Raw genomic sequence first — 60,948 nt, forward strand, 5'->3', positions numbered from 1 at the left:
GTCGCACCAAATCCAGAATCAGATCCGGATCCAAATAATCATCATATGACATCATCATAAAGAAGCTGTATACCAAGTTTGAAGTGAATCGGAATTGTAGTTTCGGAGAAGAAGACGATTAACATTTCTGCAATGGACGACAGACGACGACAGACGATGACAGACGACGACGACGATTACGGACACCGCATGACGACAATAGCTTATGGCCTGTTGGCCGGTAAGCTAAAAAAGGCAAAAATTGAGAGTATACCCACTTCTCCAGGGACTACTACACCACTGGTAATAGGTACCAAAATGTACCCAGTTTCATAGAAGCACCCATTTAGGTATTGAGGTACACAACAAAAACCTCCTAATATGCTAAACATTTTCAAATATGCTGATAATAATGAAGATAAACAGTGGTAATGCCGAGTATTTCAGGTTATACTTCATTTGCTGCCAACTGAAGAAGATGCGGAAAGTAGTTGGAATGATAAAGAGAATAAAAAATGCCCTCAGGGTCCTCAGACATCTTCTTCTTTGACCCATAAACTGAGAACTTAAAGAAGGTGTCGAGTTGGTTTCCATTTGACATCCTTACCCCTGTAACACACTCGCTTTCCTCTTCTACCGACCTCTCTCACACACACACACACACACACACACACACACACACACACACACACACACACACACACATACACATACACATACACAGATAGTAGTGATGCTAATGTGTGCTCTGCTGTCATTACACAGAGAAATGTAGACACGTGGGTTAAGGTTCATCATGCAGTATAATAGCTTTTCATAGACTGCTAATAATGTCACTAGAAAATTAATGTCATGAGAGAACGAATGTACACAGCAGCACTGTACAGGTACAATGAAGTGAGACAAAGGTGTAATTATCTAAATGTTACCGGTACATGTACGAACAGAACTGTAAATATATCATCTTTTGTTTGTGTCTTTCTGTTTTCACATCCAGAGGCAGTGAAACACTCATAGTGAAATAAAAAGTCAATAAATGTTCAGTATTTTCATTAAAAACTTTTCTGGAGTTATGTTATACTGTTTATTTCTTTCATCATTTTATATCAGTGACATTTATTTGGTTTTGTTATTGAATTTCCCATAATTTCTACATTATATTTTGTAGATGACTTTGTATGTGTTGCTTTAAAGCTCCAGGAGGCAAAATTTCTCTTTCAGAGTCTCTGAGCACAAATTCCATACTAATTAGAATTCAGGTTGCTTAAGAGGAATCAGAATTCTGGACCTGCTCTGGAAAATCTTGCTCACGCTATATGATTTTGGCCAATCACAACTTTGTACAGAGGAAGGAATAAAAAAAATATGCAATGTGTGACTGCTGTTAGGACCAACCACTGTCAGGACTCTATGGTTTGTCAGATTCTCATTACCAGATATCGATGTTTGGGCACAGCATCCGAAATTGAGGGTACTCTTACAGCATGGGTGTGGGGGATTTTTTGACTCAAGAGTAAGTGTCATTTTGTTGACAGGGTGGGGCAATCTGAAAAATGTTTAGTTGAGTTAGGCATAAAAAAAAACCTGGTTAGTGGGAGAAAATGAATGGAAAAGGGATTGGGGTTAGGGAAAAAGGGTCAGAGAACAACTAAAGACAGAGAGAAAATGGACAAATCAAAACTGCATGAAACAGGACATAAACCCTTATCTTATTTGTACATATTCTAACATAACCATCACATTTATTGTTGATTATTTAACGCATTGATAACACTTTACATTAAGTACACACTATGAAGCATTAGTTAAGCATTAACAAATACTGAATTCATAATTTATAAAGCATATTTCTGACATGAATACTCAGTAATATATGGTTTAGAAGAACAGTTATAAATGTTTTACTCATCACTAATAAGCACATTAGTTATGGATTAACAAATACTGAATTCATCATTTATAAAGCATATTTCTGACATGAATACTCATTAATATATGGTTTATAAGCACAGTTGTAAAGGTTTTACTCATCATTAATAAGCTCATCTACAATGTGCTTAATGAGTGTATTTTCCATACTTTATAAATTATGGATTCAGAATCAGATTCAGAAAATTTCATTTGTAAATGCTTTATATGCCATAGATAGTGCACACTTTGGATGAGCTCACACCATAAACTTAATTAATGAGTAGTAAGTTGCTTTATAATGACCTGAACTAATGAATTCCTGTATTAATAATTGTTTATAGGACATCTATTGGAAAATATATGTGAGTTAGTATAAAATACCTACTAACATATTCACTAACCATTAGTACATGTCTGAATAGTGTATGTGCTAGCATAAATGCACATCACAACTGGTTTTTAAGTGATGCAATACTAAATTTTTAAACACTGAATCCATAATATATAAAGTATGAAAATACAATCATTAAGCACATTGTAGTTGAGCTTATTAATGATGAGTCAAACCATTACAACTGTGCTTATAAACCATATATTAATGAGTATTCATGTCAGAAATATGCTTTATAAATGATGAATTCAGTATTTGTTAATGCTTAACTAATGCTTCATTGTGTGTACTTATTATAAAGTGTTACCAAAGCATTTATTGTAGTTGCCTTCATATGATCTTGTATTTGTATACTGACTTATGTTTGTCATGTTGTACTTTGAATGTTGACTGATGTCTGTGGTAAGCTGTAAATTAATTGTCCGTATGGGATAAATAAAGTTTTCTGAATCTGAATCTGACATCCCCTCCTAGGACGTCTTCCTATTTAATAACATCACTCAGTCCATGTCATTAACTTTTGACGTAGAGTGATTTGCACATTAAAAACAAATGTTCAGAGAATGCAAACCTCCACCAAGCACCCTGAACGGTGTGCATGTGTGGATCGACTATTTCTTTTTAAACTATGGATGTGCAACACAAATTTCATAATGATATTTCACGAATTGCATTTTTTTTAAATTATTTTTTGAGAATGGTGCATAACAAATAACAAAAGTCAACAGAGCGTAACGGAAGAGAAATGGAGCGGAACGATATTTCATACAAAGTTGAAGCTTGGTACCAGTCATGTGTATGTCAAATGATATTAAATTCCAATCAATATTTGTTGAGTTATCATGAAAAATGTGTGGTAAATGGGATTTTCAATATTAAATTGAAATACCCACAGAGTCCACATTCCACAGTGGATGTGGACAATTTTGTGCCAGATACAAGATATTGTTCTAAGCTACAGGTGTATCAAACTGGAGGCTAATCGGAGTCGTTTTGAATTTTTTATGAATTTTTGAAAATTGCTCAATAATGAGAGATAGGAAAATTTGAGATTTTGTGACCTTGCTGTGACCTTGAACTTTGGCCTACTTGGCCCAAAATTTAATAGGTTTGTCCCAGGGCCTAGGCCTATCTGTGGGTACAATTTGGTAAAGATGGTTGGAATAGTTTTCCCACAAAGTTGCTAACAAACAAACAAACAAACAAACACACAAAGCAAAGTGATCACGACACCTCCTGGTGGAGGTAATGAATGACACAGGGTTTCCCAGTTGTTGAAAACAGACACTGAGGGCTCATGTTCAAGTGTCAATAGTGATAACTTGGACGTAAGAATGCGTTCAACCAACATGGCTGCTCTCCTAACCATGATATTTTGACTTTTTTTTATTTTTTCACTTTTCCACAGTGTAGCATCATCCATCTTTATATAAAGTCTCTGTTTAGGACAGAGAGCACAGGGTGTATGTCCTCTAATTATTATTATTATTTATTAGGGGTATTGTTTTTGGCTCAATTTATTTGTTTATTTCTTTGTTTGATTGTTAACACTCTAGCAAAAAAACTATTGGTTGAATTCATACCAGACTGGGTTTATAGATTGCCAGTGACCCAGAATAGATGTAGTTACATTTTGGGAAAAGTAGGTCAAAGTTTTTTTAAATTAATTTTTTTAAATCTTTTTTTTCCCTCCCATTTACTTATAATGGGCGAAATTTCAAATGTCTATAAAAACATCAGTTTTGTTTTAATTCACTTCAAACTTGGCACATATATAGAGGCAGTTCATATGCTGACATCAGCACATGCATAGACATGATGACATCAGCTGGATCGATGCCAAAATAAGCTACAATACATGTAAGGGGCGGGGTTTGTTGTGCCTTCTTTTCTAATTTGTACCCACTGAATAAATTTGAATTTGACTGAGTTGAGACTGCTAAATGCAACTACTCATGGTAAAAAAATATATATATATATTACTGTGCAAAATTAGATTTGTTGGTTTGGTAAAATTACAATCAGACGTATGTATTTCTCAGTCTCTGTATTAAAAAAAAAAAGGCTTCAAGGAAAAAAACAGCTTCTTCAAACCAAAGTGTTAGTATTTAGTGTGACTGTTCTTTGCACTTAACATGTCTTTAACCCCTTTGTTCAGACAGTATTAGATTTATTGCATTAAATATCTGAAGTTTAATACCAGGTTTAATTCTAATTTTTTGTGCTGCTTCTTATCATGGGGACAAAGGTAGAAAAGAGTAAGAAAAGAGAATAAGAAATTAGGCAGCCTAAGACTTTTGCAGGGTCCTGTACATTGGCTTTATGTTCCATCTTTTATCATGTTGTTATAGAATAATGCTATTTTACTGAAATAAAATTGGACCAGTGGAAATGTTGAGTGAAATATTGATCACTGTGTGTTTTTCTGCAGATGAAAACTTCAAAAACCAATGGTAGACATCTGGTAGAGTTTCATACTGTCTTCCACTGACAGTTATTGTAGACAAAGGCTACAGGAAGTAGCTGAAACTAGTAAAGCAGGTAAACAAACAACTACCCCTGTCTTGATAAATGAATTATTTACAACAATGGTAGTCATGTTATTGTCACAGATGATTCTTCGGGGGAAGATGAGGCCAGAGGCAAGAAAAACACAAGTTGTAAGATTATCATTTGTAGCAAACTCATTTAACCTTACTGTCCAGGGTGCATCTTGGGAAATGGTTAACCGATAAGGATAAACAAAGGCTTGAGGCTACGTAATAGTTGGAAGAAAAACAACAGTCTGACGAATGGGAAATACTAATGGATTACAATCATTGGTGTCATCTTATAGCAGTGATCAAAAACTCCAGTTTAACATTCCTGGTTTAACTCTCATCTGCTGCATTAGTTTACGCCTTTTTCCTCCCCTCATTTCCTCCCATCGTTAAAAACTTATGTAAGAAAAAATAATACTGTAGAAATGATAGAACTCCAGAATCATGCACACATATCTGGTCAAAAACAGCCAGTGGAAACAGGTAATGTAGAGTCTTCCGATTTCTATTTTAATGTTTTATGTTATACAACAGTTTTGCAACACTTTCTGGTGCTTGTTGTTTAATCTACTTAAGAATTTTATCACCCTTTTTGCAGTTGCAGACATACAAGAAGCCTAAAATTAGTCCCTTTTTAAAGTCAGGTTTTCCAGAATTATTGAGGGTCTTGTTGTAATTCCCTCATGGCCCACTTTCACGTTTGGTTTCAGACTTTTTCATCGTCATACTGAGTATTTGCTGTTAGATATCTGTAAAAAAAGAATTTAAAAAAATTCAACAATAAAGGAAACACACACACGTTTCACTGCAAAAATTCCATAATAGAAAAAAGGTCCAGAGACAAATTCATTACTGTTGAGAGATAATGCATAATCAAGTTTTTTTCTCCCAAAGTTGAATTCATATATATATATATATATATAGTCATTTGTTATTGTCGGCCTGAATTCATGAGCAATAAAAGGCAGGTGTTCTCATTGGGTGATATTTTGTGCTGTATCTGGTCATTTCATATGAAGGACAATGAACATTATTGCCCCTCCTGACCCCAGAGTTTCCTGCCCTTCCTCCTTTTTCCCAGATGCAGAAACCATTTTCTTTCTTACGCCTTCTTTCATTACACACCAGATTACTCTCTCACACATTCCTCGCCTCCTCTGTTTCCTTTCCATCCTTGCCTCTTTTCTCATTTTGGTCTTTTTAGTTCCTCTATCTATTTACCCATGTAGGCTTATGAAACCATGATTCTACTACTAAATGAAGGAGAAAGACACATATAGGAAATGACATAGAACTGCATAGAATTGTACGCATTACATTTTTGTTGATTAGCAAAAAGGTTGTCAGCATCAAGCGTTCCACGGTGAATTATACCTTATATGACACGATGCCATGTCAGGCACTGGGAACACGCAAACCACCAATTTACTGATAATGACATAGAAGCAAACACATGCCTGCTTGAACACACAAATGTACTGCTGTGAGCAGACAGGTGCATGCACGCATATCTGTACACCTACTCAGGAAAACATATCTGGCCAAATGTATTTTACAGACACACAATGACAAAGTAACGGAAATACACATAAATGCACTGTGTTCATTTATCTAAGGAAGGACTGTTATGTAGTTTGGAATTTGCTGCCCCCTGCTGAAATTAAAAGAATAATTCCAGCTTCATGTCAGGTCTTAAAGAAACAAAAGCTAATGAAAATTAAAGTGGTATTTGTTTTTTTTTGTTTTTTTGTTTGTTTGTTTGTTTGGGTTTTTTTAAACTATTTTTGGTCATTTCCACACACATTACAAGACAGTTACAGCAACAGTTAAAGTGAGGACAGTGAGGGAACAATCTCAGGTCCAATGTGGTGTACAGGGTCTGTAAGGTCCACCTCTGCATGAACAGTGAGTGTACCTGCTTTGTTAGGTACCATGAAGTAATGGTACTAATGTAAGGAATGATGTTCAAAGGGAGCATGTGCATGTGGACAGGTGTGTGGATCAGCACTTATGCTGTAATGCTATAAAAGTGATGTTCTAATGTTCTAAAGAACATGTTCCTTTCATCTTACATGTGTTTTTCTTGTAGTTTTTTATATTTACTTTTTTCTGGCACTTAGGTAAGGAACCAAATATGGTAACTTCTTTGATAGATTTTCTACATAACAATAAAAAAATTGTAAAAAATTTCACAAAAATAATAAAGTCTTATGTCCTGCAATAACACCCTAAGGCACAAAGGTTGAACATTTGAATTTCAGAGAACTGCTATGAGTGCCCTATAAAGGGTTAAAGCACAGAACAAATATCAGACATGTTTGAAACTCGATTACTGTACATAATAGTAGCTTTGTAGTAGTAATTTATTCGTCCATTTAACAAAGCATGATATATACATGGATACAGTTTGGATTTCTATATTAAACATGGGCGAAAAGGCGTAGGCAGAAGCAACAGCTTATTTCTGCCTACCCTATTTACAAGAAGGACAGCTGCAGAAACAAAACAAGATGGCACAGTTTTAAACAACAATATTAACAAATCGTATAATCTAAGCAAAATCTTAGATTCATACTGATTATTGGCTTACTTTATCCTAATATTTTATACTTATTGAATACTTTAGTTTTAAACATCCTTTTAAATGTGGTGACTGATGTACATGTTTTTAATTCTTTATCAAGGTTGTTCCATAATTTTACTCCAACTACAGATATACGTTTTCCTTTTGTGTTGGTCCTTGCCTTTGTTTTCTTCAACATACTGGTCCCTCTAAGGCTGTACTGGGACTCCTCCTGTATGAAGGGTGGATGTAGGTTGTTGTGTGCCTTATAGATGAATACAGCAGTGTTGAGGTTAACCAGATCTTCTAATTTCGGAATATTTGTACTGATGAAAAGTGGACAGGTTAGTACAAAATAATCCTTCTGATTTAGAATCCTAATAGTGTGTTTTTGCAGGGTGAATACTGGTTTGATGATTGTTTTGTATGTGTTTCCCCATACCTCCACACAATATGTTATGTATAGAAGTATAAGGGAGCAGTACAGTATATAGAGTGAGTTTTTGTTCAGTGTGTACTTCATTTTATGTAGTATTGCAATTGTTTTTGAGACTCTTGTTTTTATATTATCTATATGTGGTTTCCAGTTGAGTTCACTGACAATAATTAGTGATATGACATTCACGAACGAATCGAATCTTTTGAATGGCTCTTTGAAATGAACACTGGGAACCGAGTCTTTGTAAAGAGCCGTTCATTTTTATTTTTTAATTTTTTTTAAGGAGGGAGTGTCCGATTGCCTGTCAATTTAGCGTCACTGGGGAGGCATTGGGCAGGAGGAGAATGTTCGAGCAGAAAAGAAAGAGTGCTTGTGCACTGTGCATGTCTCATGGCAAGAAGTTAGCAAAAAAACAACAGTTTTGAAGCATGAGGTGAGCATAGAAAAGTTTGAGAGTGAGTGAGTGACCACCTGTGAGTAATGAGCCAAAGAAAAAGGAGGTATTTAAATAATTGCAGTGATTAATCACTGTTGTGTTTTGTGCATTTTTTTCCCGTATGTTTACACACATTTATCGTTCTTGTTTTGAGGAGAGTAAAATATTATTTCATAAGAAAATGTTTTATTTTCTTCTTCATTTTTAGGCTACAGACTAGTCCACATAATGTACCATGATGTTTTTTTGTCAAATTCCATCATTTGCCTAATGTCACCTTTCATGTCATGGATTTAGCCCACACATTTGAACTAACTCTTCTTTTTTACGGTAAGATAATATTTTCTGCCGCACCAATTAAACACCTTTAAAATGTAATGTCAATCATCACATGTAGCCTATTTAGTCATTAAAACATTGGTGTCTCAAAATAATGCAAAAAACATAAAAGAGCCAATCTTTGAACGGCTCCTGATTGAACGGCTCCCTTCAAAGAGCCAAAAGTCCCATCACTAGTTGAGTTTACTGTCAATAATGATTCACAAGAATTTGTGTTTATTAAAGCTATACCGTATGATGTGGCATTTTTACACTTTTCTTTTGTCATCTTAAAATGCTCCTAATAAGTGTGTGTCAAACTAAAATGTAAAAGAAATCCACCAGGTATTGAAACTCAAAAATGTTTAATTCTCATATATTTCTGATAAAAGTCTGACCAATCATTTTAGTTGGTCCGAATAAAATAATTGGCCGAACCTGACTGAGCCTCCTGTCAATCATCCATTACGGCCGTCCAGCATCCAATCCATTATCGCCATCTCACATCCGATATGTGTCCCTCTGAATCTGACGCTTCACTGGCACTGCTTCTCCTGTCACTGACCACAGTCTACTGTCTAGGATGTGTTTGGATAGAACTGACATGCACATGTGGAAGAGATTAAACGGATTTATGAACAGAAACGACAACTGAGGGGCACAAACGGGAGTCTGATGAATGAAGGATGGAGATAAAAGTCCGGAAGTCAGCTGTACTGGACTGAACAGGTCTGCATAAAGCTCAGCTTTTATGACGGTGGGACTCATACAGGTACATGTACATGGTGTCACACAATGTAAGATGATGTAGGATGATAATTGTATGATCTACAAAACTTCAAATGTCCACGGAAAATTCGCGGAGGCCGCCCGTTCACAGTGCGCGCGCCCATCCCCTGGGCACTGCAGTGAAGACCCTGACCCAGTACTGCACAGACCAGGTCTACTGATGGAACAGGAGCTGCGGGCCCGCGGCAGGTGGATGATGCATCTGATTACTGAGGGAGGGGTCCGCGGACACGCCAAAACGGACCGGACCTCCACCTCTGCTTCCTCCTCCGTTTCCATCGCGCATCAGATGAGAGGAGGAGGAGCCTCAGAGCTCAGGCAGAGGGAAGGGGGCGGGGCTTTGGAGGGAGGCAGGTCGTTCATGTCCAAACTTTTACTAAGTGCTGTGAGAAATGCCACATCAGTAGGTATAGCTTTGAATAGCAATACCAATTATCATGTGTTTAATTGTAGTACTTATTTTTCTGTTGCCAATTATATTTTGACATATAAGCAAACTTCACAGGTAGTTAACTTTGTGTAGTGCAAGCTTAAGATGTGTTATTCTTTCACATGAACAAAACTTGTCAATAAATTAATCACAACAGGCTCGCCATTGCTCTGCCTATGGCTCTCACTCAGGGTACAACTTTACAGATTACAAAAATACAAAAAAACCCAAAAAAAGGCCAATAAACATTGCCATACACATATTAAGTCATAACTAATACTAACACAACAACCCTGCTGAATTCTTGCACACAAAAATAACACATTTACAGCAAAATGCCCACTACCCACAATGCACTGCGGCAAACATGCCACAATACTGTATTTTGTTTGACATGAAATCAGTGATAATTTAATATCAAACCACTTCTTGAGGGTCTCTAATTCCTTTTCCACTGCACACAAAAGCTGCGCAAGATCTCTTCCGGTGCTATGTAGACTACCGTCATCAGCAATAGTGAATTCTTACATAATAAGATCCGTATTTCAATTCCCCTCCTGCAAAGCTGTATCATAAATAGAGCTCTGTGTCATTAACTGGTTTGTTATTTAAATAGCCTGAGTAAAGTCCACTCTTTGGTGCGAAATGTCAGAGCTGTATTTATCTGTAATCTCAGGCCGGCTACGACTCTATTAACCGATTTGTGATACATAAAACAAACCCCCATCAAACCTCCTTTCCACTCTTCTGTAGCTGTTAGAACCCACTGACCTCTCTTTACTTCGTTCTCTGCTTTATAGTAGAAGTTTGTTCCACAGTTTTCCTCCTTTCATTTCTTCTTAACTTTGGTCTCAGTCACCCTCTCAGAAGCATTTAGCTGCTGTTGACTGTTGCCTCCAGATGTTTATTAGTAGTACAAGATATAATTAGCATCAGACAACCAACCAACTACAAATACAAATCCTACCAATGATACCATGCCAATGGAGACTCCAAGTCCTTATTGTAGAAATGAATGAAGACAGTGTTTCGGTGTAAATTAGAAATGACAAGCAGTAATGTCTGCAGCAAATAAAACTAGTAACAGATTTGAGTATTAAAAAAAAAATCGAATTATTTAAGTCTAAGCAAATCCTCCAAAAATGATGCATTAAACATGAAATTAAAAAGATAGAGAAGTGTAGAATGTCTGTAATGAATGTGTTATCTTTGCATGTAAAGTTATTTTACTCACTATCATAAAATCAGGATTAAAATCTAGGTTGCTATGATCTTTAGGCAAGGCTGTCTGTTGGCCATGGTGCTTTGTGTTTCCTATCTTAGCCATGTCCTAAAGCTGTGCCCCAGAACACAGTGCGTGAGTCAACTAATCTGTTATGCCTTCTCCATACCCGCAGGGGAAAATACTGCTCCTCTCTTTTCTCTTTACTTGCCTGCTCCTTTATCTGCTGTCTCGTATTTTCTCATCTGTCTTATGGCATCAGTATCCGCCTGTCGCTTTATCACTTCTGTAAATCAGAATCTGTGCTCCGTGGCCTGTTTGTGCTCCACACTATATAATTATTACCGTCGATCTGACAGCACACATTTTTGTTTGCTTGTCTCTCACCTCGGTTTGCAGAGCCGAGCTGACTTGTTTCACCTGCAGTTCTCAGATTGTTGCACATGGCTGCGTTGTGGACAGTTTCTTGTTCTATCCTTACATGTTTAGAGCATTTAATTCAAAGTATTCTACAGGATGATGATGAATTCTGTTGAAAATAATCACTCTGCTTTTAGGTTTTTGTATACTTTCTCTGCTGCCCTCATTTTCACTGAAAACAAAGCTGAAAACATAGTGCATAATTATCATACTGCATATTTACTTACCCACAAAGTCAGGAAATGAACAAGTGGTGCCAGGAACAACAAACCCCGCCCCCTGCACATATTGTAGCTTATTTTGGCATCAATCCAGCTGATGTCACCATGTCTATGCGTGTGCTGATGTCAGCATATCAATTGCCACTATATGTGTCCAAAGTTTGAAGTAAATTGAAACAAAATTGATGTTTTTATAGACATTTGAAATTTTGCTCATTATGAGTAAATGGGAAAAGAAAAAAGATTTTGAAAATTCATAAAAAATGTGAACTTTGACCTACTTTTCCCAAAATGGAACCACATCTATTCTGGGTCACTGGCAGCCTGTAAGTCCAATTTGGTATGAATTCAACTAATAGTTTTACTGCAATGAACATGTGAAATTTCATCCATTATAAGTAAACAGGGAAAAAAAAGATTTTAAAAATTAATAAAAAATTAGAACTTTGGCCTACTGTTCCAAAAATGTAACCACATCTATTCTGGGTCACTGGTAATTTATGTGTGCCGGTGTGGTATGGATTCACCCAATAGTTTTGCTGCTACAGTGTTAAGAAAGAAAGAAAGAAAGGAAGAAAGAAAGAAAGAAAGAAAGAAAGAAAGAAAGAAAGAAAGAAAACCAAACCAAACCAAACTAAACTAAACTAAACTAAACTAAACTAAACTAAACTAAACTAAACCAAACCAAACCAAACCAAACCAAACCAAAAACAACACCCCTTGCCTCCCCTTCGGGGAGCGGGGTAATAAAGACAGCTGTATAATCAGCAAGAGCTGCATTCTGAGTTGGTGGAAACTACAACAGACTTAAAAGTAGAAGGTTGATGCACTGAAACAACTAGACAACTGTCTGCTAACAAACCAGCTTTAACTATGGGAATACAAGATAGAAAATTCATTTATTGCTGTATTTTAATGCGTGTCGGCAGGTTTATTCCAAATGACATGTTTGTGTTTTTTTGGTTTTTTTTTTATTAGTGATAGTTAACAAGACAATGTGGACAGAAAAACAACAACAACACATAAACAAAGGGAAACTCAAACAAATAAACAAACAAACCAAAAACAACAACAATGACAGAGTATTGACAAAAAATAACAACAACGTCATATTACAAAGAAAAAGATCCTAAATGTAAATAGCAACTAAACCATATAGCTATGTTAGGGGCGATAGGGAAAAGGGGAAGAGGGGGGTGTAAATGAAAGTGAGAAAGAGAGAGGGGGGAGTGAGGGGGAAAATAATAATTGTTGTAATAATACAAAAATATTTAATAATACCAGAAGTCTAATTTGCTAGAATTATTGTGGCAGCGGTAGCGGCGGAGGCAGTCACAATACTACTAGTTAAATAATTTAATATTTGTAACAATGTATTTGTATCAGTTACGATCTGTTTTGAGTTTATATGAATCAATTTAAATTAATATGGCTATGAGGGGGTGGGGGGGTGGAGCCCAGCACGCAGAGCCCAAAGAGGGGAGGACACCATCAACCCCCCACACACAACCCCCAGCACCCACAGCAGCACAACCACAGCCCAAGGACGAGACCAGCTATGGCCAGTCAAAGGGTATCCCCCCCCCCCTTTTTTTTTTTTTTTCCTTTTTTTTTTTCTTTTTCTCTTCTCCTTTTTTTTTTTGTTGGTTTTTTTTTGTTTTTGTTTTATTTTGTTGTTGAATGTAGACCTAGTCCACTCTGCAGCTGGACCACTCTCAGACCATTTCAGATCATTCATTCATTTATTGCTGTATTTTAATGCGTGTCGGCAGTTTTATTCCAAATTACATGTTTGTGTTTGGACACAGGTGTCTTTAATGGTTGATGTTGCCTAGGTGTTCTGTAAGAACTGTAAAAAAAGTATTTAGTGCAACAAATTATTAGTCTATTTATTTTTTCATATATATTTTTCATTCTTATAAAGCTGTGAACAGTTGCTGTCTTCCATTGTCTTCTAGTGGTTCCTGGATAGACGTAAAGTCACGTTAACACAGTTAACTGCTCTGAACAGCTAGTATTCATAGAACATACAGTAGAATTGGACTCACTCAGCCTGTTTTCCAGTCCTCTACTCCCTCATGGTCAGTCCAAACGGGCCCTTATCACACCACTTACATGTTCTTGTCCTCTTCCAGCTAATGATACACTCTTTGAAGGTCTTGGTATCATCTCAGACTTGAATGCACTTCCTTGTCCTGGTTTTAGACAAAGAAGATTCAGGGTTTTATTAGCTTACCGGCCAACAGGCTGTAAGCTGTTGTCGTCATGCGGTGTCTGGCGTTGTTGTCGTCTGTTACAAAACTTTCAATCATCTTTTTCTCTGAAACTACAATTCCGATTGACTTCAAACTTGTTATACAGCTTCTTTATGACAATGTCAACAAAAGTTAGTGAAATTATTTGGATCCGGATCTGATTCTGGATTTGGTGCGACTTTGAAAATTTTCCCCATTATAAGAGATAGGAAGTGGATTGATCCAATAAATCAGTATCAATGATATCAAGTTGGAATTAGAATTTTTTACAGATCTAATTGGAATATGACCAAAAATGGGCTATTTATTTAATAGAATAAATACACAGAACTGGGTGATAATAAATGGCATCTGGATACATTTCCCAAAGCTTTTAATTTGGCCGGTAAGCTACAGGGCCACTGGTCCTATTTTTTTTAAGTCCAGTCAAGACCACAGCTGTAACTATATCACAACATTTCTTCTGCATTTTCTGATTAACATTGTTACTTTGGTCCAGGAAGAAATCCTTGAAACCCTTCTTTCATAGGTATATTTTGTCAATTCTTGATTCTGCTTTCCACAAGCCTAGTCTTTTAGTATCTCTGTGCTAACAAGAATCATATCACCCCTTATACATTTATTAATCTATAATCTTTGGAAAACTTCGTTAGCTGTGATGCCCCTGCTGGGTGTCTTATCTGGTCTAGACCTTGACTTGGCCCCACCCTGCCTTGGTCTTCATTCTGGCTTGGACTTGCTTTCTAAAAGTCTTGGTCTCAGTACACTCTGGTCTTGGTTATGACTTTATGTGACTCTAAACCTGACAGAAAAGTATTGGAGACAAAACGTGAACATACTGATGCCACTGATATATGTATATGGATAACATTTTAACAATAGCTTTTGTTTTTGAGGATACACTTTATATGTAAAGATGTGTGTTTCAGGCATAAAACAAAACAAAACAAAAACTGCTAATATTATGTGTGTGTTTGTTTTTTTCAGCCTTTGTTTCTTTGGGTTCACAGTTAGCTTTGAGCAACTGTAAGATTTTAGGTTTTTGTAATTATATTTGTATAAAAAGACCGCGAGCCTTTCTCATTTTCTTCCTTGGTTTGAGAAAAAAAAAAAAAAAAATTCCTTTGACATTCACCAAGGATCAACTGCCTGTCCTCTTCCCTGTCAATCATCGGATGAACTGGAATAAATATTTCTGCCTAGGGAATTTTATTCTTAATGTATACAGCATGTGCCTGTTTTCATCTGTGTCAGCCATCAGTTTTATATGATGGTTTGAGATAAAATGTATAAAAGGAAAAATGAAGAAAAGCAATTTTACAGCATTTGAGAGTGTGCTGTTCCCACTGACAGCCGTTTAACCTTCACATTACTCTCTGAATGGGTTTTCTTAGCTTTAACGTCTAGAAAGTTTTTCAGCTCATAAAATGGATTCAGAAGTTTTCATGCAGGAGCGATGTGACACAACAACAAAAGGAGATTTACCCCACATCATCTACCGGATCAAGTCAAGATGTCACCTCCAAATCATAGAAACTAAAGCTGGTTCTGGAGTGTGACAGTTGGATGTGTGCACGTAGCTGCACACACAAAGGCACACAAATGGAAGAGGACACATTAACACACAGCCTGAGGGGCACTTATGCTGGGTTTTTATCAAATCTGTTCTACACTGACACAAAATGTTAGACAATTTTTCTAATAAAATGATAATATAATAATACCTTCTCAGTAGTGGCCCCAGATACTAGAGGCTGCGATCACTATTTCGGTGGGCCCCCTAGTGGTTAGGGTGAGAAGGGTGGAAGACTTAAAGTTTTTTTTTTAGGTTTTTTTTTTTTATAATTACTAATACATGACAACCTGGCAGTCACTGAAACAACATAATGTTGCTTTGAAACCTTCAAGAAAGGCCTCAAAACTACCCAACAAGATCAGTTTGGTCAGTTTGTGCACATGATATTAAACAGGGTGTCCCATAAGTCTCCATACATAGGAAAAATAAATGTTTCTTGATATAAACCATTTTTATTTACATAATATGCTCTATATGACTGCTGTTTTGTCGGGAACACATTTCAATGCGTGTCCTCCACTGCTGAAGAACTATAAAGAAGAAATATAAAGAAATACATGTTAGAACCATATGTATTATGTCTCCTATGTATGGAGACTTATGGGACACCCTGTACACTCCTTCACTTAAAACAAAATCCTCGAAAGTAAGTCTTAGACCAGGGGTGTCAAACATATGGCCTGTGGGCCAAAACCGGCCTACTAAAGGGTTCATTCTGGCCCATTGGAGGAATTTCTGAAAATTTCTTAATGTTTCTCAAGTTTTTTTGTACATTTGTAGCTTACCGGCCGATAGGCTGTAAGCTATTGTCGTCATAAGGTGTCCGGCGGTGGCGTCTGATGTCCGTTGCAAAACTTTCAATCGTCTTCTTCTCCAAAACTACAATTCCCATTGACTTCAAACTTGGTATACAGCTTCTTTATGATGATGTCAACAAAAGTTAGTGAAATTATTTGGATCCGGATCTGATTCTGGATTTGGTGCGACTTTGAAAAATTTCCCCATTATAAGAGATAGGAAGTGGATGGATGCAATAACTCAGTAAATATAAATGATATCAAGTTTAAATTTCTACAGTCCAGCCCTGATGGGGAGATGACCAGAACATAATGGCCACATGCTGATCAGGATCTTCTTCTGGATCCGGGAACTTATGGAAAATTTAACATGGGCTCTTACGGGGAAAAACTTTCAATCATCTTCTTCACCGAAACTCCAGTTCTGATTGACTTCAAACTTGGTATACAGCTTCTGTATGAGGATGTCAACACAAGGTATTGAAATTATTTCGATCCGGATCTGATTCTGGATTCGGTGCAACTCTGAAAAATGTTCCCATTATAAGAGATAGGAAGTGGATTGATCCAATAAATTAGTATCAATGATATCAAGTTGGAATTTGAATTTTTTACAGATCTGATTGGAATATGACCAAAACATGGGCTATTTCTGTAATAGAATAAATACACAGAACTGGGTGATAATAAATGGCATCTGGATACATTTCCCAAAGCTTTTCATTTGACTGGTAAGCTACAGGGCCACTGGTCCTTTTTGTTTTTGTTTAATTTGATCATATTTGCTGGCTTTTGTCTTTTTTTTGTTTTTTGTTTATTTTACTTCCTTTTGTTTCGTTGTTTTTCTTGCTATTTTTTCTGTTAACTGTGATCATGTTTCTCTAATTTCTCAACATTACTAAATTACTCTGTATTTGTAGACCCACTGTGATTTGTAACTTGTAATGTGTAAATGATAAACCGAGGCCTAATATTGTTAAAATTATACCTATTTTTTCATAAGAATCATCAGGCTGGTCATGGTTGTTCCTGTTATTCACATTTTTTTAAAGCATAGTCTATAGATGTAAACCTTTTCATAATGAAATTTTATTTCTTTTACTCTGAAACAGAGAAATAAGTTTGGAGTTGACATTATTTATATGCTATTATTCTATTTTTATACTATTTTCTTTTACTGATCCGGCCCACTTGAGATTACATTGGGCTCTGGGCTTTGTGGACTCTGACACCCCTGTCTTAGACAGTACACTGTCAGTGAAGTGTACCATTAGCCCACACCCATTTCAACACTATGTAAAGGCCACAAAAAATATTCCTGTCTGCACAACAATAGAGGCCAACAGAAGAGGAAAGAGGTAAAGTGGGAACTGGACAATGAAGGGATATTTGAGGATAAAGAGGAGGGGGAGATTAGTCTATGTGATTTCAGATGAGGTCGCCCACATTGGTTGACCATGGTTCATCATAGGTTGGATATCAGCAGATCAAGACCAACCTGAATAACTTCAGGTTAGCTTTAGAGAGAAGACAAAAGGTAGAGTTCAGCTGTCTCCGGTCTACAGTACAGTACATAGACCATATTCAACAATCAGAAGGCTCAGTTTAACCTGATATGGTAGAACATTGAACTCATTATATGACAAAAAAAACATACCATTCTGGTTCTTTAATTATATTTTACTCCCAAATGTTGGGAAAATGTTGGTAAAAGCTTTGTATATGCATTTTTTAAACAACTTTATTCATCATTTTTCCATAACATTGACATCATTGAGGCTTTATATGCATTTTTAGTGTTTCAACAGACTGTCTAGTTGATATTTGGCATTCAGAAGAACGTAAAACTAGAAAATGTCACACAAATACACGTTACATTGTGTGTAGCACTGTCCTGGTGGTCAACGTTGGATTCTTATAAATAATGTGGCTCATGGAAGTCTCTAACATTAGGGAGTATTTGTATTGAGTTAAATGTTTTCATAACACAGCCATTAGTGTCAAAATGTATGCATGAACAATTATAAGAAAAACAAAACAAAAAAGACTCCATTAGTATGTTTGTTTGCTTTTTTTTTTTTTTACTTGAATCTGCGTCAGAGTAATATAAAATAACAAATCATTTTGTTACCTAAAAGAGTATCTTAAATCTTAGTTTTCTTGACTTATATACATTCTCTGAGCAGCCTACATAAACATTTATAGATTATTGCAGACTAGTAGTCAGTATAAAGGCAAATTTCAGTGTAAAATACATTTTATCCATTCATTTGTTAACATTTTAGTGCCTTTATTTTGTTGTGCAGAACATACCTATATTAAAAAAAAGCTTCTATTTAAGTAAAATCCATCTAATGCCAGTGCAGGTACTTTTATATTTATACATATCTATGCATTCTCTTGTACAGTGTTTACTGCATCCCCCTTTGTCCATATGGGATTTGGTAAAATGCCATTTCTTATCTGAACCATCATTTTATCTGCAAAGGCTTACTTCAAAAGAACATTGGTAAAGGCCTTCAACAGCAAATGTCACTCTACAAAAATCTGATTTTTTTTTTTTTTTAAGGCAACACACATGACAGTTTTAATAAAAAGACTCGAGTCCATACTCAGTTTTCCTTTATAATATTTATTCTTAAAAATGAGTAAGCAGACAGTTCATGTGTCCTGTGAATACCAAAATGTGTGTAGAATAGTACAGAACAGTAAAACACCTTTCATTATATTTCTAATACAAGATCTTTTGAGCGGCATATCAAAAGTCAAAACAAACGATGCATTCTTTTTATTACAGCAAATTTTTTGAAACATTTTTCATCTCAAGAAACAGACCACATATTTCTACAAAGAGATGTAGAAATATACATCAACATGGTCAGTGTTAAACAGCAGACTATCATTTCCGATGCACACAACTATTACTTGCACAAACATCAGTGAGGAGAATGTCTAAATGCAACCACACCAGAGGGACCATTCACATGTTTAAGACTATGTCACAGCTTTTACAGGAGGGGCTTCAACTGCTAGACACTTCCTCTATTTCCCTCGTTACTTACTCGATCACACACTTCCTCAGCTCATCATTTCCTTATTTCTTCCCCTGCTTTCTTTGCCTCCTCCTGAAAAATTGTAAAGAGAGAAGCTTGACTTTTATCCCCTCAGATGTTCTCCTCAGATTGCATTTCATCAGGCAACAGGGAACAAGGAAAGAAAGAACGGGAAGTGAGAAAGTCGGAAAAAGCAAGGAAGGGACCAAGGAAAACTCCGAATGATTCGAATGCTGATTGGATGAAGATGTAATGAACTGAGATCGATCTGAACAATGAGACCAGCTCACTGACTCTTACCACAATTAAAAGGATGACAGGGATAGAGAATGCTTTCACCCCTGAAGTGGCTCAGATGGCATATTAAAAAAAAGTCCTACATCTATAGATGGGATTTGACAATGTCAGAAAGGGTCACCGAGAAACAGCACAATCCATTGCATTAATAAATAGCAAGACTGAATGACCCATGTCATTGTTTTCGCCTTCCATGTGATGAAAAGAAGCTGAAGAGAGAGAGGCGGAGATAAGCAGAGGGTGAAGATTAAAAAAGAACAGCGGGGGGAAAAGAGAGAGAGAGAGGGACAAGAGAAAAGAATATAAAGAACAAGGATAAGAGGACAGAAGGGTTTTGAAATTCTCAAGTGATGGGCGTCCATCGTCTTTTCTACAGGCGGAGCAGGAAGTAAAATGCAGGGGTGGAAGCATGTCTGTCTGTCACTCTGCGTTAGGCTCAGCATAATTACTGTGAAATGACAGATATCCATGACTTAGAGGAGGGCAGCTGGAGGAGAGAGGTGTGTTTCAGACTCAGCCTGCGAGTCGCTGCAGCTGTTTGCAGTCATGTGAACATGTTCAGCTCAAACCTAGAGGTAAAAATTAAAATGGCTAAAACAGCAGGGATCCTTTTGACAGCGTTTAACACCCTAGACCTGTTTGGATTTGTCAATAATGTATAATGTACATTTAATGTGTAAAAACAACAATTCCAAAAGACATGGAGACCAGCAAAGCCCTGAAGGACTCAATATAACCCAACACGATGATCAATAACCCAATCATGTCATTCAGTTACATCCAGTAAGAGTTTTTGCTTATGTTGCTTAGCAACAACACTGGGTTCAAGTGAATATAGATCACATCACATAAGGCCTAAAAACATTTCACAGCCCTCACAGTCACACTGTTTCAGAGTGTCCTAGATTGGAATGGTAAACTCTTTATATATACAACTCATAGTTTGACTTTTATATTCAGTGCCCTCTATAGTACTACTGACGTATCCTGTCTGAACACACAAAACTATGTAGAAAGGTCCCCAAGCTGCTACATCTTAGATCACATTTGGGTACCTAGTACCTAAGATAGAGGCACAGCACTTTGCCAATAAATGTACAGTGTAAGCCTTTTACAACACAACACATTGGTATTGCTCTAAAGGCACAGACACTAGTGTGACCAGTACTGACAGGGTACCAGGACAAGTTTTAACCATATATTGTATGTCACCAAACAGATTTTAAAATATTAGTGGTTAAAAAAAGAAAGAAACAGCTGCTTTAGTCACAAAGTTAACAGAAAACAACAAATGTGTTATTAAAGTTTGTGCAAAACAGAAGCAGACTACATAATCATATCATAACTTTTTTTCTTCTTTTTTTTTACAAAACAAAAATAACACTCCGAGTCATTTGTTTCTTTCCTGTTTTGTGTAGTGGTGAATAATATGGTTGTAGTTTGCTGTAATTTTTGTGTGTTCGACCTATCGTAAAGACATCAGGCAGCTTGGTCAGTCAGACAGCGGTCAGTTAGAAATGCGTCTCCTTCTCTGAGATGGTGGATATTTTCCCATCAACCTTCATTTTTGCGTCGTTGGCAGCATAAGGACTGAGAGCGGCGTGTTTCCCTCTCATTTTCAGATCTGGGCTGGGAGTCGTCAACTTCTTCATTCTCTGCAGAGCCAGAGAGAGAAGATGTTATGAATATGGCTCATTTTACATCAGCAGATACAATAAAGACATAAAAAACCACAACGTGTGACCATTACTACAGACCTTCAACTGTTTAGTCAGTCGGTTTGCTTTGTCAGTTTGTATTATTTCAGTGTTGGTGATTAGAAACACATTAGTTGATCACATAGTCTGCACATAACAGTGACAAACATTATGTTCAAGGGTCTGCATAAAGTATATGAACATATAAAACAGTACCAAAATGCTAATACATGCTAATTCATGTAATCTACAGTAACTGTTAGTGGTTGAATTTAAGTACATACATCATCAAGTACTATATTCAAGGAATTCTATTATCTGCTATAGAATTCTATTCCACAACTTTTCAGAGATGGATGCTACAGTTTTTACTACACTAACTTTATTTCACACTGACCCCACTACCAACCTGAACACTACAAAAGTTCACTATATGGTCAAACATATTGGGACGTAATGAATTCAGGTGTTTTACCACAACCAGGGGGCTGATAAAATGATAATGAAAAGTGGCATAATATAATTTATATTGCAATAAATATCACTGTAATACATGTTTTTATTTCATCCTTAGGGTTAATTGTGTTTGCATTTTTATCTACAGATACAAAATGCTTTAAAGGTATTTCTCAGTTAATATTATTCATCACTGAAAATGTGTTTTTATGATTATATTTGTTTTGAATTTTTGACCTCAATACTCACTCAGGAAGAATAATCATCCTTTAAACGTAAAAGAAAAAACGATTTGACATTTACTGTGATAAGTACTGATAACAGCTGCCGTAAAGACTTTTATCATAACATTTCAAAGCAGTGGGAACAGAAAGCTGTAGGTTGGTGTACCAGTATTTTTTTCCATATAGTGTATCTTGAGTTGATTCTTGAATCAACAATCTACATCAAAATCTTTCTGTGAATATTTGTTAGTGACTAAATATAGAAAAATATATTGTTTTAAATCATATAGACAGTTATTTGCAAGAAACTATTGTACATTATGAATAATTTAAAGTGCCTTTTTGTTTATAATACTTAAATAACTGCAATTCTACTTCTACTTTAGTAAAAAATCTTAAACTTCAAGGTGATTTTTTTTCACAACTTTCACATATTCTTACTTTTAGTGTTTTTTTAAACATATGCAGACCAGTAGAGCCTACCATTAGTACACCTTTTACACTGTATACAATGTCACATGTCACAAGGTTACCAAAGGTCAAATAGCACAGCTGATAATCTTATATCATAACTCTGCAATTTATTTATTTAATCCCCCCTCGAGCAAAGGTTAGAGATCATCCAACTGTCACTGCCCCTCAGATGAGACAGATACAGCAGCTGGACTTACTGGTCTTATTTCCTTTGCAGGAAGAGAAGCTGGTAATAGAGGAGAAACTTTTTTATTCCTTTGTGGTACATTGCGAATACAGCCTGTATGATGTCTGTGGGTGTATTTTTACCTCAGCAAAGGTGCCAGGAGTCTTCCAGATCATCCAGATAATCCCCAGAGGGATGCAGACCATTGAAGACATGGCCATGAACCAGCCGATACCATAGCCCCAGTCAGGGTAGGTGTATACGTTGTTGTACTTCAGCGGTTTGTATTTAATCAGGAAGAACAGGAATATTCCCTGCAGCAGGAAAAAAAAAGGTATTCTGTTTGTAGATGTTATTTTACTTAGAGACAAGAAACACCTCTGAGTTTTGATAAAGGTCAAGCACTGAATTGAGATTTGGAAAGTGTTATAATATACAGGACTGTGAAACTTTATGTGAAAGCATTTGTAACAGGCTGCTAGTTTCACATATATTGAAGTATAGTTACAACACATGCAGCTAAAAAGATATACAGAGGCTAAAACTGAAAAAATATATATTGTCAAGCAAGTTTTTCATTTAGACTTCAAGAAAATATATATGATTTGGCTAAAAAACAAATTCACTTTATACTGAGCTAGATTGAACCAATACCAAGCTAAAACAATGGTTTGCATAACAGCCTTTGAGAATATTAAGCCTATAAATACCTTTGTCTATTGCTTCTAAACATCTATTGCTTGCAATAAGCAAAAAAATGCTTGACTTCTGAGATTTATTTTCCTTCCAGTGGCCAGACTAATATTAGTTTTAACAAATCTAGACAAGAAAAATGTGTTTACCCCACTGGCATTTATTTTAGTTTAATATTCAAAACATTTGGTTTCTTTCTAGTGTAGCTGTTTTTTGCAGTGTAATAAGAACTATAATAATTTATAAAGAAACAGCTGCAAGATACATTGTAGATGGACATTTTTTAATACAAACACCATAAATAAATCTGTAGCACTAAGAATCCTTAGCCCAAGTGTGTATTTTCTGAACTTGTCTTTGATTGTTTTCATCTACATGTTGTCTGCTGTTGTAACTGATGCGGTGAACTCACAGCACAGATGCCCGGGGTCAGGATCATCCAGCACCATTTGATGAAGAAGACAGGTTTATATCCAATCATGTCCTCAATATTCATGTAGAATCTATCACTACCTGAAATGCAAATAACTGTCACTCAGAGTTTCTGGATTCATCATCAGAATAATGATGAGATGGATGCTTTTTGACAGTTGATGACCATCTAATCAGAGTTACGGGATGTGGATGGATGTGGAAAATATAGGTATGACAGTAACAAGGGAAAAAAGACTTGAAAGTAAAATACTTGCACTTAATGAGTATAATATTACGTATCATTATTAGTCTTTTTGTGTCATTATTAGGGAGATGATGCAAATATACTGATAAGGAAATAAAAGCTACATATTCTTCATCTTTAGGCATTCAGTGTAGACAGTGAAGTACAGTTTAACAGGAAGAAAAAAGCCTAATGTTTGCTTTACAAAATACATAATAGCTATAATTCTCTTATGCCATTTTATTGTTTAGTTGCAATATGATCTGACTGATAACATGTGTTGAAGGCCATTCTCCAGCAGAGGGCATAGAAGAAATATCACAGCACCAGAGAGAGTGAAAGCATCATACAATGTTCGATTTGTTTTTCAGTGTGCGTATGTGATCTGCACAATAGCTAGTTCACAATATGATCTGGTGTTTATTTGACCAAAAAAAAAAAAAAAAGCAACTGTTTTCTGAGATCCAAAAAAGTGAGCAATACAAGATACAAGATGTGTCATTTCTTTGAGATCAAGTCATGTTTGAGGTGTAGACTCTCATCTTACCGTACACCCAGCCAATACATATGGACTCGAATATGGCCACAAACAGCAAACACATCCCACTGGCTGCGTATGCATCAAAGAGCTGGAAGACGTACATCCCTCCCTGATAGGACAAGACAGGTGTCAGTTTCCTGTTACATGAGTATCGGATAGAGTTTGATCACATTGTATATGAAGTGAATCAGTGTTGTCTGATATGGGCTGTCAGAGAGTCAAATGAACAACCAGCCTTTAATATTTTAGTACCAGTATATACTATTATATTGTCTGGTCCCTCTGCATTAGAAGTGTATATTGTGAAGTTCATTGACATTTATTATTACCGTATATTACCTCCCTAGAGAGCTTGTTAAAAGTCACTATACCATCATCAGCCGATGCATTAATGTTATTTAATCCTACATAGCTTCAATACATTAAGGATACTTTAATGTGAATGCTATTTCATTCTATTATTTGTGACTATTTAATTTGACTTTCATTTTGCGTCATGCATTCTCGTGTTTCTATCTTCTCATTTTAACATATACTGATATTCACTTATGCTTTTTGTGTCTTTTCTTTAATTTTTTATTAGATATTCTTTAGCTTTATATTAGTGTTGAGCTCTCTCTGTAATTACATTATTGATATTGTACGTCCAAGCACTTATTAAACTGTTGACTTTAAAGGCATTATCATTAAAGGCTTCTGCCAAAAGCATCTTTTTTTTGCACTGTGTTCACTGCACTTTCTGCCATATCACCTGTCTTTGCTGATGTTCATCGTCTTCACTACGGATCCACCAACGGGACTAACAGCGTGGTCACATTTCATCATCCGCTCTACCTAACCTATCGTCTCTCAGGACAACTCATCTGTTCCTTTTCTATTTCCACTAAAAGGTCCGTCATAAATAAAATCTCACATGAATCTGAGAGTAGGGTTACATCATAGCTCTAAACCACTGGTAAACAGCTAAGAATATCATCAAATGTTTCAGTGCCTGTCTGTTTTTCAGCCAAGTAGGAAAATATATTGCCAGATGACCTTCTGAACTCTTATTTACTCCTGCTCTTGGCTTCATGTGACTATCATGATGGCTCTTTGGGTTGACGAAGAAGATGAGGTTGGACAATGACAAACAGTTAAGTCAGTTATTGGGTAGTACAGCTGTCTATAATAAGACATAAGAAAAGGAAAGCACTTGTAGTTGTAATTAAACACTAAAATTAACATAGTTTCCTACTGTTGTATTATTGCTGCTTCTTTCTAGCCATTATGGGCCACTAGAGATCAGTACAGTATGGGCCGAATCTACTAAGATCCCAATTTGCGTGTACTAATTTGCGTGTGCAATCTAGAATTTCGCGCATGGTGTAGAACCCTTCGGTTCGCAAGCGATTTACAAAGATTGCGCAAATGACAACAGGTGCAAAGTCTTGGAGACCACCCTATTTAAATGAGTTTTGTCATAGAAGGTATTGCATGACTCAATCATTCATTTATTTTTCATTTTAGAGGTGGGGGGGCCGTGGGGGTTGTTGGATTGAATAACTGTGAGGCACACATAATTTTATCACACTGTAGCCTAATGTCGGTGTGTATTTTTAATCACAATCATCAGATCAAGTGGAAAAGTGTCCCGTAAAGTGTGTGTGCGTGTGTGGTGGTGGTGGTGGGGTGGGGGGGCGTATCTCTCAATTATTTTTTCTTCTGTCATTTCAAAAATGTTCACATGAGGGTGAAAAATGTGTTCTCTGCATCTTGTTTCATCGTTTCGACATCTCCTTGTGACAATAACCACTTCCATGTGTGTGCAATTACACATCCAAACCGTTTGCACCTCTCTTTGAGACGTGTTAAATATAGACGCAGTTTCTATGAGCAAAATTACTTTCAGGTTTCCTAAATCCCTTTGCGTGTGCTAAATGAATATATTTACATTTTCTCCTCCCAGCACACGCACAATTGCATGTAAACGCCCCATATTGTATATTCATTGCGGCAAATGTACTAACTGGATACAGTTGCGCTATTTTGCACCTTTAAAGACGCAACCCTGACTGCGCACTGTTAGTAAATCAATTTGTACATGTGCAATGAGTTTGCACACGTTTTGATACACGCAAACCTTTAGTAGATCCGGCCCTATGTGTTTACATTCTGGGTAGATGAAAGGTGAGTAGACGCAAAAAGCTTTTAGTGATGAAGACCTTTATATAGAGTGAAGATCTAGATTCTCTATTAATATGTAAAGATGAAAGGTCTTCAGCGCTGCTGTGGAAGAACAACCTGAATGTCCACGAGAAGAGAAATGGAACTAGTGGCTGAAGCAAAGGGACCAACGTAAATGACTGGTTTTCACCTTAAACTTAAGGAAGATGACAATGAAGAGGATGAAGAATGATGAAGATGGCAATGATGATGATGATGGTCATGATGATGATGATGATGATGGTGATACTGCTACATAGACATAAAAGTATAATTTGATGTTTAAATAAGTGATTCAAAGTCACAGTTGTTTTCAGTTGATTGTTGGCTGTAGCTGGATCTTACCTCCGTACACATGATGAGTCCTATGAAGAAGGACACCACAGACATGCCGAGGATCAGCAGCTCTCTGCGATAGCCTCTCCTGAAGGTCTCTGGGTACATGTCCACCACAGCTGTCACTAAACTCTCTACACACACGAACTGAGAAATACACAAAAATACAAATCTGATCAAACTGCAGGATTCTTTTCTTTACAGAATGATCACACACTTTGTTTGGTTATAAATATGCCAATGTTGGATATGATTTTTACTTATTTTATCATTTTTTTTTAATCAGCTGTAGTAATATGCTTGCATTCAAAGGGTCACTGATCAGTAATAATTTAATTTAACTCTGCGTCATCAACAAACAACAGAACAGAACAACAGAAGTCCCAAAATAAAAACTTAGACACAGCTGAAATGTTACATCATGTCTAATAATCTGTATATGTGTGATGAAATAATTAAATATTGACAATATGTGACTGTATCACTGCCCTCTCCCTTGAAAAAGAGATCCCCCATTTCAATGGGTCCAACCTGGTTAAATAAAGGTTAAATAAAATAAAATAAAAGATACTGACAATATGACTTGCATTAAATCAACCAATATCTCTGCATATAAATGATTAAAATCCTATGTCCTAAGATACTTATTGAAGAAATAACGTGACTCTGCAACCAATTACATAGATTTTTTTTTTTTTTTTTTTTCTTATCAATTGATATTCAGACAGTTGAAATGATGCTTAGTTGGTAATCATCTAAACTTGAGTGGTTAAATACAATAATCGTCAATGATAAAGAGTCTAAAACTTCTTTAATTAGTGAAATTCTGCATTTTCTAACAACTCTGTATTTACTTGCGTTCCTCACCTGACTGTCCAAGCCGAGGAAGATGAGCATCATGAAGAAGAGGCAAGCCCAAAGTGGAGACAGAGGCATCATGGTTACAGCCTTGGGGTACGCAATAAATGCAAGACCAGGACCTGGAACAGAAACCTCATGCATGTCAAAGACTGGGAGGTTTCAAGACACTTCTGTTACCATTTTGGACTTCCAAATGATATAACTTGATTGTTGAAAGGCTGTGTTTTACTGTAAGCATGAAAACAGGGGATCTAGTGGACTGATCGACATAACAGTTACTATTCTATTCTATTTTACTGAATCACTGAAGTATTTTCCAACAGGGCAAATATTAGTAAGGACGTTTTTCACTTTTGTGCTGTTTTTTTCTCCTTTAACCTAATGCCTGCTTGTATACAAAGAGTCATTTAAAGTCCTTAAAAATTGCAGGATATGACCAAAGACCAGGAGTGGTACATTCATAAGTACAGATATTGGGGATGTGATGAGATTCCTTTGCAAAATTAAGACGAGTTTGTTTGCAATGAAAGATTTAAGAGTGACTGCATTACTGTATTTAGCACTGATATTGGCGAAAGTCATATAAATAACACATTAAGCTCTGTTCTCACCACACTTGGAGACAAACATTTCAAATCTCTCGCTCTGTCACATTTGCTAAATCATTTATACAGACTTAAATAAATCATAATGCGGTGGTCTAAGAGCCAAGGTGAAGAGTGTGGAGTTATATAACTCAATGTGTTTAGCCATTATAAGATGATATGATGGATGGAGGCATGAAGACACACAGAAAATGTTGTCTATTTGTCAAAATCTGCTTTACTTATGTTGTATATATGGGATATGCCTTTGATTACATAATTAGATATTTATTGTGATTATTACCAAGGGGGAGGCAGGGGGTATTGTTTTTGGTTCGGTTTGTTTATTTGTTTGTTAACACTCTAGCTGCAAAGCTATTGGTTGAATTCATACCAAATTGGGTTTATAGATTGCCTGTGATGCAGAATAGATCTCATTACATTTTGGAAACAGTAGGTCAAAGTTCAAATTTTTTATGAATTTTTCAAATCTTTTTTTTTCTCCATTTACTTATAATGGGTGAAATTTCAAATGTCTGTAGCAGCAAAACTGTTGGTTGAATTCAGACCAAACTGGGTTTATAGATTGCCAGTGACCCAGAATAGATCTGATTACATTTTGGGAAAAGTAGGTCAAAGTTCAAATTTTTTATGAATTTTTAAAATCTTTTCTTTCCCCCATTTACTTATACTTGTCTATAAAAACATCACAGCCCAAAAAGCTACAATACGTGTGAAGTTTGTTGTGCCTGACACCACTTGTTACATTTATTCTTATACTTCCTGCTTGTATTTTTATTATTACTAGTATTATTACCATTACTATTCAGACTGAACATATCAGTACCGTTAAGGCCACAAAGCAATAATGACAGCTGGTAATGATTTAGAAAACCAACATTAGACGATCTGTTATCCTCTCACCAGATTCTGCCACAGCCTCAATGGGAACATTTTGTTCATAGGCCATAAATCCAAGCACAGAGAAGATGGCAAAACCTGCTACAAAGCTGGTGCCGCTGTTCAGACAACACAGCATGATGCAGTCCCTGAGGAACAAAACAGAGAGAAAAAGATCACACTTACTGATAGAGCTGTCACTGGACGTTCACTACAACCAATACAGATAGATACTTGTGTAGTTAATTTCACAGATACTGCACATCACAATATATACGTGGAAAAAAAAATTATCCGTTTGTGTCACTGCCCAGTGTTGTTTCATGTATATTATTCTATTCTATGTAGCACAGTTCAAAGCACATCATTATCTGTAAAGTACATTGCATGCATATACTTACCTATAGCAGTTATTGTTGTAGGCATTGTAACTTCCAAGAGCAGTGAGACAACCCAAGCAGATGGCGTAGGAGAAGAAGATTTGGGTTCCAGCATCAACCCATACCTGATCGTAAACAAGGATAAGCACAAAACATACAATATATATTCTATACAAATGGATGAGGGGCTAAGATGAAAAAAAGTTGACAAAGACACAAGGAGACCTCAGAACAGTTTTTGCTACTCAGATGAGACAAGAATTCAAGTCTGTCTCATTTTGTGATCTATCATGATGTGTACGGTCACATATTTCATACTCTTCCACTCATTTGTTATTTGCTGAGAGACCCCTTAAATTGTCCCCAGTGAACATATAATACATCCATAATCATGAAAGTTGTCAGCATTTATAGTTTACTTATATATACTTCATTAAACAAAATGTCCAATTTTAATTTTTAAATAAATTAAATCACAAGAATATTGATTGATTGATAATACAAGACATTTCAATGTAGAAAAAAAATCATCATGATATTCCAAGACACTACTTTTTATCTGCTTTAATAAAATCATTTCTTTAGTTATGCTTTATCTACCTGATCTTCCTCATGTCACTGATTTTATAATGAAATTATGGCTCAGCTCTACTGTTTCTGTCTCTTTCCCTTTGGGAGGCACCCAGTGGAGCAGCATGAATCATGGATTAACATCCTAAAAGTAGATACAAAGACATCCAGTACCTCAGTATTAATATTGTGCTTTACACATTAATACTTCATTTTGCACTTTTTGGTGAAGGGTCTGGTGAAGTTTAATGTTAAAACATTTATTTTTCACACTCCAAACAGCATGAGCAGTGGCTCAGCAGTAAGTGGCAAGATGCAAATTAAGCCTGAATTTTCTTCAGTGTTTTCTGTAAAGACAATTCTTTGAAGACACAGCTAGGCCCAGCGTTGCCCTACAGCAGACCTGTGACGCACCTGTGCTGTCTAAGTGGAATAGAAGCTGGGGAGTTCATCTCTTCACTCAGCAAAATTAAAGGCTAACTCATTTTATAATCCCCATAGGGAAATTCAGTCACTACATATCTCATCCCAGTACATAGCTATCGCCTAGTATTAGCGCACAGTACATAAGGAGCAGTGGGCTGCCAATGAATGCACTCAGGGACCAACTTCTTCATCAGCGCTGTGGTCATCAACACTGACGGGACCATAAACCTATACACACCCATTTTTAATGGTGGGGGACCTGGAGGAAACACATGCACCATGGAGAGACATGGTAAACCAACAAAGGAATGCTCTGGTCCAACTGAGAACTGATCAGGGAAATTTCTAGCTGTGAGGGGTAAGCATTAACAGCTATGCTATTGGAGTTCTATATTACACTGAGACTATTTCTGAAAGTAACAGCCTCATGAGGAGATGGTGCAACCCACAATATGTAACGACACAATTGATTTACAATTGTGCACTCCTTGCCTTTATTAGAGATGGAGCAAGATATGGGATGACATACAACAAAGGACCTGGGCTGGAAACAAGGCCAGGTTACTGTGATAGGGCCTTGGGCCATGTGGGATGTGTTCTACTGGATGAGCCACTGGGGCTCTCCCAACTGTTCACTTTTTATTACCAGCCAGTTCAAAGTCCAACAGCACAGGCCACAAATAAACCTTTTCACACAGTACTATATAATACTATATATAATATATACAGTGTATATTGATAATCTAGTGACTTCCTGGAAACCAGAATTCCACTCATGTCAATGGAGATCCCCTCACCCATCTGATGGAGATGTCTTTTTTTCCTGGCTTTAGACACTCTGTTCAGAAAAGAGGGGATGGTCCAACTACCACAGTTTGGTTGTCAGCTGCATAAACTGTCACTGTGCTGTCTGCTGGGGCCCCCTGAAACATAGTCATGTTGGGCCCTTGCCACAAAAAACTCACTGGAAACAATCTGTTGTAATGTTTGGAGCGGGGGGATGGAGGTGGGGGATTGCAGTCCGTGATTGTTGGAGTGGGGGGTGGGGGGTAGATAGCGGTGCATGATTGTTGGGGGGGTGAAAATGAAAGTGAACATGCTTTACTATTCCTCTAACTCTCCGGGCACACTCCACTGCTGGATGCACCCCCCGGGAATGCTGGGCTCCATGCATTTGTCATGTTTACCCCCCCTTAATGGCGCCCCAGCCTGTCTGTCTTGATGATGATCACTTTCCGTTTCAGTTGCTATGGCTGATCTGGAGTCTGCTGACCCTACAGCTTCTATGAAAAGTACACCATTAAAGATGCAGGTATAAACTCTGGTCTGGTGGAACCCCAATGAACACAAGCTCAACAGACACCTTTCAACTGATCACACATATAGGAAGATGAGATGGGGATCTTGCTCTGTGGCAGCAATTAGGCCCTTGAGATGAAGCAGGGTCGATCCCTGTTGACTGTAGAATGTAGTTACAAGCAGTTGAAGCAGGATTTGAAGTCATCCTGCCTCTCTGAAGTTCCTTCAATGGTTGCCATCCTGGAGTCCAGAGCCATGCCCAGAAATGCTGTCACCTGGGAGAACTGGAACTTGTTGTTTCTGTAGTTCAGATGTAGACCCAGGCTTTTAATATACTCCAAGTGCGGGGCCACATGACAACAGCATTGCTCCTCTGAGACCACATAAACCGACCAATTGACTTGACCTGACTAAATGGTAGTGATAAATTGGATGTGGTAGCCATGGGTCATGTCTAAAGATCCTCCATCTAGATCTGAAGGTCTGGTTTTGGTGGAAATACAAGGCAATTGTCTACCTTGAGCTCTTGGCAAAAATAGACAGGCTGCTTAAACCTCATGTGCTAAATTGTTGCTAAATTTTGGCATCAGCGTTTTCCTACTGCTTGGAGGAGAATCATGAAGAAACCATGTGATACCTGCTCACAATGTTAGAACTCCCAGAAGCTTCCAGCACCTGCTCAGATGGGTGATAAAGCTAGGAGATCCAGCATTAGTAAGCACAGTGATTACTCTGTGCAGCTTGCTAAGCACCCAGTGTAGGTGGCTCTGCCAATAATGGATATAGTGGGAGTGGGAGAGGGTCTGAGCAGGACTGTACCTGTCAACCTCAGGTACATTACTTTTTGTTTTGTCTTTGGCTTTTGCACCAGAAGTAGAGAAATGCTGGTTTTTAAGAATTTTCTTCCACTTGCTGTCAGTGTAATCTTATATTGCACATCCTGACAATCAGAGGGATTATTCACTGTACATATGAAATGTCTTTCAGTGTCACAGTCTTGTACAATACAAAATATCGACTAAACCAAAAAATACCAACCAATATAACTTTTAAGATATTTTATAACATACAAGCCACAATGACCATAGTTTTGACCTCACAAAAAGCCAAATCCTTTAATATCAGAATGTACTGTTTGTGCCCCTTTTACCCCATACTGTTTAGTACTTAAATTATATTGTCATTTTCGTCCCTCTAGCAAATTTAATGGCCTCAACACAACCACAACATAATCCTGAATATACACAGTAAGTAGTATTTGGAGACGTTGCATACTGTTTGATGTAAAGTACGCTCAAAATCATTGTGTTACATTTTTTAATAAATTGACACTTACACAGCTCTGTTTGATGGAAGTAAATTTATATGCATGGGGTGCAATTCTGTTGTTCACTTTTTGGGTAAAAGGATTTCCCCTATGTGGAACATTAATTGAATTCAATCCATTCTCACCGTTCTGTAGCCCTTTAATCCTCTTTATTGTAGCAGTTTTGCAGTATAGATAAATAAAACCCGCCACAGCTGTCTTTTTCAAACCACCGCTTATCATTGTCTTTTCAGATAAATACAGGTAACAACATAAAGGAATAGGCTTTCTATTCTTCTTGTATCTCTTATAGTATTTAACAATCACGTGGAAATGAGTCACAGTATTTTGATTCATGGACTTCATGGGGATTTACACATGTACAATTCTTAATTCAGACAGCAGGAAAATGTGCATTATGAAACTAGTTTGTAGTGGAGCACAGGACCCCAGAACTCACAGGATAGCATGGGGTGCTGGCGAATTCAAACTTAATGCAGCATGGCTCTTTGAAAACTCTCTCACATCACCATTCAGCCACTAATCTCATTTCCCCACCGAGAAACAATTAACAAACGCACGGTCTTCGCTCCCTCCTGGGAGTAACCACGGTAACTTCTGTGACCTCACAAACACAGGACTGTTCCTGTGGAAGAACAGGCCTTTCTCTCCTAATGTTCATTAATGTTCCCTTTAGTTCGCCCTCGGCTGATGGCCGCACAGCGCAGGGGAAACCTTAAAGGCCCAGGCTCAGAGAGAATCACTTGTTGATGTTGTGCCTAATTTGGCCGGCTTGTGTTTGGTTATGTTGAGACTGTGGCTCCAGGAAACTTTTCTACTGTGTGAAAGTTGGATGACATTGGCTGTAAGATAGTGTCCTTGTAATGTAAATGTACCACTCTTAGTGCTCCTCACGTTTTCCATTTAATAAATAGGATCCATAGGTGTTTATGTAAGGTGCATCATTAACACACAGGGATGAATCAATTAGATGTTACTGCAACTTCTCTTTTGAATGAGAAATCAATTATCCTCATGTAATTTGAAAAGGACTGAGTTCTGAACATATAACACACATTTTTTGTTGCAGTTAGTTGTAGTTTGTTCTCACTGTGACCCTACCAAAAAGTAATGCAACATGTAACTTTATCATCAAAGAAGCAATAGTAATGTGTTTTTGAGCAGTACATATTGAATTTATTTTGTTATTACTAGTGTACATGGCAATTGCTATATTGTCTTGATCACCTTTATTTATTATTAATGCATTTGCCCTGATATTAGTTCCTGGTACACATAAAAATATAAAAATGTTTTGTTTTTTGTTCTGCTCGAAACAAATAAATGAATGAATGAAATGAATAATGACACACAGGTGTGGATTCGGTGAGACTTTCTGTGTTTGTGTCATATTCTATAAACATTTTTCTGCCTTTCTTTTTTTTTTTACAATCAGGAAATACATATTAAGATTAAAAATCTCTAGAACATCCTGACCAAGACAGGCAGCAACACAATGAGGTATCAGACAAGACTGCACATAAAACATAACAAGACTTACAATACAAATATAAAATATTAAATGGACAGAAGATAATTAATATGTAGAACCACATATTTCTATCTGCATTTCATTTCAAATCACTTTAATATTGTCCAGTGAGGCCGGCTCATTAAGATTTCTGCAACTTTTGTAATAGATTCAAAGCAGAAGGAGCAGCAGATGTAAACAACTAACCCTAAGACTCACATTAAGAAGAAATTATCATGATGACGTGTCCATGATGCAAACTGTTTAAGGTGATTCAACACTTTCAGTCCGGTTTATCTTACTTACACTTTGAAATTATTTCCAAATCTGATCCAGTGGTAAATACATTATCAACCTTTTGCGTCTATTCTTACTTGAATTCAATGTGTCGTATGTCAGTACAATCTACCATTTTAGCAGTGCAAATACAATACAGGCAGCCAGGAGGCAGCCTAGTATTTGGCGTCAAAGAGCCCAGTGGTATAGAGAAAGGAGGATGGAATGGCTATAGGGGAGGGGAGGGTTTAAAAGAGAAGTGAAGAGAAATGCATGAGGGGTGGACAAAGAAGAGTGGAAACAGAAGGATAGTGTAAATAATAGAAGAAAACGGACACCATGAACAGACATAATATGGCACAGATCCTACGAATTCACGTTTTTTAGCAGCTATCGAACACATTTCATGAGAAGTTAAACCAGACCAGTTAAATATATTGTTTATATCTTCTATAAATGATTGTAGTTATACTATGGTTCTACACTGGAAAAAATGCCCCTCTAAAAACAAGCAAAAAAAAAAATAATACAAGATGTTTTTGCTTTGCTGAAATAAGATTTTCAAGAGCTATTGTCTAAAAATAAGTTCTTATATCTAACTGAAAAGTAACTCTTTAGGTGATTATGTCTTATTTTAAGTGTGATGAGATATTTTGACAATAAATGAGAAAAATCCACTTGGTAAGAGTTTGATTTTTTCCAGTGTATTATTAATTTGAGCAGGACTTCATATAGCTGCACATACAAACTACAAACATAATGTAGAGGAATGGTCAAGATTAGTAAATTATGACTGTCTGAGTGATGTCCCTGAGACATGTTTTGTCATGTCATGTCATGAAGCTTTGAATAACAAATATTCTGGTTTTGGACACAAAGGAGAGAGTTGGAAGACTGACTGGCAAACAACTGTGACAATGAATGAATGAATGAAATAAAATTGAACTGTAGTCCAGTCTTCAAGCAAAATAAAAAAAAAAATTGCTGGTTTCATCTTTACTGAAAAAAAAAAAAAAAAATCTAATATTGGCTGGCTCTGCGACTCAATAATAATAAAAAAATTAAATATTACTTTTTACACCACAGCGTGCAGGTATAAATGTGAAGGATTCTTTGTTGTCAGTTGTGAATAGAACATAGCAAGTATTGTTAGAAGAGAAATTAGTGTGAGAAGTGTGTAGAGGAGGGGTGATGCACAGTTCAGGGTGGATGGTCAGAGGGAGGGTAAGAACTAAAGAGAGAAAGGTATAGGATAGTAGAGAAGGGGGGGGGGCATGATGAAGTTCAGGGCGGGTAACACACAGCCACACACCACTCCACACAGGCCGATGAACAGAACAGAGGTCTGATTGTCCCTGAGGAAGCTAATTTAACATTGGTGTCAGAAGTAATGTCTTCCTCTGCCAAACAGCAGCTTTATCACCCTCCTTCACTCTCAGTGCCTCTGTTTGCGTCTTTGTCTGTCCCTGTTTTCTCACTCCTTCAACGTCTATCTGTATCACTGTTTCTCTTTCATTCACTTTGCTGCATGTATTACACATATACTATACGTGGTATCTGACTGTGTCTTTTTTCATAGCATTATTGGACATATTTCGTTGTCCCAAAGTGTGTTTAATTATTTACCTAGGGATATCAAGACTGCTACAAAGTGTACATAAAATATTCTTAGAAACATGGACTCACAAGAGAGCTGCCATTTTGCTATGTAAGACCACTGCACTAATTATTTAATAAACTGGCTGGTTTGAATATGAAGTAACACATTAAAACAACATTGTGACACATCAACATGGGCTGCACAAGTATTTTTAAACTGTGGTAGATTTAAGAAGTTTCAAGGTTTCCATGGAAGAAAGGACTATATGAAAGCAAGAAAAGCAGGGAAAACATTCTAAATATATTTAAAGGAGTGATACTTTGCATTTTTAAATGGAATTATGCATTTTAAAACATTTCCCTGTGGTCTACATAAACTGTAAATGCTATGCTTGGGTCTGAATGCTTCATTAATTCACCTCCACAGGTCCATCTTCAACCCTATTTCTGAGGAATGACACCAGAAAGAAACAGAAAGGATTCTGTTGGGTTTCTGTAAATTGGCTTAGAGTCTGGTTTTGACCAACTCTATATGTAAAGTGTCATGAGATAACTTTTGTTGTGATCTGGCGCTATATAAATAAAATTTGATTGATTGATTGACTTGATTGGTTTTCTACTGTGAGTCACTTTGGAAAAAAGCGTCTGCCAAATGCATAAATGTAAATGTAATGTAAAGGTCATTTTGAGCGCTGGCCCTTTAAATGCACATGAGCCACTTCACGCCCCACCCCCGCAAGGTTGTTGACTGTGCTGCTCTGTCCCGTTCAACCAACAACTAAACATTTTAGGTAATGGGCTTGAAGTTTGGACATATTTTCAGTATGGACTACAACCGCTGGTGCTGACAAACAATTATGGCATACTTGGAGAAATGTTTGTTGGAAGTCTTGACCTTATATGTGCAAATGTCGTGACGTAACTAGTTACAGACATAACAAATTAAGCAGGAATTAAAATGGGTTGTAGAAGTTCACTTGATTTTTGCCAAAATGAATATAAAGATAGCTTTGCAGGACCTGGAGGGTTCAAATTCAAAGTTTTTGAACTATTGGGGTCCAAATACACAAATAAATGTATCAAACACTAATAAAAGTGGGTTTAGCAAAATATGACCCCTTTAAGTCAATACAATCCAATCTGTTGTAAGTGAATTTATTTGTCTTAACTGACAAAATTTAGAGACTGTGCTCATATTGGATATATTGTCCTATCATAGTTTGATAGTTATGGGTCTAATAAATAGTAATATATAATAAAGACATGCAGAAGTAAACACATATTTATTTTAATTTGTTCCATGTTTACATTATACTGTATCACTGAAGCTGATATGGTATGTTTATCACAGGTATCTCATCATGCGTGCCTACCTTGAGCAGTAAGCTGTGCAGAACAGTCTGACTTGTCTTATTAGAGGGTTCAGTTCTAATTACTTCTCTGGAAAAAACAGTCCTTATTATTGCATCCATGCGCCTGCTGCTGCCATCAGGGGTGCAAAAACAGGTGTTGATTTGGGAACAGGGGGAAATGTACAAATTGGAACCTATTTCTGCATGTTCGTGAAATGTTGCCAAGTTGTTGTTGTTAACTTTAACATATAGATGTTAAAAAAGAGTTTATAAATAAAAGATACAACACTTGACATTCTTAATTTAATTCCTAGTAAAGTTCTGATTGTTTGCTTTTGCAGACATGTTATACTGTATATATTTTTATCAGAGTTCAGATAATTTTTGTCTGTGTTTCGTCAATTAAAACATGAAAGACATCAGTCCACACCAAGAACACAAATTAAACTAGCAAAACTATTATTATGAACACTGTTTTATTTAATCTTAAGCTATATGCACCACAAATCACGTCACAGTATTGATTCAGTTAATATACCTGTCACGTTTTATAAAGACTGATGAATCTATTGGTGAGTAAGGATAGACTCATTTGGTTTTTTGGATCAGATCTGATATTCACATTGTGTTTGTCTGCCATCACTACTCTGTGTTCATAAACAATGTCCTGCCCACAGCAGGTTACACAACAAGAGTAACAGCCTGAAATAAGAACAAAACATGAATTTATTTACTAGTACTCATCATTTACAACTGTACCATTTCAGTTTGAAAATGGACAAATATTATGGTGATAAATATTACTGAAATATTCTTAGATTAAAAAACAAAAGTGCAAGGACCACTGCAGAAATAAATACATATCAATCAAAAGTATGTAGGTATTTCTTTTTCTTTTCTTTTCTTTTCTTTTCTTTTCTTTTCAATATCTGTATGTCTCTTTTTTCTTTTGCCACTTAAAGGCAGTTGTTGTCACCTGATCGACATGAATAACATCCCATGATGCACTGAGGTTTTACAATTGAGCAAATCTTTTGTATTCTGTAATCCGTTGAGGATTCTGTAGTTGAAACACGTAGGTAAGGGTGTCCCAATAGATAATAAAGGATTTTTATTTTTGTATCACAACACCTTGAATGTAATTTGGACTGCTGTATTTTTGCATTTTTTAAATTATGTTTTGAAAATTGATGACTAATTTTATTTTATTTTTGTTTCATTTTTTATTTTTTACTTACAGTAACAGGTACTTTTAATGAACACTTGATTCCTTTACATACTTTTACATTTTGTTTTTTGACCCAATGTGCCTACTACCTCATTTTTTTAATCAAATTGAAATTGCTTTATTTAGTTTGAGTCATCTTAAAGTGCTTAAACAAAGTTTACTAGTCAAGGTTTTATTTTTATTGTAAATATGCATTATCTCACAATATTGATTACCTCTCTTGATTGAGTGTTGTTCATATTGGTTGATCCTTATCCATGAGCCATGTTACTCCCATACACAAACAGAATGAAAACACACAGATGAAAACAATAACCTGTTTTGCTGGTGTGTAGTGTGATTAAAACAATGTTGTAAAGCACTTAATGAAATAACACAAGAAACACAAGTGACAAGATGAACAAATTGTTCAGTAGTTGAGGAGAAATATCATGCTCACTTGATTTGTCCCAGTGATGATTTATATGAGGTATGTGGGTGCCAAGCTTTCTTTCTTTCTTTACATATATATATATATATATATATATATATATATATATATATATATATATATATATATATATGAGGACATTTATTATTTTTTCACATAAAAACCACATAGAGTACTTAGAATTTAATTAATTATTTTACACTGTTTCTCATCTATGTATTCATCTATCCCTATGTTTTAATATTTCCTCTCTTTCTCACTGAGACTCTTCAACTATCTCTATTCACGTTGTCATGACACCCCATCCACTGACATTTTCTGCTACACTGTTGCCTAGCGACCTGAGCTGTCAGCCTCTTCCAGACAAGGTCAAGGAGTCCCCTCATCTTTATGAGTTAAATGTTAATACACCGCCTCTATTAGCCTGAACAACCCCGGGTTCTCAATACTCACACTGTTTACCTGACCCTTGATCATCTCACCACCAGCCAAAGTGTCAACTAGGACATCCAGGTTCCACTTTAAACCACTGCAATGTAACTACCAGTAATGCAAAGTTCTAAGATGTATGAAAGAGTCACCTGCATTTAAAGGTTTGCTCATTGAAAGGTACAGCTTAATTGGGAAATAGCTGTTTTCTGAAAGGTGTAAGATGTTATATGTGTATGCTGTGTGAGTATTTTAAAGGACTAGAGTTTGTAGCTAGTGAAAGGTGCAAAAAAAAGATCAGTCCTACCCATACTAACAACAACACCACCTGTCCGCCTGGCAGTTACTCAAAACAGGCAGTAGGGTGTGAAGCAGGGGTAGAAATTAATTCTTGTTTAGTCTAGTTTATGCTCCCCACTTTACTTTTGTAACCTGTGCATCGATAGGTAACCTAAAAGAAACTGTTAAAATAAACATCAGCCACTGGATGGATATTGGCCCATTTGATTTGGTTAAAATCTGTTCTACATTTGTGTAATACTTGGCTTTAGATGGTAGTGTTCACAGGTTGCCTCTTTTGATTTTGTACTAAATATAAATGTAGCACAGCTTGTTTGATTAACTTTGTGCATGATATTAAAAAGCCAGAAAAGGTAAAGCATGCATAAGCCTACCTGAGGGTCAGAGAGGCGTGAGATGTCTGGGTAGAGGTAGAACTTGATGCCATCATACGCTCCAGGCAGCGTTACTCCTCTGATTAGCAGAATCAACAGCATAAAGTACGGAAATGTAGCTGTCACGTACACAACCTGCAGGTGTAGATATGCACAGATTTAGTGTGTTAATTCATGGAATTAATTTCAAAGACTTGCAGCTTTGGAAACACAAAGGGTGTTTATCTGTGCTCATCTTTGTAACCCAGTTAAACACCTGCACAGATCCAAAGGTGAAGGACATCAACTATCAAGAAAGGCCCACAGATGAAGAGAAAGAAGAGTGTGAAGGTAATAATGGAGACTGAGACACTCTATCCCCAGACTGACACACACAGCCACAATGTGCCACAGTTCACAGCAAAGGTGAAGCGCTGTTCGGTTTACAGTTTTTTTAAGAACTGGTCCAGCTACAACACCTCAAAGGGACAGTTAGTGAGCTTCAGATCCAATCAAAGCTTTAATGCAAACCTGTATTCTGTCACTTCTCTCTTTAACCTTTTTCATCTGCAAGTTTATAATTCGCAAGATTTCTCTACAGCACCAACTGAAGATATAACAATACATAAATGCTGATTTTTATGTTGATTTATAATAAAAATCACTGCCTTCAAAGATGTACCTGGCAATCACTTCTACCATCATATGATATAAGCAATAGACATAGCATCACAACCCTAGTGTGGTATAAAATGTACTTCATTATGCATTTGTACTCATTGTGATGAGTTTCAGCTACATGAAGTTGTACTATTTTTAAGGATATGTACACTTACATGTAATCTCTCCAGAGTCAACTTCACAACAATAAACATCACACACACCTCCTGTACAGTAGCACTGTACTCACAAACTATCAAACCAAGGCTCCTTTTTCATTGAACTATTGAGGTTTTGCAGAATTGTGCTCGACATCTCAAGACTCTTAGAAACCTTTGAACAAAGACCCTGGCCTCTTGGAAGGCAGAGGCGGGCAACATACATCCCCTGGCTTGCTGGCATCTAGTCAAAGTCCAATTGAGGACAGAACAGGACAGAACAGAGCCAGGCCAGGGGACTGAAAAGAAAAGAAGGCTCCTCTGGCCCCGTCTCTTAAGCAGGAGAAGCCCAGAGGAGTGATGCTGGCAGTGTGGGAAAATGTGCCTCTCTTTGAGGCATGCACATGGGTACACACAAACGCACACACACAACTTCATTCACAACATAGAAATGAGTGCACATACTACAGGCACAGAAAAAAATGACCATTTACATACTCTTACATCCATGATACTCCAACGACCCACACAGCCCTGATCACATTACTGCACTGCTGCACTTTTATGAATGGCCTTTGTGAAGAAGCTCCTTTTGGGTGTGGGAGGGAATTTGGGAAGGAGGGTGACTTACTCAAACTCCAGAGAAATTCACTTCACTGATACATGTGATTACAAGTGTGACTAATTTGAATAAAATCAACTTAAATTGTTCAGAAAGTAAACACTTCCTGTCTGAATATTTTTAACCTAAAAAGACATTCATCAGAGGTTTATAAAGAAATGCAATATTTAGCAACGCAGTATCTCCATAGTAAGAAAGCATGAGCCCTAATGAGTGTCTCCACTCTAAGCTCTGTTAATCCTAGAGTGACCGAAAGTGTGGGAAATGTAGTCTCCTTCCCAACAGATCCCTCCTTTAATTTGTCAAATAAAACGATTACACATCCTAAACCTTCTCTGCCTCTTTCTCCTCATCTCTGTGGAGATGAAAAGCACAATATTCAATCTCTCCATGAACTTTTGATGCTCCACATGCTCTTTCCAGCTCACCACGGGTAAACATTTAAGCCACCACAAATTTACTGGTCAAGCTTGCCCCTGCCTCGCCGTAAATTTAACAAGAGAGCTTAAATGTGAGAATGGCTGGCAAACAGGGCCAACAAAGCAAACAGCTTAGCAGAGTCAGACCTGAATGGGCTGTAGGGTCTGGGGAGAAGAAAGCACCTCTCTCTTACAGCTCGCAAGCTGTGGTTAATTTCTCATAGAGAGAACGAGAGGGAGAGAGGCAGCAGAGGCGGAGACTGAGGGTATACTCTGCATGCTCCTCATGAACGCTCTCCTTTCCTCTAGTGAATACAGGAATCAATCTTGGACCGGCTGCTAAAGCCCAGCCATGAAGAAGCATTCTCCCCTCTTACTTCCCAGCCAGACAAAAGGCACTTCAGGGAGATATAGGCATTGCCGCCTAGTTGTTTTTTCCCCGTCATGTAGAATGTGAACCCATTAATTTTTCCTCACTCACACCTCTCTACTTTTCTCTTTACTTGCTTTCTTCCCTCTCCATTTCTCACTCTATCTCTATCTTTCTACTTATTCTGGCTCGTTGATTCTGAGAGGAGTTTCTTAAGGGCTGCTGAGCACTTAAATCAAGGTGCAGAGTCCTCTATGTCCTCCTCAAGGCTGGTGGAAGAGACTTAGAGGAGGACATTAAAATGGAAGGGCTGATGGGAGGAAAGGTGGAAGTGGCTGGTGCAGACAACCCTTTGTCCTCTACTTGTAGGGGAGAATGTGCGCAGCTGTGAAAGAGTTGTTTTGAGGACAAGCTACTGGCTGTTTCACTGTATAAGATAAAAACTGAACCTGCTCCAGTGCATAATAACTGACAGTAAAAGAAAAGCAAGTGCTCACAGACTCCTTACATTTCATGGATTGATAATATCATAAATGCTCATCGCGTACAACCGTCATGCATTTCTCTCCCAGCAATGGAAATAGTTCATCCACGCAAAATCGTAATAGTAAACATGCATTCCTCTGTCTTACCTTGCCAGTTGACTTGGGCCCCTTCCAGATGCAGAAGTAGCAGATGAACCAGGCCAAGGCCAGACACATGGCCAGCTCCCAGCGCACTCCCCCCATGTGCTCGATACCATCTGATATCTTCAGTACTCTGCGTCTGTCATGTCCCAGAGAACACAGATGGTTACTGGTTTGCATTTTGATTTCAGGGCACTTAGGTCGATTACTGTGTGTCACACAAAGGACACAATAACGACTTTAAGATACAACAAATAAAACCATAGTGAGTCTGCACTTCAATCAGTCTTCTGGTATTTTTTATCAATACTCTAAGAGAGTGTGAAAAGTATTAAATAACTTATACCAAGGAGAACGTCGATGAAAAATAAATAAATATTTGCATTGCTGGATATAAGGAGCAAATTAAATCATGTTACTACATACCACTCAAACTCAAAATATTGCATCATGTAGTTGAAATATAATATATAATATGGTCCAATCTGACAACTTTTAGATATTTGAGCAATGACGCATATTTGCAACACATCCCTATTTCTGCAAACTGAAAACCCCTTAAAACAGATTTTAAAAAGGTGCATACAAGACATATAATGGCTATGTAACTAAGCATACTGCATCACATGATAAACATGCTCACCATGACCAAACAATTTCCCTGTGCGTGACAAACAGCAGTACAGGAAACCTTATAGCACCTGTGTGATTGAAGCTATCACTCCTTTTTTACATCCTCTGTGACTCCTTCTCATGCTGCTGCTAAACTGAAATTGCAGGTTAAGGCTACAGCCGACAGATTAATAATGATACTAATCTGCTACCAAAAGCTGTGGAATTATTTGTAGAAATGTGAGGATGACATGGCAAGAATCCTGAAGCTCCTTCACGCCTTCCAACTTCTACAACCCACTTTCCATTAGTCATTTGATATTGTACACTTAAACATGGGAAGCAAAGCACTCCTCCAGGAACTGAGTCTCCTCTACTCTCCTAGATTCGATTTTCAGTGGTTGTTAAATCTTCAGAGGATTACACACAGCTGCAGATTGGCAAATATCTCTGATGAGTAAAGAAACCATGCCCAAAATCTGTATGCTGTATTGCACCTCTGGAGAAAAGAAGTGATGTGATGCACTATATCCTTCTACACTTCAATCTGCTGAATCTGTTGTTGGAACATCTCATGCACAAAATCCACTTCGGTCAAGATTTTTTTCACTTGTAAAGCAACGAAAAAACACTTCAAATGACTCAAGAAGACACTCTCCATATTTGCGGAAATCAAAATTTGGTAGCCAAATCAATCTTAGCAGATTACCAAAAGAGAAGGCATGACAACGTGAGCCAAAACACCCCCCAATTCATGCTTGAAAGCAGCACCATTCCAAAGTTATTAATGTACCAGTGTTTAGGATGCTTCTATTAAGGATGTATGATAGGCTCATGGTTGTTGGTGAATCCAAAGTGTGTTTCTGTTTTTTTTTTTTTTTTTTTTTAACACATACTCAGGAAACAGCATTGATGGAGGATGAGAAGCGAGACTGGGTTCACCCCTGGGGCTCTGCTGACCAGCCATTGATCATCATGACATGTTCTTGGTGGCCAGCCACAGGTTCAACACAGTCCCCCTGTCCCTCCCCTGGTCACGCAAAAGGCCAAGATGTGAACACTAATGTGGGTACGCACAGGGTGCGATTTGTTTGGGGAAGGGGGGGGGGTTAGCCCTCCCTTTGGTTTTTATATCCCAACTCCTGCTGAATGAATTTCATCCTCCGGGGGGACAATGATTAAAAAACAATTTAAATAACAGGCAGGTTGTGACTGAGTTTTCTTACACGTATATCCTACATTGCTGCCACTAACTTTCACCTGAACCCAACTGTCGGGAGTCTCGAAATTCGCAAACGCCCCATGCACATAAATACATTGTATACCTTACCTATGTCTCTCTGTATATACCAGTGTCTCTCACTGTGTCTCTCTCTCAAATGTCTCTCAGTGCACACAGCAGGCTGTACGGACATACGTCTGCAGGCGCCAATGTACATGTTCAACTGCATGCTCAACACAACATCAGAGCAAACTGGTTACTTAGTCTAATCAGCTGAATTATTTTGACATGATGTGAAATCTTAATCGATAAGGTTTTATGTTATGTTTTTCAGTCTGATTGAGTTGCCTATTTGCCGTAAATCCACTACCATGTTGGCGTGATCGGCCCTTATCCATGATTTTGAAATTTAATTAAGCCATCGCTCACATTGCAGGTATGGCCATTGCAGAAAATTACATGTTTCATGTCTTTTTAGTTTGCATTAAATATGAATGTGCAACTGTTTGACATGTAATAGGGCCTACTGTTAACTTAAAAAAGAATTAGACCTGTTGATTGCTTGTTTTTTCCTGATTAAAAACATAACATCCCCCTCTGTTTTTTTGACAAATCACACCCTGGGTACGTATAAGTAGAAATATTTTAAAAATCTGTGTAAATTGATTGTCCATACATACTGTTTGCATATTGCAAACATATTTTATGAATAATTTCTAGCATAAGAGTTTTGTTTTGCATGTGTCTAAGTTCAGTACAAACATCTACTGACTGCAGGGCATCCCTTTATGGAATCCAGTATTCATGTTAGCCTGCTTGGTGGGAATTTGGTGAATACAGCAACTGCAACACTACCGAAAGAAGGTGATCACGGTCTGATTCAAAACAAGCTCTGGAGCAGGTACATTGTTATAGGAACCGCGACCCACCACAATTGACAGGTACATTCTGGAAGACTGAGCTAAACATTTCCTGTAATCAGGGATGCTTTGCCGATTTTGATGCCAAGATAATGACCACAGTCATGAAAAAACTCCAACTCTGCTGTTACTCAGTGTTAAACTGCATTGCAATATTTCTCTTGCAACAATAGTCACCAACCTCTTGTTATTTGCCTCAGACATGTTTAACCATGTGAGTGAATATTCTCACAGCTGATGCAGGTTCATTCATTTGGATGTTTCTGAGTGAAAACCAAACAAACCAAGGGGGAGAATGTATTTATGCTCGTTAGTTCTGGAAATAAACATTATTCTGCATATTTGTAAGGTTAAATACTTTTAAGTACACAGCATCCTGCATCTTTAGTGATGTAGCGTGAATATAGACTGTACTTTTGCAATAGGGCATAGTGCCATTAAAATGACTAGTACAATAAAGAATAAACATTAGCTTTGTTGCAAGAAATCAGAAAGATCCATGCAGATGAGAAAACACAGCTCCGTTAATTTGCAGCTTTCATGTTTGTTGGTGCTGTATATACAGTACACAACACCACAGTCCGTCTTGGCAAAGATTAAGCAAGGCTTGGTCAGTTGCTATTTTTGCCAACAACATGGTGATTGGCTCCCTTTCCTCTGGGAAGGTCTTACTCGCACTAATCAACTCCACTTAGTTTCACTTCAGACTGTAAATATGGGAAGCGATCTAAACATACATTTTGAAAAATACGTTGAAAAAGACAGTCTGATGACTATAAATGATATTTGACCTAGCAGTGTAAACACAGGCACTGGCAGCGAGGCAGGAAGTGTGGTCAGCGTTACACACTGACATGGCCTGATCTGCTGCCACACACATGGCTCTAGCTGGGAGACAGCTGGCCTACCAAGGCCTGCTGACACACAAATATGAAAAGGGCTGACTAATTATTGGGGGAAAGGTTAGGGGGGTCAGCAAAAACAGTCTGGAGCTGTCAGCCGCTTCGCTTTTCAACAATATTTTACATAATATCATTTAGACGGGGGCTGGAGAAGTTGGTAAATGCCTCTACTAAATGGGTATGTCAAGGAGGAAAAGTGCCCACTGATTTTTGTGAGCAAAGTCAAAGTCCAAAATCCTGGTCAGACGTAATTAGGAGAAGGTGAAAGTACTTTTAAAAACATGTACTCACTCCCAGAACTCGATGACTGGAGAAGATGCATTGGGGTTTGTGATGTTGGTGGCATTTTCTCCGTAGTAGTCAACGCAGTATTCTGCAGAAACATAAGCATTTTTTTAGGATCAATCTTAAAACAGAAACTTGGTTCAGAGATGATGTATCTCACAATTATAGAGTAGTTTGTACTTTCTTATATCTAAAAACAAAATGATGCATTGGATCTTTTGTGCTGGTAAAAACAATCTTCTATCTTATTCAGCGTTTATTCCTCCTACCTGTATTCCAGTAGTGCCCACAGCCAGCCCACGGCAGCTCAGTGGTGAAGCAGTTGAAGAGGTAGAAGATGGCCCAGGCTAGGATCACTATATAGTACACGTTTAGATGAGCTTCAATTACCTGTGTTGCATAACCAATGCCTAAAAGGGGGAAATAGAGAAAAAAGAATGCAAAGGATAATAAATAACAAATGATTCAACTTAATGACAGAAAGAACGCAATTTGTCTAGCATGTTCAGGTTTGCCTTTGCGTGTGTGTGCGTGTGTGTGTGTGTGTGCTCTCACCCTCGAACAGCGGACAGATCTTCCTCCAGCAGGTGATGCCTCCCTCACTGGTGAACTGACCCAGAGCAGTCTCCAGGAAAAACACAGGGATACCGCAGCACACGAAGAAGATGACATATGGAACGAAGAACGCACCTACACACACACAGACACGTAGGAGGGATAACACCACACGACCTTCATATTACTGATCCATACTGCAATGACAAGTATATGTAGAAAGAAAACACCCAAACTGGGCAACATTCGCTTTTTGACAGTTATGAAAATCAAAAAGTCCAGGTGAAGCACTGTCAGCCTCTACGATGCCACACTTGAACTGTATGCTGACCTTTTCAGATTATGAGGATCCATACTGTGCTGTAATGACACCTAATGGGGCGACCTGCCTCTCTTATTGACATATCTGTGCATAATGGATGAATAATCATTGCTATCATATTTTTTTTAACTCTTGGCCTGATTGAAGATAATCTGTCTGATGGAACCATAATATCTGTAGAGTTAGTGTTACCTATATTTTCTTATGTATACCCAGATAGCAAATATTTTGGCAGCATTATGGCATACATTTGGCATTTTTGGCTTTCTTTTGGCATTATGAAAACCTTTAGGCTTAACTGTGGTATGATTAAGGTTATCCATAATAGATATGGAGGCACCAGCAGTATATGGCTGAGTTATGGCATATGTGTGGTTAACCAAAAGACTGGGCAAAGAGCGGGATCAAGTATAGGGATGGTATGGCATGTTTATGGCAAGCCAGAAGATTGACTAAAGAGCGGCAACATCTTAGTCCATATATGGATGTGTTTTGGTTGTGTTTTGGCATATTTCTGTAAAGCCAAAACACTGCGCAAAGAGTGGGAATTTCTACCCAGAAGAAAACCCCACTTCATTTTAAAAGCATGATCAACACAAATTTAGGTGAATTGTGGCCTCCTTTTGGCCGCTCTTTGGGTCAGTTTTGGCTACTTTTTGGCTGGATTATGGGGATTTGGGGGCTTTTCTGGGACAATTATGGCTATATTTTGGAAGTCCTCAATTAGTTTTGGGTGAATTTTGGCTTCCGTCTGGTTTGATTTTGGCTTGCCTATTTTGGGTCATTTAAGGCCCATACATCCGCCCAGAACTTTGCCAAAATGGCATGCCAGTTTTGGTTCAGATTTAAGCCATAATGATTTCGCTATCTGGGTCTGTAGTTTCTTCCTTGTTCCTGTTTTTGTACCCGTCTTGTCCATCCTTCCAACACAGTAAAAACAAATCCCCTACCTCCTCCATTCTTGTAGCAGAGGTAAGGAAACCTCCAAACGTTTCCCAAACCAATAATCTCTCCAGCCACAGACAGGACAAACTCGATCTTGTTGTTCCAATGGCCTCTCTCATTGTAGTCCCCGTTGTCTATGCTGGAGCTGGACCCTTCCGGGTCTTTGCCATCCTCTGGTTTACCGTTTATAACGGGCCCGCTCTTCTCAGCTGTCATGACGCTCCAGCAGCCGCTGAGATTGGGAAAAAAAAACACAGACACAAGATTAAAAAGATGACCTCATAGCTTTAACTTTAAATGGATTCATTAAGTTTTTCTGGAAAATCTCTCCTGACAAATATGAGGCTGAATGGGACTGTCCAATTAATGCAAAACCCCGCCCATCCAATAGTCCAGACTGCCAAAGTTCACATGAACTAACACAGCTCTGAGGATTCTGCTGATAATGGAGCTGCTGGGCTTGTGGTCAGATTAGTCTAATTTATAACTAAAGCAAAAGCTGTAACTCATTAAACCTAAACGCACCAAGAAATAAACATGCAAGTGAACAAATATGGAAAAAGAAAAAAAGATTTCAGATTTCAGTATCCTCCAAATAAACTTCTGATGGTGCTGCTCGACGGTGATGTAATGCATCATGTTAAATAACTTCTCCCCATCTGTGTAACCCCACCATCGATCATCACCTCACTGAGTAGAAGTTCAGTGCACAAGTCAAATTTCAACCGAAAACAAACACAGAGCGAAAAAGCAGAAAATCATACACAAAAATGAGTGATCATGCACAGAAAAAGCGCAGACATATAAGTTAATGCAGACTACTCACTAGTGTCCTAACAGTGGTAAACCTCCTTTTGGCTCCCGCGATGATGCGCACCAACAATTGCCTATACAAAACACAGGATGGTTAAGCCAGATCAGGGGGGTGGAAAAAAAGGAGAGAGGGGGCAAAAAGAGGAAAAAGAGAACAATCTGGATCCGCGTTGAGTGAAGTGGTTTTGTTGAGTCTCTCGTCTATATAAAGGAAGATCCCAGACGTGGCAGAGTGACGGGAGATCTTACACCAGGCGATGGATAACGTGCGACTGCGCTCCCACTCTCCAAGCGGTCTACTCTCAAGCGCCTCCAGTTGGATAAAAGCCATGTGGTGACCAGTCTAACTCTCACTCCAGCGTTACCACGGCGCAGAGCAGGATGGCACGGCGAGACGCGCAAAACCACAGCAAAACTTACAATAGTGCGCAAAAAAGAGTTTTATTTACTGTTTAAGCAAGTTATTTATTTATTTGTGCTTTAATCATAGGCACAGTGTTTACATTCATTAATGCAATGATGCTCACAGTCAGATGCGTCCTGTCACAGGTAAACATGAACTCAGTGGTACTATGACTTGTGTGCGTATTTTGGACCAAACGCAGATTAACACTTTTCAGAAGCAGTTCACATACACACATAAGCAGTAGAAACAGACAAATATAAACTAAATTAATGAATGAAAAAAACAAACAAACAAAAAAACCCAAAACAAACCGGAAATCTCTCCATAGGATCCACAAATGACAGTCTCGACATGTAAAGTGTCATGAGATAACTTTTGTTATGATTTGGCGCTATATAAATAAAATTTGATTGATTGATTGGATTGAAATGCTGACTTTATGTGCCAGTGTAGCCATCAGGTTGTATTTGGCACAATTATGCTATTCCTATATTTATACATAATTATAATAATTAAATAATAATTATGCTAACCTATACTAAGTTATAATATGTTATTTACATGGACACGTCTTTACACAGTGTTTAATCTTAGGACTGAATTCATTAAATTATTCTGGATAATGTAATATAATAATAAAACCTGTTATATGATACAAGTATGAGAGTCAACTGTGACAAGAACTTTTGAGCTTTAAAAACGTCCTTTTTGCACCCTTTTACAACTTAATTTGTTCATATTAATCATTTATGGCCAGTTACTTTTTGTAAAAAAAATAAAATAAAATAAAATAATAATAATTAAAAAAACAAACAAACAACTAAGTCACAAAATCACAGTTTGATACAAAAATTAATTCTGTACTTTATTAGCATAACTTATGAAGACCTTCAGTACAAGCTAAGTTATCACAACTGTAATAATTTGGACAAATTTAAAAAAAAACATCAGCAAAGACGCAGAAAAAAAACTTGTTACTTATTTAGGAGCAGTGTTGTTATTACACAGTTTAACCACAAGAGGTCACTAGCTTTGCTCTCCAACTGTAAAATATAATTAATAATATAAAAATAAAAATTAGCAATTGTATGAAAATCTTCTTGTAAAGTCTTTGTCAAAATAAAATGCTATATCATGTGTTTACCATTAGGACTTTTTTCTTTTTCTTTCTTTTTTTTTTACTCAGTTAATCTTAGTAGCATTATGGTGTAGGTAGTCTCTAAAATTCCAGTCCACCTTCCCTGCACTGGAATGTACATAACAATAAAACATTTAGTAAAATATTTCCACACAAAAGACAAGTTGAATAAATAGGCAACTTTTGCTGCTTTCACCAAAAGTGTTTGTTAGTTGAAGACTTGTGGGAAGTCAAGTCTTAATCTTCAAAGAGGCAGTGACCCCATTTGATTTATGAATTGATGTCAACAGTCTTGTTTCCTTTGTCAATACATTTGCTCCTGGGGCTTTGCTTTCAGCATACCAACTCACACCTTTTTGTCCCTTCCAGAAGTCACTCTGCACTCACTCATACAATGCAGATGGATTTCCTCATTTAAAAACATTGGATTGTAGTTGTCACCTCCTAATGATGAATGATCAGCCAATCATAAAGTCCTAATAACTCATGCTGTTTTAAAAACAAATGTTTCCTTATTGCCTTGAAAAGGAAGTTTGACGGTTTGTAGGGTTTGTTCATACAGGAGTTGATTGCCTGGTTTCCAGGCGTGATAGACTCGTTGCACTAGGAACTCCCCTGACTCTAAAAGCCTGACCTAGTCTCTAAGAATCCCTTCACGCAAGGGTCACTTGTCATTAGAAGCTTAAAGGAAGTGTCCTGCATAAAAGTATGGCCACCCAAAGTGGCTGGCAAACATTCACTGAGCTTTTCAGGCAGAGTCAAGTCTTTATTTATGCTGCCCTGTACAACATTATCAGAGTAGGAATGCTTGATGAGGATCGAGCTGAACATTTTTTCAGGTCGAGGATGGTCCAGGTCCTGTTTTTTTTTTTTTGCCTCTTTCTATTTGGTATGAAGGAGCAGGTTTATCTTTCTAAAGTGTTTTGATGGTGATAGTCCAGGACAGGAACAGATCTAATTTTCAAACCTCATGAAGGCAAAGGCTTAGTTGTGGACAACAGTGAAAGAGAAATCCTGTCATTCTCACTTTGAAAGATTTGTTGACCAGATGACTACAGGTCTCTCCTTCGCTGTTATCCTTGTGGCCTAGTGCCTCCAAATGAGTTAGAAGCTTCATAGTTATTGGCTGCCTTACTCCTATTTGAATACAAAGGTGTAGTTTCATTGGCTGCTTGAGTCAGGAGGGACAGAGTGACTTTGCTGTCCAGTTAGAACACTATGAAGAAAAAGCATGTTGCTAGGATACTCATCACCAGCCACTTACAAGATGCTGCAAGAGAAAAAAAAATGAAAAAGTGCAGAATTGTGTGGGACAAACAGAGAGTACATCAGAGGCAGAGATCTGAAGAACATAACGATAAAAAAAAAAAAGGGACGCAGACAAGTAGGGAAGCAGAATGAAAAGGAGGGGCAGTTAGAGAAACAGAGTGGATAAAGCTGCCTGTCTGCATCTCTTTCAGCGTCTCCTCACATGATGTTACATAACAGTGGGGGGAGTTTTGCAGTGTTTTGTGAATGCTGCTCAATTTGTCTCCAAACACTATAGAACTAATACCCTCTTAGTCTGTTGGAGATAGCTTCCTGGATTTGTGTGTTTCAGCTCATTTGCTCATTTCTTTTTTTTACAACAAACTAAACAATTCCGGAGCACATAACCTTTCGAAGCCCTGACTTCTCTTGAAACATTGTTTAGGATTTTTAAGAGTTTTTATATCGCTTGCATGCATGAATTCACTTATTTGTGCTCGTACTGATTCACTCTTGCAGTTTTCATCTGCACTATAGCCAGCGGCTGCTGACAGTTGTGATAAACTCACTACAGGCTAATTTCACCAAACAGCACACATACAAAGTTAGGTGAACACAGAGGAACATTTAGCAGCTGAACTTTTTGACATCTAATTAAAAGTGACTTGGTGAAAAACAAAACAGAATTAAAAACAAGTGGTACCAGGCACAACAAACCCTGCCCCTCGTACGTATTGTAGTTTATTTTGGCATCAATCCAGCTGATGTTATGTCTATACGTGTGGTGATGTTAGCATATCAATTTCCTCTATGTATGTGGCAAGTATGAAGTAAATTGAAACTAAATTAATGGTTTCATGGACATTTGAAAGGTCGCCCATTATAAGTAAATGGGAGAAAAAAAAAAGATTTAAAAAACTCATAAAAAATTAGAACTCTGACCTACGTTTCCTAAAATGTAATGACATCTATTCTGGGTCACTGGCAATCTATAAACCCAATTTGATATGAATTCAACCAACAGTTTTGCTGCTACAGACATTTGAAATGTCACCCATTATAAGTGAATAGGAGAAAAAAAAAAAGATTTTAAAAATTCATAAAATATTTGAACGTTGATCTACTGTTTTCAAAATGTAATGAGATCTATTCTGGGTCACTGGCAATCTGTAAACCTAATTTGGTATGAATTCAACCAATAGTTTTGCTGCTAGAGTGTTAACAAAAAAAACAAATAAAGAAACCAAACCAAAAAACAATACCCGTTTCCTCCCCTACGAGGGGTGGGGTAATAATATTTACTGATGACTAGAGACACAAAGTGTAAACTAACTGCTGTTTTCTCATTTGTCATTAAGTTCTAAAGTACATTTTGTGTTTATAGCTTGTCCTGATGCCACCTACTGGCCAACAATAGATGAATGCTGCTTTAAGAATTTTCTTGAGAGAGATGTAGACACCAAACTGTTTCATGGAAGGAAATTTGTATGGATGTTTAAAAAAACAAAAACAAAACACCACCTCAAAATTATCACGTTTGACATGTTTGGGTTTGAGCCAATTCATTCAAGTCATAACTTCCAGATCAGTCATCCAATGCCTTGCCATTCTAATGCCCCTCAAAGTGTATAAACCTGGAGCTCAATACAGACACCACCCCACATCTTCATATCAACAGCAATTTGTTTGACCAATTCAACAAGATGGCCCCAGAACATTTCAACACGGGTCACTTCACTGAGACAGCTTTGGACTGCATTGATGCACAATTTTCACCACCAACAAAAAGAAACTGCGAGGGAAAGTGAAGAGAAAAGAAGCTAGGGGAAATGCAAGACAAAGAGCCCAGTGCAACAGATCCCAAACTCAGGTTCAACAAACTAGCTGCAGCCAGTCCACTGCATCTATTCAGCATTTATTTTACCACAATTAGTCTGGTGTCCAACAGAAGGTAGTATTTACATTCACAACAATAGTGAGACAGTATCAGATAGATGTAAAAAAAACAATGAAAGAGTGAAAATCTAACAAACACCCGCACACACACACACACACACACACACACACACACACACACACACACACACACACACTTACAACACACTTACAGCACTGCACACACACTCTGACCCCCACCTTACTGCTTTCCTTGGAGAATCCAACAGCTTTTTCTGGTTGGCAAGAGAGGAGCGTTGAGTAGCGACCAACCAGGCCACCCAGTAGTGAATGAAACCTGCCAGCAACACCATCAGGCACATGCCAATACAGCGGAGAGGACTCATATTGGTATGCTGCATGTTAATAATATCAGAGAACAGCATCACTGTAAAAGCAGAGGCTTCAGTAAGGCTGCAACAACATTTGAAATTGTGATTGCAAATTATTTGATACAAGACCATCATCTGTGACTTAAAAGGCTATTAAACCACTAATCCACAACACTGTAAACCCAGATAAGTTGAGTTTACTTGAAAGAAAACTGGTTGCTTTAAAAATATTAAGTATTGATCAATGAACTTTTAAAGTACATTTAACTTAAAGTTCATTAATCATTACTTAATTTTTTAAGGCAACTGACACACAAATGTATGGTCACATTTATGTTTTATTTTTGGGATATTATTTCCTCAAAAGAAATATTTTACATAGATTATAATGGTCGAATAATATCGTGTTGGTTATGGTGACTATAAAAACAATGTAAAGTTGTTGGTTGTTATTCTCAGCCCTGTCGCTAGGGCGCAGCGACGCCAAGCTCTTCTCCAAAGGACCCCTCTTGTCGCGCGGACTTTCTTGACTTCCTCGTTGTCCTGAGTGAGGCTGAACTGACAACAAGCTAACTGTCGGCGTCTCATTATTTCTCCTGTGTTAACAAGTTGGTGGACTCCTAAAAGTCATGAAAAGTACATGTTGCTTATGTTGCCCCAAGACCAATTTTGGCACGTATTGTAAAGTTTCAAGTGATTTTGTCTCCGAGAAAAAAAAAGTAATTGTGCTCCCGTTTAATTGTCCGTGCTCTCCCTAAGATGGCGGATCAGTCACGTGGTCAGTAACCGCTATCCTTTGAACTCTGGGCGGCTCCGCGCGGCGTCTGTGCCCAAACTGCAGGGGGCAGTGTGCCACAAACGCACATCTATCACAGCAAAAAACTAGAGAAGAAGAAAATTCATCAGTTCGTTTTCTGTTTTCACAGTTATCAATAAACTTACCTCCTCCGGAAGGAAATTTGTGTCTGTATCCCTGTGTTTATTAATAACATGGAGAGCCAGCTCACCTCTCTCAGACTCCGTGGGACGTTTGGGCTCCTCCTGGGTCTGCACTTCTCCCATTGGTGGTCTTTTTTGCCTTCACATATCTGTCCTGAATGTTTTCAAGGTTTTTTTTGCCTATTCCTCCTCTTTGCCGCCTGTCGCTGTAATTTCCCTCCATGAATTGTTCACCCCGCGGCTGTTGCGGTGGTCCCGGTGTGAATCATCCACGTGCCTGTACTTCTGTACTTCTACCACCAGGAGCTCCTGAACGTCGGCCATGTTGTCCGCGCGTCTCTTACAAATTTTCTGAGGTGCGCGAAGCGGAAAGTTTCCGCTTGAGGTGAGCCGCGCGAAGGGGCGTGGCTGTGAAAATGACGTCAGTTGACCGCGTGAAGCTCGCTGACACGGTAAGCATAAACCAGCCTTTAGGCTCCAGTACATTCCATTTTCATTTCCAAAGGTTTGATTTAGAATCCATAACATGCTATTTTGTCTCAAGAATGTTTCATTTAGTGTTAAAGGCTTTTACATTTTATGGATAAGGTTATTAGATATTTCATTCTTTGTTAAAGCACTTTTAAAACATAAATTCAAGCCATCCACTGAAGCGCTGTTATGTGACCTGGTCAACTGTAGCGCTATGCTAGTTTATTTATATGATACATTCATTAGGAATGAGACTTTGTTATAATGTTGGCTTATGATGGAAACTACAAAGCCCGGGAAGGGACAGGAAGAAAAAAAAAGTAATGCGTTATAACGCAATAGTTCAAAAGTATTGCGTTATAACACAATAGTTTTTGCATTGGGATCTGCATTCTGGATCTGACCGTGCAGGTGTAACACACCACCCTGCCCTGTGCCCTATGCATGTGTAGTTCAGATGACCGTAACTCTTTATTATTTGTGCGATCGGAAAAATTCCAACAATTTCTGAAACCTGAGACACTATGCTTTATGGACATTCTTGGGTCAATGCAAAAATTTCACAGGCACCCGTCCTAGAAGCCGCAAAGTAAGCCATTCTGTGACTGTGGACGCACACAGCAGACCAGATTCACAGAGTGGAGAAACGGAGCGCATAACGGAGTGGATAACGGATTAGATCTAGTGTTGGAAAACGTAGGCAAGACGGTCATCCCAAGTTACAAGACCAGCCTGGAGGTTTATGGATGGATTTGTGACCGAAGGAGTGACTGATGGAGCTACATCTGAAGAAGAAAGGTAAAGTTCACCCAGTTCCATTTCCTAGTGGACTTTCTAAATGACTGAAGCACTCACTGCTTTTTTCTGTGTAGTTTTTACTTGTTTTACTTTATTGTATGTGTAAATTGACGCTTATGCTGCATGGTGGTTTTATAGAATAAAGTACAAACTATGTAGAATATTTGTTAGTTTGTACTGTGTTGTACTTTCTGTACGTAAAAGTGCGCATGATGCTCTACAAAATAAGAGCGCATATGCTGATGTTCGGTGACTTTTTTCCTCAATAGTGCAATTTTACCTTGTCTTGTTTGTGTAACACATTGTTCTATGTGTGTTATTTTTCCATGTGCCCACCAGAAGTTACATTCAAGGATGAAGAGGGAGAAGCCGATGTGCAAGGCTCTGGTGATGAGAGCAGAGACTGAAGACTGTCCACATCACAGATGCAGGATGAGATGAGCCTGATGATAATCAGTCCAAATACCACAGACATTCAACACATCCACAGGATGACTGACTTTTGATTTCTAGAGACTATTTTCCATGTGCAAACTCTGCCATAGGAGCACTGGCTGGATGTGTGACACCTGTGCACTGACAGAACTGTTTCTGCAGAACCATGAACATGAAGGCACTCTGCAGCCACAGAACGGAGTGGGGGAAAAACACCTGTATAGTTTGCACATTTACCTTGTTTTTGCACAATAAAAGGCAAATACTCACACATTTTGTTGTAAATACTTTTTATACTTTCAAAGTTCATATTTAACATTCAAATCTTGTATCCATGTGTAATTTCAGTGTTTTCTCTGCTAAAACTAAAAAAAACAAATTCTGTTTTGTGTTTTTCATCATTTTAAAGTGTTATTACAGTATTAAAACAAACAGTGATTGCTGTATTGAATGTTTGAAGTGTTCTGCAAAAATTGACAAAAGGAGTCAAAGCATATTTTCTGACCTTTTATGGTCAAAATAAGAAAACAAGTCCAGGTGGACCATTTTAGGCTCAGGATATAAAGGATGTTAACACAATGAGCACATCCTCCTTTCTCATGCGTAGACCATTCACTCTTGGCGTACATCCACCTGTATCCATGAAGCTGCCCACAACCGTGAAGCTGGGCAAATATGAATTTCATTCAGAAATCGTTGGAATTTTTCCAATTGGACAAATAATGGAAGAGTTACGATTATACTACACAGGACAGGGTAGCATGTCAGACCTGGCATGGTCGGACCTGAACTGGACCACAGCATATTATGTATGGACCTCAAGCAAGAGAGAGCATATAGGATTGCGTTATAACGCAAAAACTATTGCATTATAATGCAACAGTTTTTGCGTTATAATGCAATAATTTTTATTTTTTGCATGTCCCTTCCCGGGCTCCCTAGAAAACAAATGTAAATGTGGAAAAAAAGGTATTGTGATTTTAAATGACATGTTGATTGACGAAAGAGATAAATAATATTCAGAGTCAAAGAAAATAAGTTGACTGTACCTAATATTTTCTATTAATGTCATCTAAGTCATATTTTTAAGTGCATTCTAATTTTTTTTTTTTTTTTAAGTATATTTGACATTCGGGCTTACGGTGAAATTTGTGTTATCCCTGTAAAGCCTGACCCATTAAATCAGTGAAAAAAAATTCCAGTTCTTTGAAACCGCAGCCTTTATTGGTCCTGAACAACCAAAAAATGAAATTTTCAAATATTAATGTCCATGTATGAGTTTAAATTTTGTGTCCTATTTGATACATCAGCTCTCAGTGCTCAAATATTATTATTTTTGAACAAACAGAAACATAATATAACACAAACATGTCTAACAAATTGATAATTCTTTTTCACAATTGTTAAAGTTCTGCCTCCTTCCTCATTAATGACAATCTTGTAGTGTCACTGGAAAGGCCTCTGGTGAATGAATTCCTCCCCCCTGGTGGATTATCCATGTAATGCATGTATCTAATTGTATACATCAGGTTTTTCAAGAAAAAAAATATCACACTGAACATGTAGAGGGTTTCAAAAGTCATTCATCAAATATGATACGTTTGGTGTTATAGGGTTAAAAAAGTTAAGTAGAGTGGATTTCCTCAGCTTTTCAGTGATATTACGTAGCTCTTGTTTGGACATGTAAAGGCTCCATAGTGAATATGTTTATGCTTTAACATGCATCAATGATTCATCATCATTTTCTACTTAAAGCCAATGAGCAGCTCTGTGCTGCTTCAGAGAGGCAACAACTTAGAGCAGACAGTTATTTATTTGGAAGTGTAAAACATCCACATTCAATTTTCTAACTAAGAAAAAAAATTGCTATAGGTTTTGTCTGAGTTATACATTACAACATATCACATTTTGAAATTTTTTCATGAAAATTGTGACTTTAAGTAAACTGGATGAAATCAAGGTACTCCAGAATCAGATGATGTTTGATACCTGATTCTGATGCTATAGAAACACTGGAAAAACTAAATAAATTAGTACAGGTCAGGTACCACAGAAACAGTTCTTGGTCTCTGAGTTTTGATTTACTTGGTAGAATTACACACTAAAACTGCCAGAAGTTGCTGCATACATAAACTGTTACACACATCAAATTTACTCATACCTATTTCTAGTCATAACATGTTTGTTCATTTATTCCTTGTGTTTTGTCTACTTTATGATTATAGTATTTTTAAGAGCTTTAAGAATACTAATTACTTTACATAGATGTCAGTACAAATCAGTCTAAACTGAGACAGAAAATGAGTATTAGAAGAAAATAAAAAAGAAGAAAACATTTGTACCTTTGTTTGGCTCATAAACATAAACTGCTATAAATGACTTGACATACAGTATCATTTACACCATACACAAACAATATTACTGTTACTAAAAGCTTTCAGTATTTAAATATAAATGATGCAAAAATTGTGCATTTTATGTGGTTGAATATGACCTGAATATGGCTGTTATAGGTATGATCACCAATAGTTTTTCATCTGGATTTATCTTAACCATATTTAATGATAGTGAATGTAACACAAGACAATTTCAGAAAAAGTTATAATTTGGAGAGCTTCAGTATTTTACTAAAACAGAGAAGCACACAAGTGAAAAACAATTACTTATAAAATTCTAGTATTAACAATAATTAACTGTGGAGGTTTTTAACATTCACTGTCTCTGGGTTCACTTGTTTACACTGACTTCCTGATGATAAATGTGGTCAAACGTGTAAACAAGGCAAAACAGAGGGCTACTCATTGTTAAAAGTTAAAACCCTTAATTCCAAAGTACAGATGAGGATGCGTTATATTATTGTGGTGGCAAAATTTTTATCACAGTTATTGTATAGTGGAGTATTTTCTC

General features: G+C 37.4%; 1 protein-coding gene across 1 annotated transcript; it reads right to left on the bottom strand.

The window, feature by feature from the left end:
- Window positions 1-18,899: 18,899 nt before the first annotated feature.
- slc6a11b (solute carrier family 6 member 11b) lies at window positions 18,900-50,656 on the bottom strand. The gene is made up of 15 exons (XM_030134816.1): window positions 50,353-50,656; window positions 49,532-49,758; window positions 48,260-48,394; window positions 47,974-48,114; window positions 47,711-47,792; window positions 43,770-43,902; window positions 40,930-41,064; window positions 29,831-29,934; window positions 29,454-29,578; window positions 27,952-28,064; window positions 27,094-27,231; window positions 24,553-24,655; window positions 23,760-23,860; window positions 22,798-22,968; window positions 18,900-21,292 (listed from the first exon to the last, which is right to left on the bottom strand). Exons 2-15 carry the CDS (start codon window positions 49,740-49,742, stop codon window positions 21,149-21,151), a joined length of 1,836 nt encoding a protein of 611 aa, XP_029990676.1. The 5' UTR covers window positions 49,743-49,758; window positions 50,353-50,656; the 3' UTR covers window positions 18,900-21,148.
- Between the last annotated feature and the right edge of the window lie 10,292 nt (window positions 50,657-60,948).

The sequence above is a fragment of the Sphaeramia orbicularis genome, chromosome 5 (genome assembly GCF_902148855.1).
Source record: "Sphaeramia orbicularis chromosome 5, fSphaOr1.1, whole genome shotgun sequence".
In the NCBI taxonomy this organism is placed as follows: Eukaryota; Metazoa; Chordata; class Actinopteri; order Kurtiformes; family Apogonidae; genus Sphaeramia; species Sphaeramia orbicularis.

Bases quoted from the DNA above. Each gene is read 5' to 3' on its own strand.
- slc6a11b (XM_030134816.1), bottom strand. From the start codon at position 49,742: ATGACAGCTGAGAAGAGCGGGCCCGTTATAAACGGTAAACCAGAGGAT. The intron at 41,065-43,769 runs GTAAGACAGAGG...CTACACCTGCAG, and splicing joins GGCCCAAGTCAACTGGCAAG to GTTGTGTACGTGACAGCTAC. The intron at 28,065-29,453 runs GTGAGAGGATAA...TTTCTGTTCCAG, and splicing joins TGAGGCTGTGGCAGAATCTG to GTCCTGGTCTTGCATTTATT.